Raw genomic sequence first — 72,089 nt, 5'->3', positions numbered from 1 at the left:
GAGAAAGTCAGTTTGAAGCTACCAAGAAAGCTGTAATAAGTCTGGAATAAAGGTATACTGCAGTCACTACATAATGAAATGAATGAGACAGCCACAACCAAACAATAATGTGTGAAATAAAATGCAGAACATGGACTGTGTCCGTCCCACAAATCGGATATGTTGTTGTACCCTTGCATTATGGAAATAGTATGGTTGTATGAAATGCTGAACATCCACAGTTGTCTTGACCCATATAAATCAAATGTAGCAAGATGCTGTACCTGAACACAGCCAGATATGAACATATATGAATAAAAATGGAATGTATATTAATGTAGCAGTAACATCCCCATCACCAACATTCCTAACATTACATACAGGAAACTGTACTAATACATGTAGGGGATATATATCTGCATCTACTAGGAATGTACAGTATATGTATAGGTAGTTTTAGTTGTTAATGTAATATTTCTTCACCTAACCCTATTGTCACAAATGATGTCATTCCACACCAAACCGGGTATGTGTATTCACAATTAATTCCCATGGACATTTGTCCTGCTGGTTCATACATATCTGCATGTACATTGATGCATGTGCCCTGTTCACATATCCGAACCTGATGGCCTGTTGCCACCAATCAACCCTGCATACTGTTGGAATGTGCACTGTTGTTCTAAATATGCATGTGTTATGCTTGCTGCTCAATGTTCGGAATTCATGGGTGTTTGGTCAATGGGAATACTGATGCATGCTGTTACAACTAATTTTGAATGGTGTTGTTTGTTACTAACTCAAAATGCCATAAAATACTGCTAAACATAGGACAACAGGGAAGGCGGGTTCCAGCGGACCCACCTCTCCCACCTCAGCTGGCGAGTGCACCTGGCACCAGTGCCCAGGCCAGGACCTCCTCCTCCGGTGGCCCTGTGCCACCTTTGGGTGGAAGAGCTGCAGGGGATGGGGCTTGTCCCCCCTCTGCAAGCATGGCCGGAGGAGAGCCTCCATTCACTCGCCATAGGGTCCGGTCTGTGGTGCGTAGCGAGATCAGGCAGTCTGTGACTGATCCCCTATGCCAGCTTGAGGTGAGGGTGGTGCAACTCACAGGTGTGCCTGCCCGTTCTATCCAGCCCCCAGTACTGCCCCAGCCTAGGCTGTGAAGACGCAGTGGTAACTGTTTATGAGTGGGGATTTCAGTTCCACTGTTGCCATCTGTGGGCTCATCGGCTCGCAATATCCAAACATCCATCCCTGTCATTTGTGTTTACCCCCCCCACATGTGTCATACTCTGCCCCTGTATGTGTCTTGTTTGTCTTGTCTGTTAACCTCCCCAACCTACCTCCCCGAATATACCTACTTCCTGTACCTCACATTCCACTCTCGCCTGAAAAAAAATAAAAAAAGGGCACTCTGTTCCCACAAAAAAATTACGCCCCATACATAGCTGCCCAATTTGCACACATGTCCACTGGGCATGTAAACTGATTATTCTAATTGGCAGTACAACAGATTTTGTTGTTCTCACCCCTCTCTCAGGAGTGGAAGGTTTCAAATTTCACACCAAATTTCATGCATATGCACAGCTGTTGCTGATAAAGAAATGGGCAGCTATGGGCCTTCCCTACATCCTTCCTGCACATCCCGAGCTTGTTTTCCTACTGTCCTACCCTCTTTGTGCCCCCTTTTTCACCACTTTCCTATCTCCCCATTTTCTTTTCTTTAAAAGAAATTAGCGCAGGTGTTAGCGGGAGTAAGCACTTTTAAGCAGTTGTAAGCGCGTGTGCACTTGTGTGTGCTTAGCTAAGCAAGGGTGCACTTAGCTAGGCGAGTGTGCGCATGTGTAAGCATCGCGCAAACCAGCACAAACCCACTTACAACTGCTTAAAAGTGCCTTCGTCACTCTGTATGACAAGGCCTGTAGTCTGCTCATCAGCAAAATAAAATTCCCCTGTCAGTCTTGAACCCAGGACCTTGGAAACAGTAGTCTGCATGAATTACCACTGAGCCATGACAGATATACAAAAACTTGGTGCTGAAAGAAATATATCATGAAATAGAAGGACTGAATGCAAAGGGAATATAGGAAGGCCATTACACAAAGCTTGTTCCCTGTATGTTTACTGGCAATTCCTGTAGAATTGCATTACATTAGTGTGATAAGAGAAACAGCCATGCTAGGAGGTAATAATGTTAGAGTAGCACCTTACAAAACCCCACACAGTATCAGAGCATGATAAACACCACCATATTTGAATAGGTATGAGGCCAGACTTCCCAACTGTGTCTGATTTACAGGGATGTCCCTGATTTGCAAAAAATTTTACCTGTGCCCCACTGACTCCCTGTGAAATGTACTAATAGTAGGTAGAAAGGTGGGGAATCCCACGTAATGGTGACTGTCAATAAGTTAAAGTAGACACTACTTGCATGTCAGAAATGGTGTAGTAATACATATGCTCAAAATACCCCACAGTCACAACTGCAGAATATCTGAAATATATCACGGGTGTATCCCACTGATATGTACCTTTCCCTGAGGCTGCTCAAATATATACCTGAGAGTATCTGAGGCCTGCAAGTGTCAGAAACACACAGGCATATTAGCCTGTCTGCTGTTACATACTCTGCGAACAGCTATATAATTATTTCCACAAGCATGCCCTCATGTAGGAGTACAACACAGAAATATCAAAGGATGTAGCCATCTAACAAACTAATGACAGTATAGCAGTTTACAAGCACTGCATGTGCCTGATATTCATAATTGTTAGTACAAAATACAAGGCCCTAGTACTGCTCAGCAGCAAAATAAAATACCCTTGTAAGTGTCAAGCCCCAGACCTTGAGCTCACCAGACTGCATGCAGTGCCCCAAGCCACAGCAAACATATAAGAACTTACTGCTGAAAGAAATATATCATGCATTACAAGGAGTGAATGTAATGGAAAATAGGAAAGCCATAGCAACACATTCAAGTAAAGACAAATATCAGGAATTCAAGGAGTGACTGTAAAGAGAAAATAGTGAAGCCATAGCAACACATTGCAAGAACTACTGTTGTATACCAGTTAATCCACAAATCCCACAGGAAAGTACATACTCCCATGTAAACAGAGTTAGCATTAGCAGGTGTGAGTTAACATACACACTGAGAAGAGTGAACTGGAAAAAGCAACAGTCAGGTTTCAGTGCAACATGCATTTCAGTGGCTACAACACAGCCTTAGATATGACAGACATACCAACTTTCTGACTGACACAACAGTGTGCACAGCAAACCAGTATGGTCCCCACCTTGCAAAACTGAAAGTCCTACGCCTACCTAACCTAACATTTTATAGCAGTGTCCTGAAATCACAGTGAGAACTGCAATTACCACACAGCAGGCTGCATGCAATTAGTAAATGCTGGCCACCAATTGGTGCAGAGGCCATCACATGCACATGTGCAGATACCTACAAAAGCAGCCTGTACTGCCAGTCCACACATGCAATAATATCATTGCAGCAACTGGAGGGAGAGAGAGAGAGAGAGAGAGAGAGATAGAGACAGAGACAGCGACAGAGACAGAGACCCCAAAAAAAAAAAACACAAGCCATCCAGGCAGGCAGCCAGCCATCCAAGCAGCCAGCCAGCCACCCAGGCAGCCATACATCCATCCAGGCAGCCAGCAATCCAGCCAGCCAGCCAGCCAGCCAGCCATCCAGGCAGCCAGCCATCCAGCCAGCCAGCCATCCAGGCAGCCAGCCAGCCTTCCAGGCAGCCAGCCATCCAGGCAGCCAGCCAGCCAGCCAGCCAGCCAGCCAGCCAGTAAGCTAGCAAGCCAGCAATCCAAAAAAAAAATCTGTCAGAGACAAAGGTAATGTAAACTACATAATCTAATAATCTACATACTGTGAACCCTCCATATGTGTTAGCAGTCTGTATCTATATGTATATGAAGATGTGCATAGGACAAGGGACATACTGCAACTGTTAGTGAAGGCTGGACATACATATGTAGTAGAAGGTTGCTATGTTTACATATCAATGTAGGTTGTAGTGTGTGGCATTGAAAACAGCATGCAGTGCAGGTATATGTCATGTGGTGGTGAACTTCTGTGGGACTGAGCCAGTGAGGCCAGCTACAGCTATATGGTTTGAGGACAGCATAATGCATTATGCACAACAGTGTGCAATATCATTACAGAATGGTATGTCTCACAACCATTGCAGAAGTGATATTCCCACCATGAAAGGTGGGCAGTCCATGTACCTACATGTGCATGTATATGTACAGCAATGGATGTTAAGAAGTGTGTGTGTGTGTGTGTGTGTGTGTGTGTGTGTGTATATATATATATATATATATATATATATATATATATATATATATATATATATACATATATATATATATATATATATATATATATATATATATATATATATATATATATATATATATATATATATATATATATATATATATATATATATATATATATATATATATATATATATATATATATATATATATATATATATATATATATATATATATATATATATATATATATATATATATATATATATATATATATATATATATACATATAAATATATATATATATATATATATATATATATATATATATATATATATATATATATATGCAACAACAAGCAGCACTGAGACCCACGACCAGGGCAGATTTGTTCCACTACCACTTCTCAACACAAAAGTTTGTTTACTTGTTGCAACACCTGCAGGTGCTTGCTTTCGATTGTACTCCACATACAAAAAAGCTCAGCAAGACACTTGGTTGAGCAGCCAAAATATTTCAAATGTATAGTCTTCCCAAGCACAGCGTATATAATCAGCTCTACTTGAATATCAGCAAGTGTAGTTCACCTTTTACCATAGACGAGAACTGCATTCATTAAAACCATCAAGTATTTATTCACATCGAACAAAAACTTAAAAATAAAACAAAAATAAAAAATAAAAAACAAGACAAAGGATAAGCGCTTTCGGGTCTCCTCAATAACCCTTCATCAGATCCATGTGTACTGTGCAGTTAGTGCCTGTTTAAAAATTGCTCTCTACCAATAGAGTGCTAGATAATGGGTGATGTCATCACACACATCTTCTCAAACCACGCCTGGCGCTTGGCGCGGGTTTCATAAAATGTAGTGTTCAGTCCGGTCTTCTATGAGCTTGTAGTTTTCCAATCCAATACATTTCTTCTTGCTCCAGTCTGTTGTTGTTATCACCTCCTTTCGAGGTTAGAACAATTCTAAGCACTCTGAACTTGAAATTATGTCCTTCATTGTCCCTCATGTTTGGCCAGAGGATTCTTATAATCTTTGAGTCTGATATCACTTGTATGTTTGGATAGTCTCTCCTTAAATTGTCTTACTGTCTTTCCAACATAGAAATGGTCACATAATGAACATGTGGCCAAATATACTATGTTTTTAGTGTTGCAATCAGCATAGAAACTGCAGGTGTATTTCTTTTTGGTAATGGGATGCTCAAAACTGTTTTCTGTACATATATACCTGCACATAGTACACTTTCTACATGGAAATGTCCCTCTTCTATCAGAGTTGACACGTGGTACTAAGTAGTCTTCTTTGCATAACCTATTTTTCAGATTACTTGCATTCCTGTAACCAAACTTAGGTATCTCTCCAACCACTTCTTTGCATTCTTCACTTGACAATAGTATCTTCCAGTTCCTTCTAATAATATTACATATCCCCTCAGTATCTGTTGTATGTGTGAGAATCATTTTGACTTCTCTTTGCTCATTCCTATTGTTCCTTGAAGGTGCACTATCTTGTTTACCTTTCAGGTATGGCTTACCTCGTTTCTCTTTCAACAGCACATTGTGTCTCATTCTCACTATCTCTTCCTCTCTGTATCCTCTCGCCTCCAAGTGTCCAGACATATCATTCCATAACTCTGTCAAGGGTTACATCATTCGAATGTATCCTAGATGTTCCTGAGGAATTGACCTCTCATAACATTTCTATATGTATATTTTGGATGCATGCTATTCCTTGGTAGTATATTGTTCTTCCAACATTCTTTTTAAATAAGCTGGTTTCTATGTTTCCTTCTTCATCTTGCAGTATTCTTACATCCAAAAAGTCCATTTGACTTTCATTACTCAAGATAGTGAACTCCAGAAAGTTGGTGCTGTTCTCTAAATATCTATGGAAATTGTTGAGCTCCATGACATCACCTTCCCATAAAATATAAATATCATCCACAAATCTCTGGTATATCTTTAGGCATTTATTCCAAGGGTTATTTTGATAAATGACTCTATCTTCCATTAGCCAACACTATGTTGGCATAGCTGTTGGCGCATGGTGTACCCATTGCCACACCACATAGTTGTATGTAGAGTTTACTGTTGAAAATGAAGACATTGTTCTCAAGTATCAACTTCATTAGCTCACATAAAACTGTGATTTTATTTTCTTCATAATCTCCTTTATTCAACATAAAGTCTCTTAATGCGGCTATGCCATATTCATTGGGAATGCTTGTAAATAAACTCTTGATATCCATACAGACCATTAAGTGTTTCTTCTTATCTTTTTTGTTCTTCATATATACACTTAATTTCTCAATAAATGCTTCGGTATCTTTCAGAACCGCTGGTGCTTTTACTAATTCTTTCTTGATATGGTTCTCCACATATATGGAGGCTGGCTCAGTAATCCATCCTGCCCCTGCCACAATAGGTCTCAATGGTGGTCTCTGTGGATTTTTATGTATTTTGGGAAGGCATTTGAATGCGGGTCAATGGAAACTCCACCTGCAGATAATTACATAGCTCAACTGATATTTGACCTCTTTCTTTCATTTCTTCTATGTGCAGCCTCATCTTCATTTTGATCTTCTCTAAGTCACAGTGGTTTATTTCTTTATATGAGGAAACATCCTGTAATAGAATTGTTACTTCCTCTATATATTTATCACTGTCCATTAAGACCACACCTCCCCCTTTGTCAGCAGGTCTAATTGTTAGACTCTTATTTTCCTCTAATTCTTTTAGAGCCTGTCTCTCTTCCTTTGTAATATTGAAGGACCTTTTTCTATTGTTCTGTATATATTCCAGGATATCTTTTTCACATACATTCAGGAAAGTATCCATAACTGCACTATTCTGTGGTACAAAACAACTTGGTTTCCTGAATAGATCTAACTCAATTCCTTTATTATTCTTATACATGTTTCTTAGCATAACATCTCGTCCAAACATCTTCAGGCTCAATATTACTTCATTCTCTTCCATGCCTCTTGTAGGTATAAATTTGAGGCCCTTGTTAAGAATACTCTTATGTGCATTATTTAACTGAAGGGATGACAAATTAAAAACCAAACTGTCATTAATTTCTTCATTTATTTCTCTTCCACATACGACCTTCTCCTTTTTCTCCCCCTGCTTAGTGATCTCATTTCCTTTCTGCTTCTCACCTCTCTTATTCTTAGGGGAAAAACTGGAAAACCCACATCTTTTACCACAGCTTTTGATATAGCACCTGGTCCATTGTTTCTGCCCTCTCTCTTTTCATTATCAATCATTATGCCTGGTGTCTGATTGATCATGGGTATGATTTCTTGATGGAATGTATCTTTCGGCTCTTCAGCCCTTTCATCATTCTCTCTTCGTCTATTGTAATTCATTATTCTGTCTTTATTTATCTCCTTATGACCCAGTGCATCATTTCTTGGATTATTCTGTGGCATTTTATCCCTATGTTCTTGCTGAAATACATTGTTCCTTGAAACCTGATGTTCTCCATTATACTCTCTTGACCACATAAACACATCGCCTCTCGTAAAATCAGCATAGTCTCTTCTTAGTTTCTTAATTTTTATCTGCTCCAATTTGTTGTCATACAAGGATATTTTATAGTATGCCTCATCTAACTTGGATTGACAGACATCATTGCTGAAATTTTGTTCAAGATATGCTTGCATACTTTCAACTTTTTTAACAAGCTCACTCTCTCTAGGTTTAAAGTGTTCTATAATTAGTTTCATATAACTTCGGCTGTGCTCTATGTTAAGACTCTGCCATTTCTTTAGCAATTCCGGTTGTGAATTGCCTTGCGAAGGCATTAACAAAATTCTCAGACCTCTCGGTACAATGTTAAAATGTAAGCATGCTTCTAAATGCTGTCGTTGCCATTGCAATCTTTTAAGTTCATATATACTATCTTCCATCTCTTTCATTTCTTTATAGAACTTTTTCATGTCTATAACATTCGTTCTTTCATTATCAAACATTTCAGTTTGTACCACTTCATCTAAGAAGTCTAATTTAAGTAATGGATTATCACTGTTGTTAAATAAAATTCTATTAACCTTACTGTATGTTCTGCCAGGTCTTCCATCTATTGGAGTGGCTGGTGTACGATTCAGTATATTACTGTCCACACCAAACTCTTCAGTTTGCCTCTCCGTTCTCCCTTCCGCCATGTCTCCCGTTGTTCTTCTCAAAGAAATAAATCCAAACACGACAAAACAAGAACCAAACAGGAGTGTACTGCTGAAAAAACAGAGTATAAATGCAACAACAAGCAGCACTGAGACCACGGCCAGGGCAGATTTGTTCCACTACCACTTCTCAACACAAAAGTTTGTTTGTTTGTTGCAACACCTACAGGTGCAATTTCGATTACTCCACATACAAAAAGCTCAGCAAGACACTTGGTTGAGCAGCCAAAATATTTCAAATGTATCTTCCCAAGCACAGTATATAATCAGCTCTACTTGAATATCAGCAAGTGTAGTTCACCTTCGTTACCATAGACGACAACTGCATTCATTAAAACCATCAAGTATTTATTCACATCGAACAAAAACTTAAAAATAAAACAAAAATAAAAAATAAAAAACAAGACAAAGGATAAGCGCTTTCGGGTCTCCTCAATAACCCTTCATCAGATCCATGTGTACTGTGCAGTTAGTGCCTGTTTAAAAATTGCTCTCTACCAATAGAGTGCTAGATAATGGTGATGTCACATCACACACATCTTCTCAAACCACGCCTCTTGAGCGCAGGTTTTATGTGACCATTTTTATGTTGGAAAGACAGTAAGACAATTTAAGGAGAGACTATCCAAACATATAAGTGATATCAGACTCAAAGATTATAAGAATCCTCTGGCCAAACATGTGAGGGACAATGAAGGACATAATTTCAAGTTCAGAGTGCTTAGAATTGTTCTAACCTCGGAAAGGGGAGGTGACAACAACAACAGACTGGAGCAGGAAGTAATGTATTGGATTGGAAAACTACAAGCTCATAGAAGACCGGGACTGAACACTACATTTCCCATGAAACCTGCGCTCAAGAGGCGTGGTTTGAGAAGATGTGTGTGATGTGACATCACCCATTATCTAGCACTCTATTGGTAGAGAGCAATTTTTAAACAGGCACTAACTGCACAGTACACATGGATCTGATGAAGGGTTATTGAGGAGACGCGAAAGCGCTTATCCTTTGTCCTGTTTTTTATTTTTTATTTTTGTTTTATTTTTAAGTTTTTGTTCGATGTGAATAAATACTTGATGGTTTTAATGAATGCAGTTGTCGTCTATGGTAAGGTGAACTACACTTGCTGATATTCAAGTAGAGCTGATTATATACGCTGTGCTTGGGAAGACTATACATTTGAAATATTTTGGCTGCTCAACCAAGTGTCTTGCTGAGCTTTTTTGTATGTGGAGTACAATCGAAAGCAAGCACCTGCAGGTGTTGCAACAAGTAAACAAACTTTTGTGTTGAGAAGTGGTAGTGGAACAAATCTGCCCTGGCCGTGGTCTCAGTGCTGCTTGTTGTTGCATTTATACTCTGTTTTTTTAGCAGTACACTCCTGTTTGGCTCTTGTTTTGTCGTGTTTGGATTTATTTCTTTGAGAAGAACAACGGGAGACATGGCGGAAGGGAGAACGGAGAGGCAAACTGAAGAGTTTGGTGTGGACAGTAATATACTGAATCGTACACCAGCCACTCCAATAGATGGAAGACCTGGCAGAACATACAGTAAGGTTAATAGAATTTTATTTAACAACAGTGATAATCCATTACTTAAATTAGACTTCTTAGATGAAGTGGTACAAACTGAAATGTTTGATAATGAAAGAACAGATGTTATAGACATGAAAAGTTCTATAAAGAAATGAAAGAGATGGAAGATAGTATATATGAACTTAAAAGATTGCAATGTAGCGACAGCATTTAGAAGCATGCTTACATTTTAACATTGTACGAGGTCTGAGAATTTTGTTAATGCCTCTGGCAATTCACAACCGGTTGCTAAAGAAATGGCAGAGTCTTAACATAGAGCACAGTCGAAGTTATATGAAACTAATTATAGAACACTTTAAACCTAGAGAGAGTGAGCTTGTTAAAAAAGTTGAAAGTATGCAAGCATATCTTGAACAAAATTTCAGCAATGATGTCTGTCAATCCAAGTTAGATGAGGCATACTATAAAATATCCTTGTATGACAACAAATTGGAGCAGATAAAAATTAAGAAACTAAGAAGAGACTATGCTGATTTTACGAGGCTGATGTGTTTATGTGGTCAAGAGAGTATAATGGAGAACATCAGGTTTCAAGGAACAATGTATTTCAGCAAGAACATAGGGATAAAATGCCACAGAATAATCCAGAAATGATGCACTGGGTCATAAGGAGATAAATAAAGACAGAATAATGAATTACAATGAGCGAAGAGAGAATGATGAAAGGGCTGAAGAGCCGAAGATACATTCCATCAGAAATCATACCCATGATCAATCAGACACCAGGCATAATGATTGATAATGAAAGAGAGAGGGCAGAAACAACGGACCAGGTGCTATATCAAAAGCTGTGGTAAAAGATGTGGGTTTTCCAGTTTTTCCCCTAAGAATAAGAGGTGAGAAGCAGAAAGGAAATGAGATCACTAAGCAGGGGAGAAAAGGAGAAGGTCGTATGTGGAAGAGAAATAAATGAAGAAATTAATGACAGTTTGGTTTTTAATTTGTCATCCCTTCAGTTAAATAATGCACATAAGAGTATTCTTAACAAGGGCCTCAAATTTATACCTACAAGAGGCATGGAAGAGAATGAAGTAATATTGAGCCTGAAGATGTTTGGACGAGATGTTATGCTAAGAAACATGTATAAGAATAATAAAGGAATTGAGTTAGATCTATTCAGGAAACCAAGTTGTTTTGTACCACAGAATAGTGCAGTTATGGATACTTTCCTGAATGTATGTGAAAAAGATATCCTGGAATATATACAGAACAATAGAAAAAGGTCCTTCAATATTACAAAGGAAGAGAGACAGGCTCTAAAAGAATTAGAGGAAAATAAGAGTCTAACAATTAGACCTGCTGACAAAGGGGGAGGTGTGGTCTTAATGGACAGTGATAAATATATAGAAGTAACAATTCTATTACAGGATGTTTCCTCATATAAAAATAAACCACTGTGACTTAGAGAAGATCAAAATGAAGATGAGGCTGCACATAGAAGAAATGAAAGAAAGAGGTCAAATATCAGTTGAGCTATGTAATTATCTGCAGGTGGAGTTTCCATTGACTCCGGCATTCAAATGCCTTCCCAAAATACATAAAAATCCACAGAGACCACCATTGAGACCTATTGTGGCAGGGGCAGGATGGATTACTGAGCCAGCCTCCATATATGTGGAGAACCATATCAAGAAAGAATTAGTAAAAGCACCAGCGGTTCTGAAAGATACCGAAGCATTTATTGAGAAATTAAGTGTATATATGAAGAACAAAAAAGATAAGAAGAAACACTTAATGGTCTGTATGGATATCAAGAGTTTATTTACAAGCATTCCCAATGAATATGGCATAGCCGCATTAAGAGACTTTATGTTGAATAAAGGAGATTATGAAAATAAAATCAGTTATATGTGAGCTAAGGAAGTTGATACTTGAGAACAATGTCTTCATTTTCAACAGTAAACTCTACATACAACTATGTGGTGTGGCAATGGTACACCATGTAACAGCTATGCCAACATAGTGTTGGCGCAATGGGAAGATAGAGTCATTTATCAAAATAACCCTTGGAATAAATGCCTAAAGATATACCAGAGATTTGTGGATGATATTTATATTTTATGGGAAGGTGATGTCATGGAGCTCAACAATTTCCATAGATATTTAGAGAACAGCACCAACTTTCTGGAGTTCACTATCTTGAGTAATGAAAGTCAAATGGACTTTTTGGATGTAAGAATACTGCAAGATGAAGAAGGAAACATAGAAACCAGCTTATTTAAAAAAGAATGTTGGAAGAACAATATACTACCAAGGAATAGCATGCATCCAAAATATACATATAGAAATGTTATGAGAGGTCAATTCCTTAGAACATCTAGGATACATTCGAATGATGTAACCCTTGACAGAGTTATGAATGATATGTCTGGACACTTGGAGGCGAGAGGATACAGAGAGGAAGAGATAGTGAGAATGAGACACAATGTGCTGTTGGAAAGAGAAACGAGAGGTAAGCCATACCTGAAAGGTAAACAAGATAGTGCACCTTCAAGGAACAATAGGAATGAGCAAAGAGAAGTCAAAATGATTCTCACACATACAACAGATACTGAGGGGATATGTAATATTATTAGAAGGAACTGGAAGATACTATTGTCAAGTGAAGAATGCAAAGAAGTGGTTGGAGAGATACCTAAGTTTGGTTACAGGAATGCAAGTAATCTGAAAAATAGGTTATGCAAAGAAGACTACTTAGTACCACGTGTCAACTCTGATAGAAGAGGGACATTTCCATGTAGAAAGTGTACTATGTGCAGGTATATATGTACAGAAAACAGTTTTGAGCATCCCATTACCAAAAAGAAATACACCTGCAGTTTCTATGCTGATTGCAACACTAAAAACATAGTATATTTGGCCACATGTTCATTATGTGACCATTTCTATGTTGGAAAGACAGTAAGACAATTTAAGGAGAGACTATCCAAACATATAAGTGATATCAGACTCAAAGATTATAAGAATCCTCTGGCCAAACATGTGAGGGACAATGAAGGACATAATTTCAAGTTCAGAGTGCTTAGAATTGTTCTAACCTCGGAAAGGGGAGGTGATAACAACAACAGACTGGAGCAAGAAGAAATGTATTGGATTGGAAAACTACAAGCTCATAGAAGACCGGGACTGAACACTACATTTCCCATGAAACCTGCGCTCAAGAGGCGTGGTTTGAGAAGATGTGTGTGATGTGACATCACCCATTATCTAGCACTCTATTGGTAGAGAGCAATTTTTAAACAGGCACTAACTGCACAGTACACATGGATCTGATGAAGGGTTATTGAGGAGACGCGAAAGCGCTTATCCTTTGTCCTGTTTTTTATTTTTTATTTTTGTTTTATTTTTAAGTTTTTGTTCGATGTGAATAAATACTTGATGGTTTTAATGAATGCAGTTGTCGTCTATGGTAACGAAGGTGAACTACACTTGCTGATATTCAAGTAGAGCTGATTATATACGCTGTGCTTGGGAAGACTATACATTTGAAATATTTTGGCTGCTCAACCAAGTGTCTTGCTGAGCTTTTTTGTATGTGGAGTACAATCGAAAGCAAGCACCTGCAGGTGTTGCAACAAGTAAACAAACTTTTGTGTTGAGAAGTGGTAGTGGAACAAATCTGCCCTGGCCGTGGTCTCAGTGCTGCTTGTTGTTGCATTTATACTCTATTTTTTTAGCAGTACACTCCTGTTTGGCTCTTGTTTTGTCATGTTTGAATATATATATATATATATGTCTATATATCTACATATCTATACATATATATATATATATATATATATATATATATATATATATATATATACATATACATAGACAAAGAGGTCTGTATAAATACATAGAGATATATGGATAGATAGATAGAGAATATGTATATACATATAGATGTAATAGACAAATGCATATATAGATATAAATTTAGATACATACATGTATACAGATAGATATGAATGTCTATAGATATGTATGTATGTATATATATATATATATATATATATATATATATATATATGGTTATATATAACGGTGTATATAGATATATATATATACATATATATAGATATGTATATATATATATATATATATATATATATATATATATATATATGTATATATTGATATATATGTATATTTATATGTATATATATAAATATATATATATAGAGAGAGAGAGAGTGAGAGAGGGGTACATGGGGGCAGATGTACTGCAACAGGTGCCTGGTGACCAAGGCAGGGACAGAACACCAGTGTTGATACTGCAGTACCATACCCCATTCCACAACATGTTACCCACTAACTACCACATAGGTGGTTGCCTGCCTACCACTGGAGGTGTCAGAAGGGAACATGGGACACAGGTGTACAATAGCCTCCCCTTTGATATCCACTGTGGCACACTAGTCTTGTAATCCCTATACATGGTACGTGTCATCACAAAAGGTGTGTCAGCTAGGGAAATGTAAGTCAGTGTACCCCTGTACACCTCACAATGTCCTATGCAGTATGTACCTCCCATGAGAACTACAGCAAGTGGAAAGGCCACAGACATACCTAACAAAGACTGATAATGGCCACAAACACATTCCCTATGCAGACTGACTCACAAAACCACAGCTAGAGTGCCTTGCATACTGCCTACACAGAGGTAACCAGTGCTGGACATACAGAGTTATGTCACACCCATACCAGTTGGCCAACCACCATGGAAACACCTCACAATCCGTCCAGCCTACATGACCTAGGGCCCTAATCCCTGTCACCGCACTAAACAGCACATGCTGGAGGTAAAGGTTTCTGTACACAAATATGCCATACCCTGGACTAAACCACCCAGCATTAACAAACAAGGCTCCTCATTAGTAGATGTCATACATACGCCTGATGAATGCCATGGAGATAGGTAATATGCCCTGTGAGTCACCTGTGTGTAACCATTTTACAGGAGCAAGTAAAATCACAGTACATGTGTACCAAAGGGCAGGGTAGCATATGGCTATGCTGCCCTAGGCCCAGGGCCAATAGCATAGTACCTACCTATGACACAATGCACACACACATGTACACAGTGCAATACCAGCTATGTGAATTAATGAGTGTGACACTGACTGTGTGCAAGGTCTGTAAAGGTGTGATAGCTTAGCGTGAATTTGTGTCTGTCATGGTAGTTGGTGTCCTTGGTGTGAGGCCAGAGAGAGATGTGTCAGTTATTGGGATGCAAACATAGTAGATTGGCATATGTTGTGCCGTAGTTCCCTGTGTACGACTGCGGTGTCCCATCATAGGCAGAAGCAATACATGTATGCTTAGTAAGTGGTACTGCTGTTGAATCCAGCTCACATATGAACTGTTGTACTACCTGATGTTGTAGGCCTAAACACTACAGTATGGTGTATGTTTACATTCTGTGGTAACACTGTTTGGTGTGTTACCTGTAGTCTGTACAGATTACATACCTCATGCATAGGTATCTGTAAGTAGGGGCACACAGTACTATAAGGTACACAGTTAATGCTCATCTGTGTCATCATACATTTGTGTGTTGTATGTGTAATGTGTCTGTAATGATGCCTGTACCATGGCCACTATCACATGTGTGTTACAGGGTATGTGTGTGTACCTGGCAGCATGTATACTCTGTGACAGCAGTATGCTGGCTTTAGTAACAACTGTGCACATATGTCAGGTAGGGGTATGGCATCAAAGACTAGGGTGGATTACCATTGAAACTGTACATGTTTATTGCATTCATTGCATGGGACGACAATAGTCTCCATCCATTAGCTTGATACATACCCCAGTGTGAGTTTGTGCATTGTATCCCAAACAGTGTGCCGAGTGCTGTTGTATACTAGATTATTGTATGGAGTGTGGCAGGCACTGTCAGACAGTTGTGGGCTGAGCACTGATATGTGGTATTGAACATGTGTATCCCGTGATAGACAGACAGATGTTATATATGGCAGTGAAGTGATACAGTTGAACATTAAGTGTGCTACATGACTTGCTCACATATTTTTCTTTTCCTTCCTTCCAGGGTGATGGTGCATCAGAGAAACCCACCTTATACAGCAGCAGAGGATCAGGAGATCCACCAGAGCCTGGTACAGAATTACTGTGTGCTGTTTTCCAGAACCAGCCAGAACCAGCATGAGAGGGCTGCACTGTGGCAAGAACTTGTCCGTCGGGTAAATGACATAGGCATGCATAACCAGACATATGAGCAGGTACGTCATCACTGCAGTGATTTAATTAGACATGTCTGGCAGTGTGCGTCTGATATCCACAGACAACAGCTTGCCACAGGTGGTGGGGTACCTATACACCCCCCCTCGCCAGTGTGGAGGAGCACCTCCTAAGTGTTGTGGCTCCCAGCCAACAACAAGAACATCCACAAACATGTGTCATCATGGAGGCCGGAGCCACCCAGCATGTTGTAATGGAGTGTGCAGGTAACATGCCATATCTGTAGTTCACTGTTCTCTGTACTGGTAGTCTATGCATGTGTGAGATGTGTACTGTTTGTGTAGCTGTTAACCTGCCCATTCTTCTGCAAGACTGATATTCAGAGCATAATCTGTACACCTGTGAAAGCCACCTGTTGTACTACTGTACTTTATCATACTCACAGCATCAAAGGCACAGTTGTGGCCACTGGCAATCACTCTCATATGTTTGCAGGTCCCTCTGGAGTGACAGCAAGGCAGCCAATCCATGCTGGTGAGTGTGTAATAACAATAGTATTGCTAATGACATGTGCATGTCATATGGAGGTGTAGTGTGTGCACATGTAACACACCTACACATAATGCATGCTGTGCATGTTTGCTGTGAGACTATGCATATCCCATTATTCTCAGTAGCTGCCTCACTCACATGCAATACACAGAGCATGACACACACATGTGTGGCAACACAGTACTGGACATTGTATAGGCATACCTGATACACATGTACACAACACACACATGTTTGGCATACACACTACACCTTAGCCTGCTACACATGTCCAATTATGACATCTGCTGTATGGCCATCTTTCACCATCCCACTTATCTACGCAGCGCACATAATATACCTGAGGGGTAGTGGCCTATCATGTCTTTGTGCAACAGTCAGGAACAAATAACACAGTCATGTTAGGCAATGCTCACTATTGGCCACCTTACACACCTATGTAACAAGTGGCTGTGTAATTTTGGATGTAGTCATGTTACTGCACTTCAGGTACAGCATGCTAGCTGCCTGTCTGGCACACATTATTATTGTGGACTGACCACAAGAAGCATGTTGATCATGGCTCATGTTACTACACCACATCCAGTTCCACTGACCACAAAAGTACACATGTACACATAGCTGTTATTGCGTAGCACTGTCATCTGTTGTGTGTGTGTGTGTGTGTGTGTGTGTGTGTGTGTGTGTGTGTGTGTGTGTGTGTGTGTGTGTGTGTGTGCAAATCTATGCACCCACAGCTTGTAACACTTGCACAACATTGTTATGTCCTTGTACACATTAAGTGTCCCAGGGTGGAGACAATCACTGAACAACTACACACAAGCATCAAGTACACATATACTGTTATTAACAAGGGCTGTCTACACTTGCACTGCATGTTCCTGTGCAACACATAATCTACATGCTGACACATGTGAACTATGTTTTTCCTTGATGAAATGGTCACACACCCTAAAACAGTATTGTCTATGTGTTGGATTGAAGGTGTGTCTGTGTTTGTATCTGCTGTACTGAGGAGTGTGCCTGTGTGCTTGTGTGCCTGTGTGCATGTGTGCTTGTGTGCATGTGTGCATGTGCGCATGTGCGCATGTGCACCTGTGTGCTAATATCGTGTACACATATGTAAACTGTGTTTCCTATCTTCCTCTCACAGGTTCTGATGTTGCTCTGGTGGAGTGCAGCAGGGAACCTGAAGCCACTGCTGGGGATAGTGCTAATGATGACACATGTGTAATGGCACAGGGAGGTGTGACAGGGTCTGTCGTTGGTCATCCAATTGACACTACACAGCAGTCAACCCCATCAATGCGCACAGTCATCCTGCCGATACATCCATTGTCACCAATGTCCTTAGCTGAAGGACAGCATACAGTGGGCATTGACCAGGGTAGTGTGGTATCATTGGCACATGCATCCCCTCACAGCAGCCATGGCCACATTTCTGACATGGTACAACACAGGCAGATGTCCAGGGGTTCTCGTGGGAGCATCCGTGGTCGTACTTCCCCTGTCAGACGTGCCCACAGAGGTCTATCAACCGCAGCTATGTTCCGGGCTGTAATGCAGGCACAGGCACGTATGGAACGGTAAACCAGACAGGGTCTGAGGGAGCTTAGAGCACATCGCACCACTGTGAATGATACTATGTGTGACGTTGCGTCTGCCATCCGTAACATCAGCAAGGTCATTGATAGATGTTGGGGGGACACATTAGATCTGTTCCACAACTGCATGTCCAGGAGCCAGGACACTGCAGGACTGTTGAGGCATCTACGTGGATGTATGCCAGCAACATTATCAGCTGGCAGTCATCGCGGACGACAACAAACCCGCAGCTGCTCCCATAGTGCCAGTACCAGCCCCAGCACTGCTGGGTCTGTGCTGTCATTACACCATCCTAGAAGACCATGTGCACGTGGCTATGGAGAGCCCCAGCAGGGACATGTGTCCATTCCACAACCCACTGCTTCTGATGACAGTACCCAGTCTGGCTTAGTACCTGATACTGTCCGTAGCACCCCTGCTCGGCACAGACACCGTGTCCGTGGCCAGAGACAGTGATCTGTATGACCTGGCAGGTGCAGTCTGTGGCTGTCCACAAACACCCGTATATGGCAGCCACATGGTGGAACTGTGTGCATGCATACACACACACATAATGCTAACAACTAGGGCTAACACATACACACACACACACACACACACACACACATCACAGCAACATTGCCCCATCTTGTACGGTTGTCCCTCACTAACACACACACATAAATGTTGATTGGATGTGTCAATGGTAGACTCTGGCAAACCAAGTACACACCCTGTGCATATGATGAAATGGTGCCACCTCCTGACATCTGTAACATTGATGCTGGAACAGGATAGTATGGTACTGATGCATAGGGCGACTACATAGCACTGTAGTAATATTATCATGTTGTTAACAGTACAGTGTAATGATATTGTTGTGGGTATATTGGAGCATGCATGATGCATTCACTATGTTTGTCATTGCAGTTTTGTATACACGAGTGTTAATTCCCAAAGTCTACTGTCTGCACATGTGCCACATGGCTGTTGTGTGTACCTGTGCCTGCATGTGTTGGGGTGTGGACAGTACATGTGTGATGTTTGCATCACCAATTTGCAGGTGTACATTTGTGAACATGGTCAGCATGGAACATGACATGGTTTGACAGTATGCTGTGGGTGATACGGTTTTCACATGTCAATGGTCTGCATTCTGGTAGTATACACAGCTTACATAGCCTGACATTCACTGGTCATTACAGGGTGTCTCCTCAACTGATACACAGACATATGAACCTGGTGTCAGTGATATCCCTGCAGTACTACACTATACCAGTAGCCATTGTTACTGAGCCCCACACATCCCTGGGAACAATACCCTTTGGCATATAGCAGTCTCACGTACATGCCAACACACTACAGATATGTCCATCAATGACTGCAAAGACATACAGTGGCCTACAATGCATTCTACACATGACACACCTAACCACCACAAGGGTATCATACGGACAGATACCTGTTGTCCAAGCCATGCTATATTGCTGTAACGCAACTGTGGCATTGTCATCGGCATGTAGTTAACATAGTATTCCAACAGTGCCATGTAGGTGGTAGCACCCATCATGTAGAACGGGTAATGGTGTGTACATGTGGACAGGTGTTATCTTGTCTATCCTGTGATATACACATTTCCAAAGGTATTCTGCAGTCCCTCGGTGTATCACCTAAGCAAGAAGGTGTCTGTATGCATATTGTCAACAGTTGCCATACACCTACACTGGATGGCCATCACTCACAGACTTTGCTGTGTTTTAACATGTCTGACACATACTCCAGACATGAACCGTCACCCACATTAATCTATCAAAGCTTTCATGGGTGTGTGTCACATAGTTGGCCTAGGACACAGACCACTGCAGTAACCTGCATTGTCACCAACATACATGTATGGCTAAGGTCTGGTAAGCTGCGGCACATGGCGGCAAAGGTAACTGTATTCATATGGAGCAGGCTTCACACATAGGAACTATTAAAGGTCACCGGTCCATATCTGTATGTGGCAAACACATACCTGATGTGTGCATGGCAATTACTGTAAGAATAATATGTCATACAATAATAATAGCAAAACACACAACACATTCTCAAACTGCGTGACAAATACACACATGGCATTTATAGGATTCAAACCCCTACCTAACTAGGTTACGGCACTTGAAAGAGACGCATTAGCGCAGTGTGCTATTTGCATTACTGAATGATTTCTCTTCTCCTGCTATATTTATAGGGTGCTGACATCATCACTGTTTCCAAAGAAGAATTACATCTTTTACTGTGTTATCCCAGTCTTCAAAAAGGCCATTCTTTTCACAGAGAATTGCATACATACACACAACCCTGTCTCCTGCTTGCATACATACACAAAACCCTGCCCCCCCATAGCTTTGCAGATCAAGCTAGTCAGGCTTCTGGGGCGATTGTTTGCAGTATCCGTTGAGGCACCACCTTTGTGGAGAGGGTCCACTGTTGCTGTACACTGCTCTTTGGGTACATATCCTGTGTTAAGGCTGAGATTGAACAGTGGTTTTAGTGTGTGTTCATTTCTTCTTGGGGTTCATGTTGGACACAGCCCAGGACACCGTCTGGTCCCATTGATGCTGTGTGTTTTGCTTTGGAGAGGCTGGCTGTTAACTGAGCATCTGCGATGTCAGGGGGCCAGCACTCTGCTGGGATAGATATTTGCCATTTTGGTGGAGGGGGGGGGGAGTTTGCACTGAACCTGTCAGCTTGGGTGTTGGCAATGTCTGTGGGTTTGGTGTATTGTTTGTCATTTTGGACTAATTCTGAGCATATCTGGGGATTCCCATACAGGTTCCTACAATAAGTAAATAATGCCTTGTGATTATCCTTGGTGTCCTGTACAATTTTTATCTCACAGATGGCCTTAGACAATTTTAGGTGTGGACGTTGTTTTTCAGTAATACTGGTCACAGATGCCTTCCCTTTTTGTTATTTGGATCTATCATATAGTAGCTTCCTCCTTGTATTATATGGTTTGTTTATGGCTGGGGTCCACCAAACAGGATTCTTGCCTTTGGAGTATTGGGCCTTGGTTTTATTTGGGATTGCATGATCCATGCATTCCTGAAGGTGTTCATGGAATGCATTTATAAAGGGTTATGAGGTCTGGCCTGTATTTTCCACAGACACAGGGGCTGTGTAGGATTCCACCTCATTTTTGAGGAGTGTGACATATGCTTTAGTGAAACTTTTTCACTGTGCTTTTCTGGCCATGGGCTGGGGTGAGGATGTGAATATCCAGTGTGATTACTGTCTGGTGTGATCTTACCAGTGAGGGGTACACTTTTGGTCTTGGGCATAGAGTCCCCATGTTGGTGATGATCAGGTCCAGTATGTTTTCCCCTCTTGTGGGAGGGGTAGCAAGTTGTTCCATACCATTTTGGTTTATAAATTACGGTATCCTTTAGGCTACGGTGTTGGAGCTAGGGAAATGCTCCCAGTGTATGTTTGGGTAGTTGAAGACACACAATATAATGGTGTTTGGGGAGACCTTCATATTTTTATGTGTTCTGCAGTTGGCCAAGTGTGGTTCCTGGGTTTAGGAGGGTGGTCTGTAGCAGGCTATGATCTGGAAGGCGGTTTTACCCACTGTTAGTTACACATGGGTAGTCTTTGATGCTTCATGCTGTGCCACCATCCTGGGGGGTGTGGGTATGTTTAACAAATATTTGATACCCACCCTCCTTTTGTAGTTTGTTCCATGTTTTACAGCTGTAAAGCATGGTATGAGGTGTACCTGTGAATGCTTGGGTGCTCTTGGGATCCTTGAACCAGGTTTCTGTTACTGCACAGATATCAACATTCTCCATGCTGAGGAGAGTTTGGAGTGCATGCATCTTGCTGTTTAGACTTCTGGCATTGAGTAGCATTACTTATACCCTCTTATCTCTTGTAATACCTATGGAGGTGGGTTTGTCTTTTGAGCCTTACCTAAAAAAGACACAATGGGGGTGACAAGTGCCTTTGGCAATATCCAATAGGCCACAGGTGATAGGTGAAATCCAGCCCTAGCAAAGCATCATGTCTTGTCGAGCATGTCATCCCAGGCTGACAGGCATTGAATCCCCTTTCACTGACACCAATACTTAAGCCAATTGTTGTAATTGATCATCTTGTCTTCATATTGTGGCCTCATGTTTGGTGAGGGCAGGATGCTACTGAAGGTCATCAAGTTTGCATATACAACATGGTGGTAAATGCTGTTTAGCACTACCTTACATTGCTTAACACATGGCAATCATGCCTCAGGTGGTGCTGCAGGGCTGCCTAAGTCGGATGCACATACTGCACTCCCTATACATGTTTGTAAACAGGTAGTGTCAAGTTAGGCATCCCTTTTACTATATGTGGGAGTAAGAGAGAGGTATCATTTCCAGGGTTCCTACTGAGCCAGTGTATGTGCTATGCGTTGCCTCTTTGCCAAGGCCAAGGCATACTGGGCACGCCTTCTTCTGCCTACTGGGGCAGGCTCAGGTTGTTCCTCCTCTGAGTCACGCTCTGCCTGTGATGGCCTTGGCAATGGTGGGGGGCTGTTTGTCCCGGCCCTATGCTGGTCCTGCTGCTGCTGTTTTCGCAGGATCATATTATGTAGCATAGCACATACCATGACAATTTGGGTACATGTAGTTGGTGAGTATTGCAAGGCTCCACCAGATGTGTCCAGGCACCGGAACCATGACTTGAGCAACCCAAACACACGCTTGATTACATTTTGTGTTTGTGTGTGTGCCTCATTATGGCGTTCTTGTTCAGATGTGTGTACATTTCTGATGGGTGTCATCAGCCACGGCTCCAGTGCATAGCCAGCATCCCCCACTAAGTGACCATGTGGGATGTCCCCATTGGCAAATGTCTGGTACAGCTGCGTCAGATGCCAGATATAGAATTATGGTAGCTTCCAGGGCAGCCAGCACACACATTCATTATTATGCCCTGGGCATCACACATGATCTGGCAGTTGACGGAGGGGAAGTCCTTGAAGTTAAAGTAGGTCCTACCCCGCTCACCAGCTGGTGCTTTGATGCATATATGCGTGCAGTCTATTGCACCCACTACCTCAGGGTATTCTGCTATTTGCTAGAGGAGACCTATATTGCTGGCCAATACCTCACGGGAATTGGGGAAATATACATGATAACTGACATGTGCTGACATGGCATCCAGGAACTGGTGCAGTACCCTGGATGCTGATTCCTGTGATATCCCCATCATATCACCAGTTGGTCTCTGAAAGGTACCTGTTGCTAGTATTCTTAGGCCAACACATACCTTGGTTTCCACTGGGATGGGTTCCCCTCTGTCGGTTCTGTGTGTGAGGCGTGGCCTGCACAGCTCAACAATTTGCTGCAGGAGGTCTCTGTCCACTCTATAGTGCTCCACTATCTCCAGCTCATGTAACCCTTGGTAGGTGACCCTGGGCCTGTACACTCTTCTCCGTCTCCTCACTGTGGGTTGTCCGGCAGCATTTCCATTGTCACCACCCTCAGCATGTTGCATATGTCGCCTTATAACAGCAATGGCAGCCCCTAGCATTTTTGTCTGAGTGAAGATTTTTCAGTTTTCACTTCTAGTAGCTTACTCCAGTGTTGCAGTGTCTCTTGAGGGAAACAAACTGCACTGTTGTTTGCAGAGTTTTAAGTGCTGGGCTGGGCTAGTTTTCTGCTTGTGTAATTGCCTGATTCTGGTTGTTTTCACCTGCTAGCTCTACTTGTATTACCCGGTAGCTTCCTGCTATTTGTTGTGCTTCCTTTTTCCTTTCTGTTTCCTCAGGGGGGGTGATGCGCATACAAGTGCAAACACTCTCACAGCAGCTCACACGTGCGCACACATGCTTAGACGGATTGAAACTTGCTTACTCTGGTTAAAATGCGCGCACACCAGCGCAAACAGGCTTACAGATCTTTAAACAGTCTTATACATGCTTACTCTGGCTTAAACGCGCGCACTCACGCTTCCACGCGCTCACTCTGTCTTACTTGAGTGTACAGGCGCACACATGCGCGCATACCCGCTCAGCAAGAAACTTTGGTGTTATCCACAGTATACACCTTCCATTTCTTGGCTTTCCCTGGCCTACCTGTTGACACACCTCTTTCCATGATGTCTAACTGACACCTAACACATGCCACTGTCCTCCAATGAGCTTCACTCCTTTCATACATACCCCCCTGGTAATGTCACCAATCTCCTACTCTGTTCCTCCCCATATCCTACTCCTACACTCCACTGACAGTGCTCATTTGCTATGTAAAAGTGCGATTCACTATCCTAACACTCATTTACATAGGATTGCCTACTAATGCTTGGTTACATGTCTTAGACTGGGCTTCTCCCCTTAGCAACCCCTACTCGGTGGCCATGTTGCCTTCAGCCTGTTATTCCCTTATACTGTAATTTGGCAATTGTCATAAATTCCCTGTTTGTGGCTCTTATTGCCTTATTTTATGATTTTTTTAGCGCACCCCATTTGTGCGACGCTGCGCTATGCTTAAACATGGGAAATCGGCGGAAAAAAATTGTGTTTATTTTAATTTTGCATCAAGGAAACTTTCCAATGGCCATATATTTGGCCATTGGCATGCTTCCTCAACCATATGCAACCTTTATTTGGCGCTGACAACGCTCCATTGTGCTATTTGCAGAACGGTACTCAGATGTCAACTGAGTACATTTCTGCAGCTAACACGTCTCCTACTCGGACAGGTTCCTGCTTCGTGGATCGCAAATTTACCTCATTTGCATGCCTTTCAGCTGCAAGTGAGGTAATTTGCATATCACAGCCCTCTCCGTGTAGGAGACGTGTTAGGAGCTCTCCTACACGCCCCTACAGGCTGTTCGTGGATCGCTCGTCGGACATGATGGCTGCATGGAGTCTTACTCTACTCATAGACTCCATGAAAGCCATCGTGAATCCGGCCCTATTTCTTTAACTTTCCTCACAAACTTTATAAGGGTGCACAGAGGTTCTATAAGCTTGTACAGGAGCAGTGTACTGTCTAAAAGTAATAAGTTAGAGACATTGCTGTATGTTTGGTTATCATTTGTGAGAGGGTAAAGAATATGTTCTATTTATTTTTGCAGGATTGTCAAAGTCTGACAGGCAGAAACATAGAAGGTGGCTGTCTTTTATGGGTAAAGGGGAGGAGGCATGGTCTATATATATATAAATATATAATATATATATAAAATATATATATATACATATGTATGATACATATATATATATATATATATATATATATATATATATATATATATATATTATACACATATATATATGTATATATATATATATATATATATATATATATATATATATATATTCATACGTACATATATATAAATAAATAACCGCAACAATGTGAAATATATGACTGTGGCTGTCTGTCCCTTATTTTTTATCTGAATTTGACATCAGATAGGGATACACAGAAAGTATACTTTTTAAGGTATGGTAGGGAGGCAGGTACTATTTCCAGATATGATTTATGTGTTATCACAAGCATTTGTCTTCTCTTTTCATTTTGCATTGCTATTTGGTCAACTTTTGAGCATTAAGTCTTGGATATAATTCATTTTTCCCTTGAAAGAAAACATAAGGCTGAATTTCTTTCCTTACACATGATTTTTGTCCAGACCATCACTGGATCAAAAGGTTGGAAAAAGCTCTAAAATGCAGCTTAAAGCATATATAACCCCTTGATTTCTGGGTGAATAATGACCCCTAAACCTCCAACTTACTTTAGTTATTACAGTGTAGTCTTGGTTAGTTAAGGTGTGTTGAAAGGATTCAGGGAAAAAAACAAAGTTGGAGAGCAATACTGAATTTCCTCCCTTAATATTTTTTTTTGTTCAGGCAATCAGTGGATAAAAAAGTTGATCATTGCATCTGAGTGACGCCTCCAAGCGCATTTGCAGTTAACTCCTACTCACACCTCTAGGTGTCAAATATTGCTTATTCATATTTGCATAAATAATTCTAAAACCATGCTATGTACATGGTTTTAAAATATTTCATCTTAAAGCTTACACAATAGCAATCTCAACTGCATTAATATTTGACTTCTGTCTAGTGCAGGTAAATATATATTAACTGTTGTTTTTATGATATTAATTTATATAGATATAATTTTCACATTTTTCTAAATATCTCAACAATCAAGTAAGACAGACAGAGCTCCTTAGCCTCATTTGAAAGTTCTCAGTTAGATGAATAAAATGCTGCTGACAGTATATGTGTCTAACTTGAGTGGTTGTTGAGATATTGTAAGTTGTTTATAAAATATTACAAATGTAATAGTTACTGTGCTTACTGTGACTTATAAAACCCAGTTTAAGACCTAGAATCTAAAGAATGCTACCACTATAAAAACAGTTTATGCTGAGGAGTTTGTCATTTATAGTTCTTTCATAATCCCAACAGTTCCAGAGATATAAACATTTGTTTGAAATGTAAGGACATAATTTGATTCTGTCAAAAGGATTAGGCTCCACCCATTGGAAGTTACAGTGCAAACTTCCTGAGCTTCATTGGAGTGAATGAGTTAAAAAACTGTAAAATATACTTCAGAGCATCTAGAACTCCCATGCTTTCTGGGGACCTCCAAACCCTGCTTTAGTGCAGTTATGTCCACCATAGTTATCACATTGTAGTCTTAGTCAGTTTGTTTGTGTTGGAAGGATTCAGGAAAAACAAAGTCAAAGAGCAATACTGAATTTCTTCCGTGATCATAACTTTTGTTCAGGTCATCACTAGATGAAAAAGTTGTTTAAAAAAACTATAAAATGCACTCAGAGCATCTAAACCCCCATAGCTTAAAGCAGTTGTTGTCTCCACAGTTATCAGAGTACAGTCTTGCCTACATAAAATGTGTTGAGTGAATAAATAACTACAGGAAAAAAACTGAAGGCAAACTGTGAAATAAGGGAAGAAAAAAAGTAATCTGGATGGTGTGGGTAGGCCAGGATTGGGGGGAGGCACTGTGTTATGTGTCTGGGGGCAGTAGACTGCAGGCTGGGCACCATGGAGCCCTTTTGACTAGGGCACCAGTTGACCAAAGGCCGGCCCAACATAAATGACAGTAGAGTGGTAGAACTTACAAAATTAGTACAGAAATTTTACATAATCAGCAACAATGAGACTAACTTTTTTTTAACAAACAGAAACAGGTAAGTTTTATTTAACATGACATGCATATTTCCAAAGTGAGCTGCAAGGCTGGAGAAGAGCAGAGGATTTGCTTTGTATTATTATCCATTGCCAACATCTGCATTTATCAGAGTTGTGTACATGTTTAGACAGATCCTTTTTGTACTCCACTAGGGATTCAATACACCTTATCTGTAAAGGGAGTTTGTTCCATAGTGCAGGGCTTAATCCTGAGAAAGCACGTTCACTCATAGTTACTTTAAAAGGAAGTGTAGTAAGGATGATGAAATCTTCTTGACATTTTTGAAGTGAGTAAGCTTGTTCCCATAATGGGGAATAATCTTCTTAAATGAGGATAGTATCCCTATTTTAGTACTTTGAATACTGGAGTGCCAGTTAGGTAGGTCGATCTTTCTGAAACTAGTAGCCACCTAAGTTTATGCAATAATAAGCGGTGGTGAATGTGTGAGCTTGCAAGCAGTGCAAATCAGCATATCTTATTTAACCAGCTTAGCTCCTCACAATTAGTCACCACACATATCCTCTTATATTCTCCAAACAAATGCTCAGCACAACAGAACTCTCTACAGTGCTGTCATCCAACTAGAGATCTCCACTAGAACAACAAACACCTACTATCAGCTGGTATGTCATACAACATTTCTGGAGACTCTCTATATTCCCACTGGGTCTCAAAGCTCTGAAGTTCAATTTCCACTTACTTAAAGCAAATAGAATATCTAAATAAGTCCAAAATCCTATTTAAAGAACACCTATAACAAACCTGGCACTGCCCTTCTTGCTCTCCTGGTTAGTTTCCTCCATAGATCATTTTTGCTAGTAACTTCAACTCCCACATTGCATTTGTCCACTTTAGCATATCTGCTTCCATCTATATATTTTACTAACCACACTGATATCTTTCACCCTTTCACTTGTCTTATGCACTGACTAATTATACCACTGTCTGTATACCTGCTCCACTAACTCTCTTCCTGTACATATATATAGCATTATCTCTAACTACTGCCACTTCCCATCTGATCCGGCTATCTAACACAGTACTCTACCAACATTTTTCTTCTTGCAACTCCCTACTAGCCTCAATGTATTTAGTGCATAAACTTTTCTCATTGTATTTAATTTTAATTGTTGTTATTATTGCACTAAACATATGCAAAACTATCTGCTATTTATTTGTGAATTATGGATATCCAAAATGGCTGCTGCCTTATATGCTTCATGTAATTTCATCATTGTGCTTTTTTTCTTTCTGGGTCTCTGCAGAAAATGGGGTTTTGCCCAGTTAGACTTTCCCAGTTAACAAAGAGAAACAAATAAATAATGCAATGACAGCATTCCCTCTATACCACAGCTTAGCCCTTATCACTTCTTCTATCACTGGAGACTCTCTATATTCTCACTCTCTATGTTAGTGTGGGGGAATACCTGTATTTGTCAGAAACACCATCACCTTACGTCAGATTACCCATGACCCTTACTTGGAACTCCTGGAGAGCCAAGTCATATTTAACAAATTCAACTAATACTTCATTGCTGGATACAGATCCTTGTAAATGTCCCCCAGATATCATGGAAATTACCTTAATATAATTACAGGATTAAATATCAAACAAAATACCTCCTTTCTAAGGGACTTCAATTACCTAAGCATTGATTGACAAACTTACACCTCTAAAAATGGATCTGCTCAGCATTTCTTTGTTAATACCAATGTACTACAGCAGTTTGTAAATCTACTTACAAGAGGTTCTAAGATCTCTGACCTGGTCATCACCATAGCCTCTGTCTGCACCCCACCCTGGATCTCCTCATCCCTGGTTAAATCTGACCACAAATCAGTCATCTACTCTGTCATGCCTTGTGGTATTACACCACCATCAAATCAGAACAATCTTTAGGGACTTCTCCAGGGCAAACCTACTTCAGCATACAGAAGACCTACATAAAATTCCCAACAATCCTCAACAACCCTGACCCAGTTGAGAGCGCTGCTGTAGTCACCTTCAACTTTTACCAGCATCTGAACAGCTGCATAGAAAAGTCTATAGCCATCCACTCTAAATATAGTGGTAAACTCATGAATAAACCTCCCTGGTGAAACTCTTGTTTTAATAAAGTGTGTAACAAAAGAAGAAAAACAATGAAAATTTCTAAGAAATCCACACCCTGCATCAAGACCACAATGAAACATGTCAATAAGGAACTTAAGAGCACTATTAGAAAATGTAAAGCAGAGTACAAATTTGAGGTTGCTACAGATAGCAAAGGAAACTACAAATCTTTCTTCAGTTATGGCAGAAAGTTAAGGAATAATTTCCAACACTGTACTGAGCTTATCCATAATAATATCAAATATTCTAATCCCAAAGGTGTTGCCAATATATGAGCAAACAAATTTAATGCTAACTTTACCTCACTTACCTACATTGTTGCCACCACTCTCCCTGAGATTTTAGTTCACCTGAAATCACCTTGTAACAAGCTTTAGAATTCCTATCAAATGCTAAAAATAATACTTCTATTGGACCAGTTAACACATCGGGTTTTATTCTCATCAGTACCAAATATGCACTATCTGAGCCTCTACTTAAACTGTGCAGCTTCTGCCTATCCACAGAGTTTGTGCCTCGCATGTGGGGAAGGGTCACTGCGATAGGTAATTATAGACCTCATCAGCATTATATGTGAAGCAATGGAATATGTCATAGAAGAACTCATTTATGCAGGCGTAGGCAAATTAACTCCTCTGGAAGCCATTTAGTTTGTTTCTCTGAAAGGCAGATCCTTTTTCATTAACCTAATAAACTTATTGAAAAGGCTACAGATGCTGTAGACAGTATTCAGTATGTACATGTTGCTTATCTTAACTTAGCCAAGGCTTTTGACACTATCTCACATACTGATAGTATTTAAAAATTAGACAAACAATGTAAACACTACATTACCTATTGAATTAGCCATTGGTTATCAAAAAGATATGGACAGATTCAGGCCAATAAAACCAATAACAGACATAAAAAGAAAAAAAATTGTGGGCATTCAGAACTGCCATATAGCTGAAATGCCTGATGTCCTTAAGGGGTTATTTGCATATATCTCATGTGCCTCTAACACAAGAGGTTTAAGGAATAACACAGTGCAAACTCCATCTTGGCTAGATTTTTCTTGTAGTCTTTACTGATTGGTTTGTCTATGTGACCTTTTTACTCATTGTTTTGGCATGTACAGGAGCTTCACACATACTATTATGCTAGGAGCAGCAGCAGTATTAGTTGAGCAGCTTATGTTAGTGGCTGCTTTCGTAGCCTCTGTTCACGATGTTGTGTGCTATCACCATTTACACCACAGAAGAATTGAACCGTGGCTGACATACATTACCCACATGGCCAAAACATTGTTAACCACTACCATGTGGAGTTAGACATATGAGCTCACACAGTGAAAGAATTGGAGTGCATGGACTACCTGTTTCAGTGGACACAAAGGTTTGTGTAGCAAGCATTGGCTTTGATACAAAGTCCTACCATCATCCCATAGGGGACATGTTAGGAGTTTTATAAATGTCAGACATGCCAATTCTACACCAGTTCCTTGACATGATATTGCAGCATGTGGAGGAGCATATATGGTTTCCACAGGCAGCAATGGAAAGGGCTACCACTATGCGGATACTCTACAATATAAGACATTTTTATGATATGTTGGAGTCAGTTGATTGCCCCCCACATTGCCATCAATGTTCTGCCTACTTCACATGGCATCTGAATTATCAACCAGAAGGGCTTCCACATCATCAAATGCAAGATGGTGTGCAATGATAGGGTATTATATACAATGTGTCTAAGTACCATCCATGATTCCTGTAGCCGGCACACATATGACCTCTACCAGTGTTCTGTGAGGGTGACTTCTCAAAAAGTCATCTTGTTGGTACGTACACACATTGTGAACAACATGGGACAGGATCAGTTGTTCAAACTGATGTAGACAGCAGGCCACTCATAATGGTGTCCACTGTTATGTATTGTTATAGGAGAAGCAGAATATACCTTGGAACAATGGCTGATGACTCCATCTGAACCCCCCTCAGACATGTATGAGATGCTAAACAACAATTCACATTCTCAGACACAGAATATTATCAAACACATGCTCAGACTACTGAAGGCAGACATCCACTGCTTAGGTACAGTACATCTGGTGGTGAACTACAATGAGACCCAGAGGCCTGCACTCAAATATTGGTGGTATGTGCCATGTCACATGATACAGTAGTTTGAAAGTAACTACATCACAGTACTGTCTCAGAGATCTGTTGCAGCAGTGGAGAAGGAGCCATGTGCGAGGTTGTCAGAAGAAACAGCTGCATCAGTACCTCATGCAAGGCAGAGGCAGGCACATTATGTTGTAGCACTGGTGAAAAGATGTCATCTGCTCCACAAATATGAGCCCCGATAAAGATAACACAGAGTAAAACTGATATCATGCATTAACATGCCCAGGCGAAGCATTAAAATACAGTGATGTGCCATGTTTTGCATCAGGCATTACCTGCCTCACACAGGCCAGAGGGGATGGGTAGATACAATCATCATCATTTTACAGGTGTGTTGCTGAGTGGCAAGGGTAGCAGTGCTAACATAAGTGTGACGGTTATGGGCAGAGGATGTGGTAGCCTCGAATGCTGGTAGGAGGTTGGCAGTAGTCAGAGATTACATCTCTCCAGTATTGAGATAAAGCTTCCAAGTTGTGAGCAATACTCATGTGTATTGTGTGACCCTGCAGTATCAAGACTGGAGGCATCCTATCATATGGATGGTGTAACACTTCAGGAATGTGTACTGGAACCTTGCTGTGACCTCCTATATGGAGGGCCAATAGATGGCTGATGTCTATAACTCCATAAATGTCCACATCTGAGAAATACAGTCACTAGGCTAAGAGGAGATAGGGATGGCATGGAATTACAGGACCCAGAGGACTGGTAAAGTGGGGTGCTCCACAGTGGCACTAGAAGACCACCAACCATGAGACAGGAGTGGCCAGGCCTAGGGTTGGAGATAGCTATGGCCAGATATGACAAGGATGCAGACCTTGAAACAGTATATTTAATCTGCATATGTCTAGTTTGTGACCACATACTGTGCATCCAGCCCCTTCCACAGTCATGGTGTGCATTTGCCAATATCCTCACAGATGTATCAGGCCTGCCTCTGCATAGGGTAGTGATGATCACCCTATGGAAGGTGACCTGGATGGTTTGATGGTGGCGTCTGCAGCTACCACTGAAAATGGAGATGAGGGTCTTCCTCTGAGAGTGACTTAGAGTGGGGACTGAGATGCAGTGGGTAGTCATGACTGAGGTGGATCTGCAGCTGAACATCTGCATTGGGACTCTAAATCATCTTTTTTTGTGAGGCTGATAGTTTCACATTGTCAGCTTACTAGCCATACCTCTCAACCTCCAAGAAATATGGACAAAGCCTAAAATAATTGGGGGACAAAGGCCCAAAATTGGGACAGATTTTAAATATTGCGCATATAAAATTAGAAAGTTGCTAGAAGACCAGGATTTGTGTTAGCATGCATTTTCTGATGGATAGAAAGTCTGAAGCTCAAATGTATGTCATTATTAGGAACAAACCAAAAATATGAGACAAAAATCTGGATATTCTGTGAAAATCTGGACAGTTAAGAGGTATGGCCACATCCTTCAGACTACTGGAAGTGGGGCTTACCTATAATGCCAGCCATAGAACTGACTGAAATATGGTGGTGAGTCTTCTCTGGGCAAGACAGGCAGGCCCTCCACACCCTAGACAATCCCTAATCATAGTTTCTCCTTATTTGTGCTTCACTGCCCATACCGTCCCAACAGAAGGATGGCTAGTTCATTGTCCTGGGGTGGTACTATGAACCAGTGCCCCCACCCCCTCTGCTTTTCAAGACAAGAACAAAATAAACAAAAAAGCACTATACAGTAATAAGATAATAAGCACTGGGCTTATTACAACCCTCCCCACTCTTCCATTGAGGAGCAAAAAAAAAAAAAAACAAAAGAAAAAACAGATGTTTCTTTTACTGATGGTACACCAACTAGGTAGCTAGATGCACAACATACACCCTTCACTCCTGTCCCACCCATTCAGTTTCTATTTCTGTGCCATGCTCCTAAGCCTCCCTCAACATCATTTCTTTTAAACTGAAGCAAATTGTTACTGCAGTTTATACCTTGTCTGCACAGAGTGCTACAGTGCTTATGCATTAGATAAAACAAATTCTGCTTTTTAAACTGTAGCAAACAGTTGCTACAGTTTATACCCTGCCTGGATGGAGCGCTGCAGAGCTCAGGTCTTAGTTAAAACAAAAAAGATTACTTTTTACTTTAAACTGCAGCAAACTGCTTGTTACAATGTAGCAAGCAGTTGCTACAGTTTAGGCCACACACAGAGTGGTACAGTGCTTGGGTTTGACCATAAATTCAATACTGGCTTTTAAAAGCCAGTACTGCATTAGTGAAAGATCAAGATCAGCTAGTAGCACCCCCTCAAACACTTTGCGCCTGGGGCAGTTGCCCCCTCTTGCCCTGTTCTAGCTAGGCTACTGCCTTCTCATCACCACTTCTCCACTATCTGTCTTTTTCTCTTCACTGTTGCCCTACTTTTGTGTCTATTCTTCCCCTGTCTGTCTCTGTGTATTACATTTCTCTGTCATTGCTACTTTCTCTATGCCTTCCTTTCTCCCTGCACACACTCCTAGTTACCTTCCCCCCACCTTCTTCTTTAAAATGGAGAGCAGGCACTTGTCCTTCAAAAAAAAAAAAAAGTGCTCTACCACCCATCTTCTCTTCATGTTACACTTCTGTAATTTTATACCCTTGCTCTTGCCGAACATATAATTTGTGATTTCTTATCCCTCCATTTTGTTTTCAATAATTTGATGAACTGCATTGACAGTTTGCCTTTCTCATCCTCCGTGGCCTGCTCACAGTGTCCATTCTACAGCTGTGAGGTGCTGTGCTGCTTTGTCTATAGTTTCAGACATATCACCTAACCACATTGTGCCTGTCACATCATTCACATGATCACACATTGCGAGGGTACATCAGTAGAGCAATGACTGCTATTAATGCAGCTAAGTTGCATTATTATTATTATTATTATTATTATTATTATTGTTATTATTATTATCATGATTATTATCATTAAAAAGATCTCCCTGCCCTTCCAGCATGTTCTTCCAAAATGGAGTCACAGAAAGTCACAAACTATATGGGTGAAGATAAGATGATTATGGAAAATGTATGTGTTGAGATGGGGATGTCTTGTATTCTTGCATTTTGAAGTCAAGCAGGTGCATATCCTTATCAACAAATTTGTGTTGGTATGACCGGTGATGGTGCTGCGGTAACATTGTCGCTTCACAGTAAGACGTTGTCCTGTTTGATTCTCAGCTAGAGCGTCTTCTGTGTGGAGACATGCGTAAATGCGTACCTTCATTGAAGGTTGTGCCTCAGGGCTGGCAACTCAGCACGTAAAAAATCTACTGCCAATCATTAGCGGAACGGAGTTCCACTGTGGCAACCCCTAACCGGGAAAAGCTGAAAGACAGTATGTATAGGTGGAGGACAACTATAATATGTGAGGAATGGGTTGAATGAATGGAGGAAGGAACAGAAGAATATGTGTGTTGGTTAGATCAAGAGGGAGGCTGAGGACAGAAAAGAATTTAAAAAGACTAGCAACTGTGCTGGCTAGTCATTAACATGTAGATGATGAAATATGGAGCCCAGAAAGTGGACAGCAATGTCAGATATATGCTAAAAGTCTGAAAATGTACTCTGCAGAATTATGACATCCAAATGAGTATGGAGTTTAAAAACTCATCTGGGTGTTTTGAAGAAGTTTGTGCTTACTGTATAGAAGGGGTCACAATGATGCAAAACATAAATCACATATTAAAACTACAATGAAAAACTTGGCAATAATTCCATGAGCAAATGCATACAAAGTTCAGTATGGATCTGGTCTTGACATTTTTCCAACCAGAAAGATTATATAAAAAAAGTGTTGTTTCTGATTGTAAGGAATTTAAATAATGAGCAGGATTCAGACACCTATATTGCAATATACAAGCCTGTTTTAAGCAAGTTTGCTTAGTGCAGTACAAGTTTTCAGTTTTGACACTGATGTAATACCACTCTGGTAGGACAGCACCAGTATGTAGTCCTGTGCTGGACTCAGTGGCAAAGGCTGTATGCAATATGGCAGTTAGGGGCATAGCTAATGCTCAGTAGCCACGTGTGCTACCCCAGGACTCTTCATTAGGATCACACTAATGCAGGAGTGATTCATGAGATAGCTGTACTTACTTTGTGGGGACTAAAGGGAAAATACCCACAGCATAAAAAAATGGCATACACATATTTATTTCATTGGCAGGAGTGGAGCTAGTATAACTATCACAGGTAAGTAGTGAAATGCAATCTGTGTGTCTGTTTGTGTGTTTATGCATGTGCATGTCTCAATGTGTATGTGTGTGTGTGTGTGTGTGTGAGACACAGAAAGTGAGAGAGAGAGAGAGAGAGAGAGAGAGAGAAAACAAGAACACACCTATCTCAAAACTGAACAAAAAGTGTTCCCATAGTGGTTTGTAATGCAAAGGGCAATGGGAACAATTTAACTTTCTGGCTTTAAAGAACTGTACTATGTTGGAATTCAACAAGCGATTCTGGACTGATTTGTTGTGAGGGATAGAAGATGCAGAACTGATTAAATCATGGATGGTTGGTAGATATGTAAAACACACATTTGTATAACAGGACAACTGCATTAAGCAGGGCATATTATTTGAGGAATAGATCCTTTGTGAGATGTTCAAGAATAAAATGTGTAAAACCAGTAAACCATGAAAAGACAACAGACAGCGTACTAATAAACTGATAAAAAACAAAAGAAAACGCTGCACGGGTTGAATTCACCAGATTTATTGCACTTACTATAAAAAAACAGTGCACATGTTGCTGTTTGTGGGCATGTGAAGAAAAGGTGTCAGAATTGTAAATTATATAAGGTATGTTATTGCAAGTGAGCAGACTGGGCATCCTAAAAAAAATAAAACTGTCTCATATTGGAATGAGTAATGAGCATATAAGGATATGGGGGAAATTATTTTGATCAAGTTCCTCTTCGGTCAATGTCTATTTAGTCAACAAAATCGCACAGTTCTCAGGGGAGAGAAATTTACCTCTTCCCCAAGACTTACGCTATTTGGGAGTTAGTATATCTCATTACAGCCGAGTGCTCCTCCAGGCGTCTTCTGCAGTTAACCCCTACTGCTCCTCTAAGCGTCAAATATGGATTGTTCATATTTGCATTAATAATTCCAAAACCATGTTACTTACAAGGTACCAGGATATTTTGTCTTGAACCATATGTGATGGCAAACACAACTCTATTGATATTTGACCTCTTTCAATGAGAGTTTTCTGGAACTGTAAGGTGATAACTTAGTTTTTAAAGGCTTAAGCCACGCCCACTAGGGGTTAAAGGTGCACACTCAAAAGAGCTGCTCCGGAGTGAATGATAATTAGAAGGGGGTGTCATGGTATAGGGGGCTTGCCTCCTTACAAAAATGATGTTTTAATATTTTTTAAAAATGTAGTTTTGCATGCATTGATATTTCTTGACCGCATGAGTACTAAAGTGTGTTAGCATTTGTAAAGTTAACATTTTTGGTCGATTTTATGAACGTCAACCTTTGGTCATTTGTTGTTTATCAGAAGACCCTACATATATTTATGAATCCCTGACAGAAGATTCCATGTTAGCAACAGCAAATGTTGAAACACCGAACCCACATAATTGAAAAACTCAAACGCACTGCCAGAATCTGAAAATCAAGGCCCCTGCACCTTCATACCCCCTGCTAATTATATATACAAACACTGAGATTGCAGTACAGTGGGGAAATGGGCAAAACCACAATCCCCACTGTACTGTAATCCCACACAGTGACAGCTTATAACATCGGAGTTTTCAGGTATGTAGTGATGTGGTTTCAGTGTTTCAACATTCGCTGCTATGAGCATTTGATTTTCTGTCAGGGAACCATCTATATCTATATACAAACACACACAAACATATATATTATATACAGATACACACACACACACACACACACACACACACACACACACAAACATATATATTGGTTTTGTCAATTGCATTGCTGTTGACAGCATGCATTGATGTCATTGACTTTCAAGTGCTGCTACAGCTGATATATATGCAGTTGCCGATCGCAGTTTAACAATGATTTCACTTTTTAACATCTTTATTAAATTATCACTTAGGACAAAGGCACACATGCAATAATAGGAAAGATAAAAACATAGTAACAGTTTTTCATGCATTATACATTACATTATATGTTTTTTTTCTTTATAACAGCTGTCATTCAATCCAACATCACATAAGTCACTGATTTCATGCCTTCCCTTAACCATCACTTCTCCTGAACATAATTATGCATGTATTGTTCCCACAAATTCCATTCTTTTCTGTGTATTTGCTCATTCCGTTTTTATAGAGCCCACTTTCAGTTCTTTATCTCTTTGACAATATTCAGTACTTCAGTTACAGTTGGTTTATATTTTGATTTCCATTTTCTAGTAATTGCTTTTTGGCAACTAATAGCATCATATTTAATAAGGCCTTATTATGTCTAGACAGTTCAAACCCTATTCCCCAGCTCGAAAGAGCCATTTCCTTAATTACATTCACTGCTCAAATATTTCAGACAGAGTACTTTATAGGTAATTTTTAAAACCTGTCAACTCATTACATTCCCAAAAACATGTTCCTAGTTACCATTCTCTTTCCAATCATACCTCCAATATTTTACTATCTACCCGAGGAAAAATTTTTGTGAAGTCTGTTTGAGATATAAAAATACCTATGCAAATGTCTCCAAATAAAATCCTAAACCTTGTGGACTTTGTTGCATACTTGAGAGCCATACATATGCCCTCCCATTGTTCCTTTGTAAATTACTTTTCCAGTCTGTCTTCTAAAACTTTTCTTCTGATTGATTCTAATAGTTATCACATAGTATTTTATATAACCAACTAATTATCCCTTTTCTAAGAGCAGCTTATGTTCTAGACCCGAATAAAAACTCTACCAGAGCAGTTTGTTTTTTTCACTTAGGACTCCCCTGCCTATACACTGATATAATTTCCTGGTATGGTATTCAGTAATTAAACCTGCAAGCCAAACTTTTGCTTAGCCTCAACCCACTCCATTACTTTTCCCTCTCTAATTTTTTGTCCCTTGGTTACTTTGCCAGTTACCTCTAGCTGCAGTCATGCCTATTGGCAAAATCTAATTTCTCCATTCATGTGTCGACTTAATTTCTAGAATACTTTCTGCAACTTTATGAATATAATGTGCTATATGGTTGTTACTGTCATGAAAGGAGATACTACCAGCAAAGCTGTCTGGAATTTTGTAAATAATTATATGTCATTTGTGAATATCAACATGATTCATATAAGATGCTTGTGTTACAACTGTGTTAGAACTGTATGTCATGTATATTAAACTTGTTTGTACAGACGTGTTTTGAAAAAGGTTTTTTTGAAAAGGGCTTGAAATGTATCCACAGTGTGCTCTAATGGAATAGAACAAAAATGAACATGTACTATTGTAACTGTTTAAATGTATATATTTTAACAGTGGAAACTGACATACATGAGGTTAACTTCACTCCAGAAAAACTTCAGAAAAATAGCTGAAATTAAATTACTTTACGGCTATGCAGTAAAAGATGATATCTTTCAGTTTCAATGCAGCAAAGAGACACAATGTCTGTATTAGGGAACTTTCTGTATTATCTTGGAGGTGTTTTATTGTTTTATGATTTCCAACATCTACCAAAGATCGGAGCTCTGTGTATTCTCACAGGTAGATGCTAAATACTGCCAGATTCCAGCAGTGAGGGTTTCACCTGGGATAGAGTCAGATGACAAGAAAATATGTCATTCTTCAAGCTATCCCAGCAGTAATATTTGAGATACTAATTTAAGAAGTCTCTGAGAGAGAGAGAGAGAGAGAGAGAGCATTCTGTATTTTGTCTTGGACCTAACAACATCAGCTAGAACATCCATTCACCACATCTGCCTTGCTCTGTAAGTAAGTTAACTAGGGAAAGTATAATTCTCTTATATACAATCAGGAATATAGCAAAGCTTGGTTTGGATATTTTCCTTTATTTATTTGAGACTGTCCTGCAATGTTGTTTTAAATATTTCCTATGATTTTGAACTCTGAAGTCACTGTAAATATATATTTAGTATTGTCTTATTCTTTTACTAATTATTAAATATATTTATACCTTTCATTGTGGCTGATCTGTGTAGAGATATTTAAGGTCTGAGAGTACTTGTGTATTTATTTGGTGACACTGTGTAGACCACTCCTAATAGCCTTGCTCTTGGTCAAACTACCCATTGTATTAATAGTAACATTACACAATAAGATTGGACACCCTTTGTTAAGGGCCTTAAAGTAGCTGATAAAGAGCTAGCTGGTGACAGTGATAACTGCCTTATTGTCAGGGCAAAAGGGGGGCATAGCTAGTAAACTTGTGCCAGCCTTTCCCATGTGTGTATGTCTGTGTGTGTGTGTGTGTGTGTGTGTGTGTGTGTGTGTGTGTGTGTGTGTGTGTGTGTGTGTGTGTGTGTGTGTGTGTGTGTGTGTATGTATATATATATATATATATATATATAAATCAAACCTCAAAGAGTGTGTGTGTGTGTGTGTGTGTGTGTGTGTGTGTGTGTGTGTGTGTGTGTGTGTGTGTGTGTGTGTGTGTGTGTGTGTGTGTGTGTTTGTGTGTGTGTGTCAGCTACTTGAGTAGGGACACAAAGCACTGCTTAGACAGAGAGGGTGCTGGAGGTCTTGGCTTAGCCACTCAGCTGAGATCTCAACTCTTTAGTTGTGCCAGTGGAGAGTCTTACTGGGGACCTGTAGAAAGAGGGAGATACCAGCCCCTGGACTGACTGTGGTCTCTGTGTGATCTTAAGGGAAATTGAACTTGATGCAGAGAGCTGCATCTGGAAATACTGTGTGTGTACTTGTCAGTCGTGAGGACTGAGGTTCCTTGATTACTGGTCCAGTGGTGGATCATCACAGTTACATTCTTCTTAAAGATCTGCATCCAACATCCTACTCTGTCCTTATTTCTTGAAATCCTCTCACTTCATCATTATCCCTTTCCACTTTGAGTTATAACCTTCTGCTTGTGTTTTGTATATGAGCCTTAACAGTGCAGCTCTAAAATATCCATTTAAATCACATAATCCTAAACCACATAGCTCTGTGGGAGGAGCAATGATTTCACTTAATTTTGGTCATAATTGTTCAATGATAGAGTCAGCATACATAAGTAAGGGGGGTGGAAGAACTGTCTCACATTAGGGAGTAAGAGATGAGTGATCATTTGTGAGTTTGCTTGTATTTGCATGTTAGGTATCCATTATGTGAAGTATTTATCAGGCAGAGTGAATGCAGTAATCAGTTGTTTTATCATATTGCCTTAAAGTTGCAATGAGCTATTTTTCTGCTTTGGTTTAGCTATGTGGCAAAGTCTGGAAGCTTATGCAGGAGAAAGCAGTATGAGCTGTTCTAATACATATAGAGTTGAAATTCAAAAGATAGAATCACATTTGGTGGAAAGGTTTTGTGGTTGTAAAAAAAAAGAGAGAGAATGCACAAATGAGTGAATGTTTATTTGAGTGAATCATATGTGGTTGAATTTAGTTTTATATAGTGTAGGTAAGAAGGAGTTGCAGGAAAATTAATGAGCTGGATTCATGATGGCTTGCACGGAGTCTAACAGTAGAGTAAGACTCCATGCAGCCATCATGTCCGACAAGCGATCCAGGAACAGCCTGTAGGGGCGTGTAAGAGAGCTCCTAAAACGGCTCTTACACGGACAGGGCCAGAATATGCAAATCACCTCAATTGCAGGTGAAAGGTATGCAAATGAGGTAGATTTGTGATTCAGGAAACCCGAGTAAGAGCAGTGTTATTTGCAGAACTGTACTCAGTTGACAACTGAGTACCATTCTGCAAATAGAAAAACGGAGCCATGACAGCTCCAAATAAAGGTTGCATCCAGTGCAGGAAGCATGCCAATGGCCAAATATACAGCCATTGGAAATGTTCCCTGATGCAAAATTAAAATAAAAATATTTTTTTCACCGATTTCCAATGTTTAAGTGTAGAGCAGCGCCACGCAAACAGGCTGCACTCTAAAACCCAGAATACTAAAAATTAAAACCCACAAATGTGGATTTTATTGAAATTGTTAATGTACAATACAAGGGAATGGCAGGCTGAAGACAACATCGCCACCGAGTAGAGGTTGCTAAGGGGGGAAGCTCAGTCTAAGACATGTAACCAAGCATTAGTAGGCAATCCTATGTAAATGAGTGTTAGGATAGTGAATCGCTAGTTTACATAGCAAATGAGCACAGTCAGTGGAGTGTAGGAGTAAGATATGGGGAGTAACAGAGTAGAAGATAGGTGACATCATGAGGGGGGTATGTATGAAAGAAGTGAAGCTCATTGGAGCAGAGTGGCATGTGTCCGCTGTCATTTAGACATCATGGAAAGAGGTGTGTCAACAGGTAGGCTAGGGAAAGCCAAGAAATGGAAGGTGTATGCCGTGGATAACACCAAAGTTTCTTGCTGAGTGTGCATGCGTGCGTGTGCACCCCTGTAAACCCGAGTAAGACAAAGTGCGCGCGTTTAAGCTGGAGTAAGCATGTATAAGGCTGTTTAAAGAGTTGTAAGCACGTTTGCGCTGGTGTGCGTGCGTTTTAACCTGAATAAGCAAGTTTTAGTCCATGTAAGCATGTGTGCGCGCGTGTGAGCTGCTGTTCACGTGTTTGCGCTTATGTGCACGGCGCTCCCCCCTGAGGGAACAGAAAGGAAAAAGAAAGCACAACAAATAGTAGGAAGCTACCAGGGAGTACTAGCAGAGATAGCAGGTGAAAACAATCAGAATCAAGCAATTACACAGGCAGTACACTAGCCCAGCCCAGCCTAGCACTTAAAACTCTGCCAACAACAGTCCATTATGTTTCTCACAACAGACACTGCAGTAAGCTAATAGAAGTGAAAACTGAAAAAGCTTTACTGAGAGAAATAAATGTTAGGGGCTACCATTGCTGTTATAAGGTGACATATGCAACATGCTGAGGGTGGTGACAATGGGAATGCTGCTGGACAACCCACAGTGAGGAGACGGAGAAGAGTATACAGGCCCAGGGTAACCTACCAGGGGCTACATGAGTTGGAGATAGTGGAGCGCTATAGAGTGGACAGAGACCTCCTGTAGCAAATTGTTGAGCTGTGCAGGCCCCGCCTCACACACAGAACCAACAGAGAGGAACCCATCCTAGTGGAAACCAAGGTATGTGTTGGCCTAAGAATATTAGCAACAGGTACCTTCCAGAGACCAACTGGTGATATGATGGGGATATCACAGGCATCAGCATCCAGGGTACTACACCAGTTCCTGGATGCCATGTCAGCACATGTCAGTGATCAGTATATTTCCCCAATTCTCTTGAGGTATTGGCCAGCAATATGCGTCTCTTCCAGCAAATAGAAGAATACCCTGAGGTAGTGGGTGCAATAGATTGCACGCACATACATATCAAAACACCAGTCGGCGAGTGAGGTAGGGTTTACTTCAACCGAAAGGGCTTCCCCCTCCATCAACTGCCAGGTCGTGTGTGATGCCCAGGGCATAATACTGAATGTGTGTGCAGGCTGCCCTGGAAGCTACCATGATTCCCATATCTGGCATCTGACGCAGCTGTACCAGACATTTGCCAATGGGGACATCCCACATGGTCACCTAGTGGGGGATGCTGGCTATGCAATGGAGCCGTGGCTGATGACACCCATCAGAAATGCACAGACACCTGAACAGGAACGCCATAATGAGGCACATGTACAAGCACGTAATGTAATAGAGCGTGTGTTTGGGCTGCTCAAGTCATGATTCCAGTGCCTGGACACATCTGGTGGAGCCTTGCAGTACTCACCAACTCCATGTACCTAAATTGTCATGGTATGTGCTATGCTACATAACATGATCCTGCAAAAACAGCTGCAGCAGGACCAGCATAGGTCTGGGCCAAACAGCCCCCCACCATTGCCATGGCCATCACAGGCAGAGCGTGACACAGAGGAGGAACAACCTGAGCCTGCCCCAGTAGGCAGAAGGAGGCATGCCCAGTATGCTCTAGCCTTTGCAAAGAGGCAACGCATAGCACATACACTGGCTCAGTAGGAACTCTGGAAATGATACCTCTCTCCGACTTGCACATAAAGTAAAAAGGATGACTAAGTTGACACTATCTGCTTCCAAACATGTGCAAGGAATGTAGTATGTGCATCCGACATAGGCAGCCCTGCAGCACCACCTAAGGCATGAATGCCATGTGTTAAGCAATATAAAGCAGTGCTAAACAGCAATTACCACCATGTAGTATATGCAAACAAAATCGCACACACCAACTAGCACAACTGTGGTCAATGTTCAGTAATATTGGCCAACGTCCAGCAATGATGGTGAATACTGAGCGATGTCGAACAAGCCTGGTCTAAGTAGGGCATAGATGAACAAAAGCCGACATGCTCATATTTGCTTAACAGGCCCTTAAGCAGTCTGGTCTGCTCAGTATGAAAATATAAAGCAGTGATGGGCCTCAAACCCAGGATACTGTGCACTATAGCCAAAGTACTGAACCACTAAACCATGACAATATTGCAGTGGTCCACCTGTATGACGGAATGTTGATAAGTCTATGCAAAGTATTCCATGGAAACCCTGCAGGCACAGCATAATTCTTGCTGAGTTATGACACAAAGGTGAGTCCTGCAGTGAGAACAGAACCTGACTTCCAACACACACAGTATAAATGTTAATATTGGTCATGTTCGCACACATCAGCAAATGTAGTGAACCTCAGATAGCAACATACTGAAGAGTCACACTGGGCATGCTCACACACGAATAAATGAGACAAATGTCAGGCAACAAAACATGGGATGGCAGAACTGGGCATGCTCACACACTTAGGCCATGTCTGAGTACAGCAGTGGGCCACGCATATCTGGCAGTTGCCTAGCCAGAGTGTGTTTGGCATCCACAACCCTGTCAGATTACTACACTGTGTGTGTGAATAGTAGGTCACACAAGATAGCCCATGTACGTTTAGGCTAGTGTGCCTCTGTCTAGCAGGGACACAGAAGATATTCCAGGGGTAAATATACAATCACCCATACAGTCGTCAAGATGTCTCTGGTAGGTGGTCAGTGGGTGGCTCTGCCTATGTGAAACTGAGATTACATTCTGTAGTGAGTGGAGCCTCTGGGATAAGAATCTGTCCCTCCACAATATCCTATTAACATCTATGCTGAGGTATACGTCCCTGGAGTGTGTAGCTCCAAGGGAGTTGGATATCCTGAGGTGGAGCATGTCCAGTAATTCTGGTTTGGGTATATCTGTAAACAACAGGCACACATCATATCTGAGTAGGTGGTAAGCAACTGAGTAGAGCTGGAGTTACTGCATCTGAACTATGCAGGGCATCTGTGTGAGTCCCTAGATCTGCTTGGTGATGACCTTCCCTGACCAGTACAGTTGCTGCAGGTGTCAGGTAAGGTACACCCCAAATGTGGCATTGTAACCAAGCATGGATGTGATGAGTATAGGGGCACAATGACCTCACTCGATCTAGATGTGAAACCATATGGGATAAGGTGGCCCACATAGAAGGTGTGTCCAACCACTTTGGCAACGTGAATGTTAAAGGTGACAGTATGAACAAGTCATGTCCCCAAACCCTAACAACTCCTACCATATGTAATGGAGTACTACCTATGTGGTAATGTGTGGGCATGTTGTTACTCCCAAAGGGAATGACTATGCAACTAATGGCATTTAGCTGTAGGCCATGGCTCAGGCACCAGTCATCCATCTCTGTGAGACCCTGATTGAGTATGCATGTGGCAGCTGGAGAGTTGATCATGGCACCCAGTTTGCAGCCAAGTGAAAACATGTTCAGCAATATTCCCCCTGTGGTAGCCTGTATGTAAGACAAATATATACTGAACAAGAGAGATCCCAGGACCAAGCTGTGTGGGATGCCATGTGTAACTGGTGTATAGGCAGACATGGCACCTGCAATTCTGGCAATTCTGACCATGTGTGTGCTATCCCTGATCTAGGTATCAATCCATTGTGTGAGACGTGTCCATATTGACGCTGGTGAGCCTATGCATAATGGCCCACTGGGTTATTGTGTTGAAGGTTTTTGCAATGTTCAGGTAGGCTGCGTGGACAGCCATCCCTATGTTGATGGACCTGTTAGCCATTTAAAGAATACAAACAGGTTCAAGAGGCAAGATCTGCCCACAACAATGCTGAAATGTGTAGGACACAGTGTCTGTAGGTTCCCGATGTCTATGTGTAGGAGTCCTATGACAATATGCTCCATAGCTTTGCAGAACAGGCTACGTAGGCTTATAGGGCAATATTGTCTGTGGTCCGTTGTGGCACCAACTCTGTGGAGCGGGACCACTGTCGCAGTACACCATTCCTTGGGTACATATCCTGTGGTAACTCTGATATTGAACAGTAATGTAATGTGAGGGTTGCATTTGTCATGATGCTTGTGTATGATGCAGGCTGGGACACCATCTGGTCACATTGATACTGTGATGTACGCTGTGGGGAGGGCAGCACTCACCTGTTACTGTGTGATGTCAGGGAGGTTATACTCTGTTGGGATAGATAGTTGCTCCTTAGGGGGGATGGGTGGGAGACATCTGCACTGAACCTGTTTGCCAGGATGTAGGTAATGCCAGTGGATTCAGGGTAGGTTTAGTCAGTATGCAGTAACCCACAGCATATCAGTGAGTGTCCAACCAGGTTCCTGACATAACTGAAGAAGGCCATGTGATAGTCCTACGTGTCAGTTGCAATTGTCTGGTAGAAGCGGCCCTTAGAAAAGTCCATGAGTGATTGTAGCTGTCTGCTAGTACAGATCACAGATGCCTTCCCAGTCTGGGATTGTGCTCTATCATGTAGTAGCATCCTCCTGACTTTGTACAGCTTATTAATGGCTAGGGTCTACCAGACAGGTCCCCTGCCATTGTAGTAGTGGGTCCTGTTGTTATTTGGGATAGCACAATCCATGCAGTCCACTAGGTGTCCATAGAATGTGTATGTAAAGGATGCAGCAGTGTGAGCCATATATGCCACTGTCTCAGGATCCCTGAAGGATACCACCCTGCTTTGGTGAAGTGAGATGTTGGCTCATGAGAAGTTCACCAAGATTACCCAGGATGGGTGTGTGGAGGGTATATGTATGTCCTGTGAGATGCATGTATGTTCTGACCTTACCAATGAGGGGTATATTGCTGGTGTGGAACATAGAGTCCCCATGTTGGTGATGAGCAGGTCCAATATGTATTCCCCCTTGTGGCTGTGCTGACTGGTTGTGCCAAAGCATATGAGTACACAAATTGTAGTGACTGTTGGGTGAGGTTGTTGGGGCTTGAGTAGTATCCCCAGTCAATATTTGTGTATATGAAGTCACACAATATAATGGTGTTTGTGGAGACCTTCATATTCTCCATAGTTCCCACGAAAGCCGAGTGTGGTTCCTGAGTTTGGGAGTGTGTTCTGTAGCAGGCAACAAACTGAAAGGCAGTATTGCACAATGGTAGTTGTATATGTATGGTCTGTGATGCTTTGTGCAGTGCCACTAAACCAAATGTGTGTGTATCTGTGATGTATAAGGATACTCCCCCTAGTTGTGTTATCTGTTCCAAGTCTTGTTGTCAGACAGCATGGTATGAAACATAACCTGGTAGTGCTGGTGTGCATAAGCGAGCCTGAACCAGGCGTCTGTCAGTGCACAGATATTGCTCTCCTCCATACTGAGGAGAGTCTTGAGTGGCCACAATATGAGGGTAACACAACTGTTGTTGAGCAGCATTACCCTTAGTTTCATTTAACCTGTAATGTCTATAGAGGTGGGTTTGTCTTCTGTGCCCTGCTTACAAAAGGCACTATGGTGGTAGCAAGAGCCTTAGCCAGCATACCAAAGTCCAAGGGTGACAGGTGCAAGCTGTCCATAGTGAAGCTACGTGGCATGTTGAGCATGTCACCATATGCTGACAGACACCGTATCCCCTATGAATGAAACAAATTTGTTAGCCAACTGTTAAATGTGATATGTGTGTCCATATACTGTGACATCATAATTGGTGAGTGTAAGATGCTAGACAAGGTCAGGGTCATACTGGCCTGGGCTACATGATCAGAGTGTACCTCCATGTATCATGTCATGTGGTCCAGGGAGTAACGTCTGAGGTTACACACACCAGCATGGACAATGATGATGCCAGTCTTGTACTTGCTCTGGAGTGACCTGACTGCCTGTGTTATGCGGCAGATCCTGGCACCCAACAGACAGCCCAAAGTGACTATTCCCTTGTCAGGGCTGGTGAGTGGTACGTCAGTGTGTCTGAACATAAGTGTCGCCTATTACAAGTGTATTAGGTGTGTTGTGTAGCCCAAAGGGCAGTGACTGTGTGGCACACTGACGTTGTGAAGTTTGTGATATGTGGGTATTGTAGTGGGGTACCAGGTGTGTGTGTGTCTGCTTTGGAGGTCTCTGCTGCTTAGGTAGAGTACATTTACAGCATCCGAGTATGTCAGTGTGTGCTAATGTGGTTTGAGTGCTGTTGCTAGAGGATATGTGAGACTGATATGTGGTGTGTGTGGTTACCTTCACAACCTGATAGACTGTGCCAGTCATGGGTCGAATGAGTTCAGCTCCCTGTATGTCTATATAGGTGCATCTCACACATATATCTGAGTTTGTCGGGAGGAGGAGAGGGTTGTCGGTGTACATGAGGCAGATGTGACATTATGTCAATATCACAATATCCAACAGTTGGACTGAAGAGTACACACAAAACCAACCCCTGTACATGCCGGGATATTATCATGACATACTCTGTAGCCTGATCACAAAGGATCAGTAGGGTGTTAAGCGTGTAAAAGAGTATAACAGGGATCAGTGCTCATGTTCATTAGTGTTTTGTAAGGAGAAGCTGAGAAGGAGTCCAGACTGAATCATGGCACCTCCTTCAGCTATGTCATAAATATCAATGTACACCCATATATCTCCTGAGTCAGGGCAAACTGTACCTGAGTGTCAATGCTGACATCATGACATACAGGCCCATATGTACATACCCATCCCCCACTGACAATAGTCCACATCATCATACCAGGAGATATCACATGTAGAATAGATGAGCAGCTACCCCCACTGCCAAAAGCATGGCAGCAGGTGGAATACATTGAGTCCCAATATGTGTCATGCACAAACTACAGAACAAACAGATCATGCACCTGAACAGTCAGCTGAGCTGCACCCCCTACACAGGATGTGGAACCGTTGAATGTGTCACAGCAACATATGGCACTCCCCACAAGTGTTGGTGCACAACACACCATGTGAAGTCAAGTCCAGTACGCCTATGAGGTCTGATCTGCAAGGTCATGGAGTCCATCATGGTTGCAGTCATAAACAGAGCTATTGGAAGCTGACACACACACAACCCTTCGAACTGTGGTATGTTCATGTGCGGATCATGGTTCCCAAACATGCTAGACTGTTTACAAGGCAGCCACCCAGGAAATACATCAATGAACACATCTACACATGTGTCACATAGACTTTAAATAGCTCTTTATCAACATTCCAGACACATGTAGTATCCACAAAACCAAGAAGCTGTGCATACATATGTGTTGACATATAACGGAATGTCAATGTGTCCACAGATAGATCACACAAGGTAAGGATTCTGAGGTCATGTTCAAGCTGTTGACACCTGCTGACCCACATGGACCATTCCTGGAATGGCATAAAACAAAGTGTACACACATCACCATGTCCAGTCTGATGATGTCACCATCCTATAAATACAGCAGGAGAAGGGAAACCAGCCAGTAAAGCAAATAGCGCGCCATGTTAATGCATCTCTTTCCAGTATCATAACATAATTAAGTAGGGATTTGAATCCTGCAAACTGTGTGTGTGTGTGGGGGGGGGTGTATGTGTGTAGTTTCCTTTGAGAGGTGTTTCCTTCTTGGAGACTGGGAAAACTCAGTAAAGGAGGTACATTCCTCTTTGGAAAGTCTGATGATGTCACCATCCTACAAATACAGCAGGAGAAGGGAAACCAGCCAGTAAAGCAAATAATGCACCATGTTAATGTGTTTCTCTCTAGTATCATAACATAGTTAAGTAGGGGTTTGAATCCTGCAAACAGTGAGTGTATGTATGCGTGCAATTGTCTTTGAAAGAAGTGCCCTTTTTGGAGACTGTGAAAGCACACCTAAAAGAGGTACATTCCTCTTTTGAAAGTCTGATGATGACATCATCCTACAAATGCAGCAGGAGAAGGGAAGCCAGCCAGTAATGCAAATAGCGCACTGTGTTAATGCGTGTCTCTCTGTCTAATACCATAATATAGTTAGGTAGGGGTTAGAATCCTGCCAACAGTGTGTATGTTGTGTGTATGTATGTATGTGTGCAATTGTCTTTGAAAGGAGTGCCCTTTTTGGAGACTGTGAAAACACACTAAAAGAGGTACAGTCCTCTTTGGAAAGTCTGATGATGTCACCATCCTACAAATACTGCAGGAGAAGGAAAACCAGACAGTACAGCAAATAGCTTGTTGTGTTAATGCATCATTCTCTAGTATCATAACATAGCTAGGTAGGAGTTTGAATCCTGCAAACAGTGTGTGTGTGGTGGGGGGGGGGTATGTATGTGTGTAATTGCCTTTGAAAAGAGTGTCCTTTTCAGAGACTGTGAAAGCACACTAAAAGAGGTGCATTCCTCTTTGGAAAGTCTGATGATGTCACCATCCTACAAATACTGCAGGAGAAGGGAAACCAGCCGGTAAAGCAAATAGTGCGCAGTGTTAGTGCGTTTTTCTCTAGTATCATAACATAGTTAGGTAAGGGTTTAAATCCTGCAAACAGTGTGTGCTGTGTGTATGTGTGCAATTGTCTTTAGAAGGAGTGTCCTTTCTGGAGACTGTGAAAACACACTAAAAGAGGTACATTCCACTTTTGAAAGTCTGATGATGTCACCATCCTACAAATACTGCAGGTGAAGAGAAGCCAGCCAATAAAGCAAATAGTACGCCATGTTAGTGCGTCTCTCTCTAGTATCATAACATAGTTAGGTAAGGGTTTGAATCCTGAAAACAGTGTGTGCTGTGTGTATGTGTGCAATTGTCTTTGGAAGGAGTGTCCTTTTTGGAGACTGTGAAAACACACTAAAAGAGGTACATTCCTCTTTGGAAAGTCTGATGATGTCACTATCCTACAAATGCTGCAGGAGAAGGGAAACCAGCCAATAAAGCAAATAATGCGCAGTGTTAATGCATCAGTCTCTAGTATCAAAGCATAGGTAGATAGGGGTTTGAATCCTGTAAACAGTGAGTGTATATGTGCAATCATCTTTGAAAGGAGTGTCCTTTTTGGAGACTGTGAAAACACACTAAAAGGGGTACATAACACTTTCAAAAGTCTGATGATGCCACCATCCTACAAATACTGCAGGTGAAGGAAAACCAGCTAATAAAGCAAATAGTGCACCATGTTAGTGCGTCTCTCCAGTGTCATAACATAGTTAGGTAAGGGTTTCCATCCTGCAAACAGTGTGTGCATGCGTGCAATTGTCTTTGGAAGGAGTGTCCTTTTTGGAGACTATGAAAACACACTAAAAGAGGTACATTCCTCTTTGGAAAGTCTGATGATGTCACCATCCTACAAATACTGCAGGAGAAAGGAAGCCAGCCAGTAAAGCAAATAGTGCGCTGTGCTAATGCGTCACTCTCAAGTATCATACTCTAGTTAGGTAGAGGTTTGAATCCTGCAAACAGTGTGTGTGTGTGTGTGTGTGTGTGTGTGTGTGTGTGTGTGTGTGTGTGTGTGTGTGCAATAGTCTTTGCAAGGAGTGCCCTTTTTGGAGACTGTGAAAACACACTAAAAGAGGTACATACCTCTTTGGAAAGTCTGATGATGTCACCATCCTACAAATACAGCAGGAGAAGGGAAAGCAGCCAGTACAGCAAATAGCACGCCGTGTTAATGTGTCTCTCCCTAGTATCATAACATAGTTAGGCAGGAGTTTGAATCTTGTAAATGCTGACTGTGTGTGTGTGTGTCACTGTTGGTCAACACGGTGTGGGTTTTGCTTTTACTATGGTATGACATAGTATGATGACAACAGTAAGTGCATTGTAGACATCGAGTATCTGCGTGGCAAATATATATGTGTATATGTCCCCTCAATCAGTACATACGTGTGAAGCCTGCATACTACATGAATACATTTGTTTCCATTGACAGGTTGTGCCGCTGCTACTCAGTTCGTAGGTCACATATGTATGTATGTGACATTGTCATGTTCTGTGGCCAAGGTTATCTGTGACACACACACCTGACAGTTACTTAAGAGTAGTGTGAGCGAGGGTGTATGCCTGGGGTATATGTCAGACATGGTCATACACAACAAAGTCTGCCAAGAATGGACAGTCTTTATAGGTGTACGACTGCCTTGTGGATATGCATTCAGGCCTCTAATGTCTGTGATACACCTTGGGACTCCACAATACCTATGGATATGTGGATACCAAGGAATACATGACATAACATGGGTCTGTATGTACACAATGGTACCTGACATACATGTTGAGGGCTACCACCGGTGTGGTACTGACGGGATAGTATGTTTAGTACATGAGGATGACTATGCCATAGTTGGCTCACTGCTATACAGCATGTATCACACAACAGGTATCTGTCTGTATGATAATCTTGTGTAGGATATGCGTCCCATCCAGGGAATGCATTGTAGGCCATTCCATGCATTCCCAGATTTGGATGGACACATCCCTAGTGTGTCTGCATGTACCTAAGGGGGCTGTATGACACACAGGTGTGATCACAGTAATGGGTGGCGGTCATCATCACTGGTTAATGTTATAGTGTAGCACCGGAATGATCCAATTGATACTGGGTTCCCTACTACTGTGTGTCATTTGTCAGGACATCATCCAATGATTACTTATAGTCATGCTGTTGAGGTTGTGTATACTACCAGACTGCAAATCATTGATATTAACGGTATCACCCGCAGCATAGTGTCAACCCATGTCATACACACGTCTACCCATATTAGTACATAACTGTAGTATAATGCATACTGGCCATTACAAGATGCAATGGGGTGTTCATAATGTGTATGACAGGGTATGCCACACGTCCCATGTGTCCACTATGCACGTACATCCAGACAGTGCGCACCCACCATGTTCACAGATGTACATTTGCTAATCTGTACTGCACACATCACACACTTACTGTCCACTCGCTAACACATGCTGGCAACACATCCCACATCAGCCAAGTGGCACATGGGTGGATAATACATACTCAGACCTAACAGTGGTGTAAACAATGTTACAATGACAATCTGAGCTTTGAAGCATAATGTCTGCACAGATATACCTACAAGGATGTAGTTACACTTCCTTGTTGATAACTTGCTATTATTGCTACACTGCTATAGTGTCACCCTGTGCATCAGCACCATGTTAGCCTGTCCCTCCATCGATAATGCAAATGACAGGAGGCGGCACAGGTATCATCATATGCACAGGGCATTTTGTTGTTTGCCAGAGCCTGACATTGACCCATCCAATCAGCAAGTCTCTGTGTGTGTGTGTGTGTGTGTGTGTGTGTGTGTGTGTGTGTGTGTGTGTGTGTGTGTGAGGGACAACAGTACACATGGGCCAATGTTGATGTAATGTGTGTGTGTATGTGTGAGCCCTAGTTGTTTGCTTAATGTGTGTGTGTCTGCATGCACACAGCTCTACCATGTGGCTGCCATATATGGTGGTTTGTGGGACAGCCACAGACTGTACCTGCTTGGTTGTACAGATCACTGTTGCTGGCCAAGGATACAGTACCTGTGCCTGGCAGGGGGTGTTATGGATGGTATTGGGTCCCAACCCTGACTGGGTACTGTAATCAGAGGCAGAGGTATGATGACTGGACCCATGTCCCTGCTGGGACTGGCCAGAGCCACGTGCACGTGGTCTACTGGGACGGGCAATGGACAGGCTGGGGCTGGTACTGCCACTATGGGAGTGGCTGTGAGCTGTGGGCCATCCGCTGCCAGCTGTTGCTGTTGCTGGCATGCGTCCACGTTGATGTCGCAACCATCCCGCACGGTCCTGGCTCGAGGAAGACATGTTGTGGAGGGCATCTATTGTCTCCCCCAATGTCTATCAATGACCTCGGAGTATGTCCGGATGCACCGGCAAGATCACGGATGCTGTCATTGATAGCAGTGTTATTTGCCCTCTGCGCCCTAAGTCCCTGCCTGGTGTACCGTTCCATATGTGCCTGAGCCTGCATTACAGCCTGGAACATAGTGGTCATTGTAAGACCTGTGAGGGCATGCCTGCCAGGGGCAATACATCCAGTGGTGCTCCCCCGAGAACCCCTGGACCTCCGCCTATGTGGAACCATTCCGGGTCTACGGCTATGGCTGCTGTGAGGGGATGCACGTGCCATGGGTACCACACTCTCCTGGTCAATGCCAACTGTATGCTGTCCCTCCCCTATGGCCATTGGTGGTGAAGGATGTAATGGCAATATGAGTGTGCGCATAGATGGGGTTGAACGCTGTGTACTGTCGATTGGTGGACCAATGACAGACCCTGTCAAATCTCCCTGTGCCAAAATACATGTGTCATCATCACCACCACTATCTGTGGGAGTGGCTTCAGGTCGCCTGCTGCTTTCGCCAAGCCCTACCTCAGCACCTGTGAGAGGAAGACAGGAAACACACATTACGGTCTGCACATGCACACATACACACAGGCACACAGGCACACAGGAACACAGGAACACATGCACACTCCTCACTACAGCAGATACACACAAAACAGAAATCCAAATCATACTCAATACTGGTTGAAGGTGGGTGACAGTATCACAAGGCAAGCAGTCATGCACACGTGTCAGCATGCAGAATAAGTGTTGATCAAGTCCATGCAGTGTGAGTGTAGACAGCCATAGTTAATGACAGTGTACATGGCTGTGTTGCATGTGTGTACATGTTCATTGATTGCCTACACCCTAGAACACAATGTGTACAAGGACACAACATTTCTGTGCAAGTATTATAAGCTCTGCAATGTCCTGTGCACCATCACACACAGGTATACATACCATGGCTGCATGTGTTATCTGTGTGTCACATGGATTTCCATGTCTGATTGCAGTGTCTGTGTCTGTAGCAGATAATTGTGTACACAGGTGTAGCACATGTATGCTATGTACACACACTGGATGAGTGGTGCATGTATACGTGATGGGATACCAATCCTGGACATGGCCATTGTAACAGTATGGGGTGTAGTACCATTAGCCATCATCATCATGCATCATGTGGTCACTCAAGGCCACTAAAGTGTGCTAGACCACCACCTAGCATGCTGTACCCAAACCGCAGTGCCGTGGCTAAGTTCACAAATTACACAGTCACGTTGCACAAGGGTGTGTGAGGTGTCCAATAGGGAGCATTGCCTAACATGACTGTGTTATGTGTTGAGGAGTGTTGCACAGCCCCATGCTAGGCCCCTACCCCTCAGGTATATTATGTGTGGTGTGTGGATGACATGTGGGATATTGAAGTGTGACATGGCAGCGGGTGTCCGGTTACACTATGTGTAGCATGTTGAGGTTTACTACGTATGACAAATGTGTTATGTTGTGTACATGTGTGTCAACTATGCCTATCCAATGTGCAGTACAGTGTTGCCACATTTGTGTCTGATGCTCTGTGCATTGCATGTGATTGAGGCAGCTACTGACATTACTGAGATGTTTCACATCTCACAGCAAACATGCACAGCATGCATTATGCGTAAGTGTGTTATGTGTACATGGCCTACACCTCACCTATGACATGCACAGTTTAATACCAACTTTAAAGTGTTAACACACTCACCAGCATGTAACGTCTGCCCTGCTGTCACACCAGAGGGACCTGCAAGAATATGACACAGTTTGTCAGTGGCCACAACTGTGGCATTGCTACTGTGAGTGTGCTAAACTACAGTAGAACAACAGGCATAGTTGTACAGATACTATTCAAATTATCAGTATTGCACACAATAGGCAGCACAACTGCTAAATACAGTACACATCTCACACATGCATAATCTAACAATACAGGTAACAGTAGTCTACAGCTAGGGCATGTTACCTGCACGCTCCATGTCACCATGCTGGGTGGCTCTGGCCTCCATGACGACACATGTGTGATGTTGTTGTTGCTGTAGGCCAGGAGCCACCACACTTAGCAGCAGTTCCTCCACTCTGATGAGGGGGATGTATGGCCACCCCACCACCTGTGGCAAGCTGTTGTCTGTGGATATCAGACGCACGCTGCCAGACATGTCTAATTAAATCACTGCAGTGATGGCATACCTGCTCATATTTCTGGTTATGCATGCCTATGTCATTTACCTGACGAACAAGTTCTTGCCACAGTGCAGTACGCTCCTGCTGGTGCTGGCTGGCCCTGGAAAACAGCAGGGTATAGTGCTGAACCAGGCTCTGGTGGATTTCCTGTAACTCTGCAGCTGTGTAGCAGGGATTCCTGTGATGAGCCATAAGCCTGGAAGACAAGTAAACAATATGTGTGAGCAATTCATGTGGCACACTTAACATTATACAGTACAGATATCAGTTAACTGCCATATATAGCATCTGTTCGTCTGTCAAAGGATACACACATTCAATACAACATATCAGTGCTCAGTCCACAACTGGCTGACAGTGCCTGCCACACTCCAGCTGACACACCAGTATACATCAGTACTCGGCTCACTGTTTGGGATCCAATGCACAGCCTTGCCAGGGGGGTACATATCAAGCTAAAGCATGCAGAAATATGTCATCCATTGCAATGAATGTGAAGTACAGTTACAGTATAACTAGTAACCCACCCTAGTTGTTGATTGCATACCCCTACCTAACATATGTGCACAGTTGTTAATATAGCTGGCATACTGCTGTAACAGAGTATACATGTTGCTAGGAACACACGCAAACCCTGCATCACACATGTGATTGAGGACATGATACAGGCATCATTACACACACATCAGACATTCATACAACACACAAATGTATGCTGACACAGATGAGCATTTGCTATGTACCTTACAGTACTGTGTGCCCCTACTTACAGATACCTATGCCTGAGGAATGTAATCTGTGCAGACTACAGGAAACACACAAGACAGTGTTACCAGGGAATGTGAACATACACCATACTGTGCTGTTTAGGCCTACAGCTTCAGGTAGTACAACAGTTCAAATGTCGGCTGGATTCACCAGCAGTACCACTTACTGAGCATACATGTATTGCTTCAGCCTATGATGGGACACCACAGTCATACACAAGGAACTACGTCACAACATATACCATCCTACAATGTCTGTATCTCAATGACTGACACATCTTTCTCTGGCCTCACACTTAGGACACAAACGACCATGACAGAAACAACCTCACACTTAGCTATCACACCGTCACAGACCTTGCACACATTCACTGTCACACTCATTCCACCTCACATAGCAGGTATTACACTGTGTACATGTCAGTGTGCATTGTGTCATAAGTAGGTAATATGCTATTGTCCCTGGGGCCTACAGCAGCCTAGCCATATGCTACCCTGGCCTTTGACACACATGTAATTAGATTTCACTTCCTCCTGTCAACCGGATACACAGAGGTGATTCCCAGGGCGTGTTACCTATCCCCCAGACAATCATCAGGGGTATGTCTGACATCTGCTACTGAGGAGCCTTGTTTGTTCATGCTGGGTGGTTTACTCCAGAGTATGGCATATTTGCCAATAGGAGCCTATCCCTCCAGCATGTGCTGTTTAGTGAGGTTGCGGGGGTTAGGGACCTAGGCCATGTAGCCCGGTGGGATTGTGAGGTGTTGACATTGTAGTTGTCTGACTGCTATGGGTGTGGCATACCTCTGTATGTTTGGCAGAGGTAACCTCTGGGTGGCCGGTATGCAACGCACTGTAGCTGTGGTTATGTGAGTCAGTCTGCATAGGGTATGTGTTTCAGGGCAGTATTACGCTTTGTGAGGTATGTCTGTGGCCTTTCCACTTGCTGAAGTTGTCATGTGAGGTACATACCACATGGGGCATTGTGATGAGTACAGATATATGACCTATATTTCCATACATGACACATATATGTATGATGATATATACCGTAGACAGATTACAAGACTAGTGTGGCACTGTGAATATCAAAGGGGAGGCTACTGTCCACCTGTGTCCCATGTTCCCTTCTGACACCTTCAGTGTTAGTCAGGCAACCACCTATATATATATATATATATATATATATATATATATATATATATATATATATATATATATATATATATATATATATATATATATATATATATATATATATATATATATATATATATATATATATATATATATATATATATATATATATATATATATATATATATATATATATATATATATATATATATATATATATATATATATATATATATATATATATATATATATATATATATATATATATATATATATCTATATATCTATATATATATATATATATATATATATATATATATATATATATATATATATATATATATATATATATATATATATATATATATATATATATATATATATATATATATATATATATATGTATATATATATATATATATATATATATATATATATATATATATATATATATATATATATATATATATATATATATATATATATATATATATATATATATATATATATATATATATATATATATATATATATATATATATATATATATATATATATATATATATATATATATATATATATATATATATATATATATACTATATATATATATATATATGTATATATATATATATATATATATATATATATATATATATATATATATATATATATATATATATATATATATATATATATATATATATATATATATACATATATATATATACACACACATACTTGTAAACAGCCACTGCTGTACATATACATGCACATATATGCACATATACTGCCCACCTTTCATGGTGGGAATATCAATTATGGAACAGTTGTGAGACATACAATTATGTAATAATATTGCACAGTGTTGTGCAGAATGCATTTCGCTGTCCTCAGGCTGTATAGCAGTAGCAGACCTCACTGGCTGTAACTCAGTCCCACAGCATTCAACCACCACGTGACATATACCTGCACTGCTTGCTGTTTTCAATGCCACACACTACAACCTACATAGATATGTGCACATAGCAACCTTCAAATACATATATATGTCCAGCCTTCACTAAAAGTTGCAGTATGTCCCTTGCCCTATGCACATATGCATATACATATAGATACGGACTGCTACCACATAAGGAATGTTCACAGAATGTAGAGTACCCTTCAGACACATCATTTGGATGCCAGCAAATACATCTGTGTTACATACCTTACCTTTGTATTTCTCACCTCAGTCTGTTATACCTGTTGTTTTTTTTTTTTTATTTGTTTAGGTTGGTGTCTTTCACTGCCTCTGTTTGTTTTTGTTTTTTTTTTGTTTTGGTTGGTTGGTGTCTCCACCTGCCTCTGTTTGTTGTTTTCCTTTCGTTTTGGTTGGTGTCCCCAACCGCCTCTGTTTTTTTTTTTTTTTTTTTTTTTTGGGTTGGTCTCTCCAACTGCCTCTGTTTGTTGTTATTTATTGGGTTGGTCTCCAAATGCCTCTGTTTGTTTGTCTGTCTGTCTGTCTGTCTGTCTCTCTCGCTTGCTCTCTCTCCGGTTGCTGCAATGATATTATTGCATGTGTGGACAACAAGTACAGGCTGCTTTTGTAGGTATCTGCACTTGTGCATGTGATGGCCTCTGCACCAATTGGTGCACACCATTTAGTAATTGCATGCAGCCTGCTGTGTGGTAATTGCAGTTCTCACTGTGATTTCAGGACACTGCTATAAAATGATAGGTTAGGTAGGCATAGGCCTTTCAGTTTTGCAAGGTGGGGACCATGCTTGTTTGCTGTGGACACTGTTGTGTCAGTCAGAAGGTTGGTATATGTCTCATATCTGAAGCTGGGTTGTAGCCAGTGAAATGCATGTTGTACTGAAACCTGACTGTTGCTTCTTCCAGTACACTCTTCTCAGTGTGTAAGTTTACTCACACCTCCTAATGCTAACACTGGATACATGGGAGTATGTACTTTCTTTTGGAATTAGGGAATTAACTGGCATACAACAGTAGTTATTGCAATGTATTCCTATGGCTTTCCTATTTTCCCTTTACATTCACTCCTTGTAATGCATGTCATATTTCTTTATTGCAATGTAGTCCTATGGCTTTCCTATTTTCCCTTTACATGCACTCCTTGTAATGCATGTTATATTTCTTTCAGCACCAAGTTGTTATATATTTGCTGTGGCTTAGTGGTACATCATGCAGACTGGAGTGTCCAAGGTGTGGGGTTTGAGACTGACAAGGGTATTTTATTTTTCTGCTGAGCAATACAAGGGCCTTGTCATACAGAGTGACAAAGGCACTTTTAAGCAGTTGTAAGCAAGTTGGCGCGGGTTTGCGTGATGCTTAGCAATGCTAAGCGACGCTTAGCTTAGCTTATTGTATTTTAGCAATACTAAGCTAAGCTTAGCTTAGCTTATTTTATGTTAGCAATAGTAAGCTAAGCTTGGCGTAGCTTATCATATCTTAGCAATGCTAAGCCGGGTGCACACATGCGCAAACTGGTGCAAACCCGCTGACTACTGTTTACAAGTGCCCACTCCCGCTAACCCCCGCGCTCATGTCTTTGACAGAAAAGTAAATGGGGAGATAGGAATGTGGTGATAAAGGGTGCTCAAAGAGGGGAAGACAGTAGGGAAACTAGCTTGGGATGTACACAATGGGAGTGGAGAAGGTCCATAGCTGCCCATTTCTTTACCAGCAACAGCTGTACATATGCAATACATTAGGTGGGATATTTGAAACCTTCCACCCCAGAGAGAGTGGTGAGGACATCTAAGTATGTGTACTACCAATTATGACTATCAGGCACATGCACTGTTTGTGAACTGCTATACTGTCATTAGTACGTTACTCACATCTGAACAGTTTGTGGTTTGTGTTGGCATTAGCACAGTCTGCTCAGGATGACTGGACATATTTCTGTACTGTGTATGCCTACCTACACCCTTGGTTGTGCCTGACTACACGGGTATATAGTACCTTTGGGTAGGGGTGCAGAACTGCAGTGTGCATTATTTATTATCGTGTGATGTTTATCTTACTGAACATGCAGAGTTGCTGTGTACCTGTAAGTCTATGAAGGCTTGTAGTCTGTCTGAGTAGCTCCCACCTGTGGACATATCCAGATGGTAGACAGAGGTCAGCCTAGGATTCTTTAACTGTGCACCACAGCAGTCTTTTCAGCACCTGAACAATGACATTGTCACAGGTGGTTGCTAGCAGGACATGGCTACATCCTTTGCTATTTCTGTGTTGTACTTCTACATAAGGGCATTTTTAAGCAGTTGTAAGCAGGTTTGCGTGGGTTTGCGCAACACTTAGCAATGCTTAGCTAAGCGTACACAAGCTCACACTCGCGCACCCCTGCTAACTACTGCTTAAAAGTGCTTACTCCCACTAACCCCTGTGCTAATTTCTTTTAAAGAAAAGAAAATGGGAAGATAGGAAAGTGGTGAAAAAGGGGGCACAGAGAGGGACAGACAGTAGGAAAACAAGCTCGGGATGTGCAGGAAGGGTGTAGGGAAGGCCCATAGCTGCCCATTTCTTTAACAGCAACAGCTGTGGATATGTTTAAAATTTGGAGTGAGTTTTGAGACCTTCCATCCCTGAGAGAGGGGTGAGGACAACATAGTTTGTTGCACTGCCAATTAGAATTATCGGTGTACATGTCCTACGGACATGTGAGCAAATGGGAAGCTATGCATGGGGCATAATTTTTTTTCGGGTACAGATTGCCCTTTTTTTTTTCAGGTGAGAGTGGTAAGTGAAGTAGGGGAAGTAGGTATATTTGGGGAGGTAGGTTGGGGAGGTAAACAAACAAGACAAACAAGACGCATACAGGGGAGGAATTTGACACATGGGGTGGTTGAACACAAATGACGGGGAAGGTTGTTTGGAAATCGCAAGCCCATGAGCCCACAGATGGTAACAGTGGAACTGAGATCCCCACCCATGGGCAGTCACCACTGCACCTTCACAGCCCCGGGGGTGGCTGTGCTGGGGGCTGAGTAGGATGGGCAGGCTCACCCATGAGACACCCCACTCTCGCCTCAAGCTGGCGTAGGGGATCAGCGACTGAACGCTGGATCTCCCTACGCACCACAACCCGAACCCTTCAAAGGGTGACGGGTGGCCCTTCTCTGCCCATGCTTGCATGGTGGTGACGAGCCCCATCCCCTGCAGCACTTCCACCCGAAGGTGGCACAGGACCAATGGAGGAGGGGAGTCTGGGCTGGGCACCAGAGCCACTGGTGCCAGGTGCACTCGCCAACTGAGGAGGGACAGGTGGGTCCGCTGGGACCGGCCTTCCCATACATTCTGTGATTAGTTGTGTTTCATTACAACATAAACAACAGCATTTCAGATTAGTTGTAACAGCATGCAGTAATATTCCCATTAACCCAACACACCACAGTTCCAACAGCTGAACAGCAAGCATAACACATTCATATATTGAACAACAGTGGTTATTCCAATCACATGCAGGGATGATTGGTAGCAACAGGCCACCATGAACGTGGTGTTTGAACAGAGCACATGCATCAACATGAGTGCAAATATTTATAGAACAATTGGATATATATCCCAACAAATATTTAAGATTACACATACCCACTGAGGTGTGGAATTGCATGGTTTATGCACAAACAGTAGGGTGTAGAAAAAACCTCCGTTAACATCTTATAAACACTTTTACTCTACACTACATTCCTAGTGACTGCAGGTGTATATTCCCTACTTGTATTATTACACTTGCCACCATGCATTAGGTTGTGTAGTGGGTTTGGCTAGTTCAATCTATACTTGACCTATATCTCACATACTAACTGTCCAGGATGCAGATGTTACTGCTACATATTTCATGGTTGCATTTATATTTTTTTATCTACATATCTGGATGTTTTCACATGACATTTTCACTTCTAGTTGTACAGAACCCTGCATTTATTGTAGCACACTTACATTTCTGGGGAACATATTAGCATGCTACTAATGTGCAAGATTTACATATGCATGCCAGCCAGTAACTGACTGCTGAGGACTGTATATTTACTTCACAGCTACTAGCACTTCCATCACCCACTTTAGATGGGACACTTTCTAACACATTACTATTTGTATAATGCAAGGGTACAACAACATTTCATACTAAGTGAAATAGACACACTCTGGGTTTTAGACCTTTATTAATGACATTACACACTTTTCCGCAGGCTCACTCCTTTATTTGTTTTAATGGTATATACGGCAGACATGTTCATGACATATTATACCTTTATTAATAGGTTGGCACACTCTTTTTTCAGGCTCACTCACATATTCTTTTATATGACAGTGCCTGCAGAGATATTATTCCAGACATTTTTTACCTTTCTTAATGGGTTACTACACTCTTTTTCTGACTCTCTAACGTTTTTATCTGACAGTACATGCAGAGGACGTATTCAGTCCATTTTATGGCTGTATTATTGGACTACAACACTTTCTTTCATGCTCTCTCCCATATTTTACATAACAATACATGCAGAATAATCACTAACCTGCCTGGCAGCGCAGCCTTAGCTGCTTATCAGCATAGGCTTGCTGATTCGTAACACGGTCACCTGCAGCTGTAAAGTAAATGAAGGGATATAGAGACATTCCTATCCATTATACATACTCTATTTTAAATTCTTACATACTGCATTCCATGGCTACATACTCAGTACTGGGGCATCCCACATCCCATGGGCCTCCTGTATCCACTGGTTCAGGCGGTCCTCCTTTCATCTCTTCAGGTCTGCATGGTGGTGACGGACCTGCTCACCAGTCCAAGGAACGCCTGTGGCACTGGTGAGGTCACAAGCTAACCGGTTCCAAGCCTCTGCCTTGTACTCCATCCCTTGGAACTGGCCCTGCAGGAGTCTTGCCTCGTGACAGTGGACTAGGAGCCAAACCATGTATTTGGACTCCTCAATGCCCCATCTCTGCACTCGGAAGCGCGCTCCCTCTCCAACACCAGACATTCTGACCACAGATGTGAGCTACAATCAGTTATGGCATGTATTCCCGCCTGTGGGGCTTAAATATGCTGCATTTCCTGCACTTTTTTGTGATTGGCTATTTTGTAAAATTCTAGGCTGACTGCAGACCTGCTTAGTAATGGTTAAACTACCATTTCTAAGTTTATGTATGTTAATAGTGGCTGCTTCCTCTCTGTTGTCATGGCTTAGTGGTTCTGTACTTTGATTATGATGCAAAGGGCCCTGGGTTCAAACGTTGTCATTCTTTTATTTTAATACTGTCTAGACAGGCTAGGGGGTGTGGCTGTGTTTAAGCAACTTAGCTCTACGTTGCTCCCCTGTGCCCTACGGTGCCCTGGTTGGTGCGGCGCGCACGTCCTCGCAAACACATTGCGCTGGGTAAAGCGCTTTTAAACGTTGGGCATCTCTATTGCACTGGGTAAAGCACTATCACACTATGGGCAACTCTGTTTAGCTGGGTGAAGCGCTATTAAACTATGGGCAACTCTGTTTAGCTGGATAAAGCGCTATTAAACTATGGGCACCTCTGTTAAGATGGGTAAAGCATTATTACACTATGGGCACCTGTGTTTAGCTGTGTAAAACGTTGCTTAATGGCAGGCTATTATATATCTGGGTCTTTTCAAAATATATATTTTGTTCGCTGATACATTGGCCATGTCACTGCTTTTAATAAAATTTTAATCATATTTGTCTGGTATTATTTCAAATACTGATTTAAAACATAAATAAGAAGGGGGGTGGTGGGACTTGAACTGCGAGTGCCTTCTCTTTGTGCATACGCTCTACCATTACACTATTGCTATTTGGATTAATATGCATAAGTAGTTCTTATATGCTCTTCAATGTCACAATTGCTAACTGTGGTTAAGCAATGGGCACACCCGCGCAAACAAGCGCAAATATGGGCAGCTAAATCGTGGATTTAAAAAAAAATAATAATATTTTATGTTCTATAACTCTGATGGGGGTTTACAGTGTCAGGGAGTGTGGTGTTGAGTGCAAGTACATTCGAGCGGGCTCGCTCTTGTCTGTTGACATTATGCTTTTTAAAACCTTGCAGGGGCGTGGACTTTTAGACTGCTTGGCAGTCGGACACGCCCCCTGCTAGCCTATTCAGTCGTGTAAGAGTTACGGATGAGTCAGTGTGCCCTCATGAATATTCATGGAATGCTAACGACATCCCGTTCAACTGCAGCCTCCGAGTAAGACATATTAAGTCTTACATGGAGGTTTTGTGAATCCGGCCTAATGTCTGAGTATAAACATGGTAGTTGTGAAGATGTGCAAGACTGTGTTGTAGCAGTTGTGAATATGTAATGGTTAGGGTTAGAGAAGGGGGTAGAGTCAATGTTGTGCATGTTTTGTGCTATCTGTATTCTGTGTCTTTTTCTCTTTTGCAGTGGTACTGTTAGGGAAAGGGTTTTTAGTAACATAATGTGTAGGGTTAGAGACAAGTATAGGGTTAGAGTTATGGTTAGGGTTATCGTGCATGATTAAGGTGGGCAGAGAGGCTAGTATACTGTCTAATGTCTTTTTGAATCATTTTGAAGGTCCTGAAAAAACAACTGTTAATGGAAATGTTTTGTTTGAAGTTACTAGCAACTACCCCCTTCTTTTGTCATTAAGTTCAGATGAATTGTTAAGGATGGTTAAAGATAGTTTAGACACAGGTCCGGATGGAATTAATGGAATTTTTTGTCAAGTATTATTAAAGTAATTTCCCTTGCCTTAGTTTTCTTTTTGAAAGAACACTTAAAACAAGTTATATGCCTGTAATTTGGAAATTGGCACATATCGTTTCACTGCCTAAGGGTGGTGAACAACATTTTATGCTTGAAAATTTCAGACCGTTTTGTCTCTCTAGTATTGTGGCAAATATAAACAGGTAATTTCTAAATATATTATTAGTATACTGAATGGTAGGCTTCATTCTCCCTCAACCTTCCTGCTTTATGAAAACTTTTTTATCATAACATACTTCTTACTTCTTGTCTTCTGTATATACTATTATATAGGCTTAAATTTTTTGTACTTGTCCTTACTAATGTTTGTATGTGGGAGCTTTTCTCCCCGGGCCTCTAGTGAAAATGGACATATATCCAGTCAGACTAGCCTGGTCAACAAATGTAAAATAAAAATAAAAAAAAATAATAATTCTACACAGCATTGTGGTACTAATTTACCTTTTATGTGCATTTATGGAAAATATTGGATGAAAGAGCAGCTGCTGATATTATATATCTGGATAAGTCAAAAACCTTTGATACTATGCCATACTGTAGGCAATTTCTTTATTAAAAGAATGTAAAGTAAAGGAGTATATTATTAGATGCATTACTAACTCTCTGACCGGGAGAAGAGATAGAGTAAAGTCTGGTTATATCTTATCTGATGAGAGGGAGATAACAACAGGTGTGCTTCAGGGCGCAGTTCTGGGTCCAGTTTTATTTGGCATTTTTATGGCCAGTTTTCCAAGTGATAAATTCTGGATGAGTGAATATGCAGCTTTAACACATGAAACCTTAATTTCAGGGCAACCAATCAGTTTTCTTTTCAGTCATATCTGGATACCTTGTTTAATTGGGTCACAATGAATGATATGACATTTAATGTTAATAAAACATAAATTATGCATTTTGGGGTTGGGAATCCCAATTATCCCTATACTGTTGATAATGTTAGTATTCATGGAGTTCGTGTTTCTACAGATTTGGGTATAAAAAAATCGATAACTGTGTAAGTTTTGGTCCCCATTTGCTGGATATTGTTAGAAGATAGTACTATGAAATTAATAACATTTTTGTAGAGGTATTGTTACTAGAGAAAAGATGGTCTTACTTCCAGTTTATAATACTATAATCAAATCTATTATACAATATTGTGGGTCTGTTTGTGGTATTATAGGGCTCATCTAGATAGACTGGAAAAAATACAAATATACTTTATTAGGACGATACATGAAATAATGGGTATGTGTTATCATAGTAGGCTTAAAGCATTATCCTTGTTGACAATTAATTATAGGTTAGTCAGGGGTGATTTAATTATTATTTATAAATGTGATAAACATTGTGGGAATACTATGGTCATTCACAGAAAATATATCTATCGAATACCAGGAATAATAATTACTTTAACTGTGTAATAGATAAAACTACTGTTTGGAATAATTATTTTCGTAAAAGACTTTCTGTGGTGGAGTAATAATCCATTTTGAATTAGGAAATCAGACTCTGTCAACTCTTTTAAGTTTAATTTGGATCAATAGTTAAGTTTGATGGCATTTAAGCCAGTTATTTATGGTGGCAAGCTCTTTGAAGGCCATTCTAGGCACTGATATTGACTTTTTGAACATTTGAAGTAGCTTTTTACAACTAGCTAGCCCCACCATTGTATAAAAATTGAAGATTTTTACAACATTTACATGGCTTTCTTGCATTTTAGTTTCCTCCCACATTCCAAAGACATGTGTCTGGAGCTTTTCTCCTCAGGCCACCTCTGAAAATGGGCTCTATCCCAGTCAGACTATCATGGTAAACAAATGTTAAATAAATAAAATAAAAATCTGTTTCAGCATCTCCTGCTGCACTAGTTGGGTGACATACATCCAAATCCTGGCCTCTCATATACTTTAATTCTACTCTCCTTTCAAGTACAAGTACATGTCACCTTCTTAACTGCTGTACAGGTACTCCCTGGTCTAACATTGCCAAGCTAAAATTATAGACAGCACTGCCTGAAGTATACGCAACAAAGGAGATTGATATAAGTACCTTTGTTCGATTACATGACCCTGACAAAATCTGTGTTGCATAAACTTCACATAAATCTCATATTAGGAACACTAAAAATCTTCCTCATAAATTATATTATATGTAGGCAATGCAGGAAATACAATTTAGTACAGTATTTCTTGGCAAATCACCACTTAAACTGCTCCCTACTAGGTAATCAGTGCTCCTATTACAAAGAAAGATTGTTATTACAGTAAATGTTTCTGGTAGACCCAACTGGTACCTACAATTTCTCTTAAGCAATTAGAACAATCCAGAAATATGCCTAAATTAATTAGCAAGCATACCTCAAACAATGAGAATACTCCTACTTAGCTTCTAACTCTAATCACAATAAGCAACCATATATAAGAACTAATTGTACCAGTTTAAAATGACTGGAAAATACTATATTTGAAGTTCTAAAGTTAGGCAGCAAAAGCAACATCTTAACAGTCGGAGGGCTTCAGCACATCAACACAGACCTGCTTGCCCCCAACACCACACCAAAAAAGGTTATCAATTTTCCTGTTGAAAAATCATCTTCCTCCACTGATTACTTCTCCCACTACTTACTGCTTGACTTGCTAATATCTAACATAATACTAATAAGTGTTTAGTCTCAACAATGTAGCAATGTATGCACATACATACATAATATCTAGCAATTTAGATAAACTAGGCTAAGGATAATACAAGTATTCCTCATATTATGAGCATCACAATTACAATACTGACAAATAACAATTTTAGTCTTACATTTTCATTATGCTAATTTTCATATTTCAGTCATTATAATGCAAATTAAATTTACAACTAAAGATTAAATGTTTTACCATATAAACTACTGATTTTATAATTTCTTGATTAAATAAAAATTCCTATATACATTATTATCTCAATTACTTTGTACTGTAAAACATATGAATCATCTATGGTTTTTGTGATTATCTGTTTCATGTTGTGACGCCCCTGCACTGGCCCAGTAATCAAGGAGCCTCAGTCCTCACCACTAACACCAGTGAGGGACTTGCACATTGGGAGGATGACAAGTACACACACAGTAAAGTACAATTTCCCTTAAGAGCACACAGAGATGACAGTCAGTCTGGGGCTGCTTTCTCCCTCTCTCTGCAGATCCCCAATAAGACTCCCCACTGGCACAACTGTAAGGTTGAGATCTCAGCTGAGCAGTCAACCCAAAACCTCCAGCACCCTCTCTGGCCAACCAGTGCTTTGTGTCCCTGGCCAAGAAGCTGACACACACACACACACACACACACACACACACACACACACACACACACACACACACACACACACACACACTCTGAGATCTGATTTATATACAAATACACAGACACTTCTGGGAAAGGCTGCCACAGGTTCACTAGTTGTGCCTCCTTCTACCCAGACTAAAAGGTAGTTAGCACTGCCACCAACTAGCTCTTATCAGCTACTATAAGGCCCTTCCCAAAGGGTGACCAATTCTACTGTGTAATGTTATTGTTATCCAAATGGTAAGTGTGACCAAACTAAAGCTATTCAAGAGTGGCCTGTACAGTGTCCCCAAATACATATGCAAGTACTCTAAGAGCTTAAATATCTCTAAACAAACCAGCCACAATTAAAAGTTTTAAATATATTTAATAATAAATAATAAAAGCAAAAGACAATACTCAATAATTCAATACAGTGACAACAGAGTTCAGAATCACAGGAAATATTTTAAAACAACATAGCAGGACAGTCTCACATAAATACAGAAAACATATAGACTAATCTTACTATATTCCTATACTTCTCTAAGATACTGTAATCTAGTACTTACTATTAGCAAGGCAAATACAAGTGTTGAATGGATGTTTCTAGGTCCAGAGACAAATACAAAATGCACAGACTTTCTCTGAGATAGTTCTTAAATTAATAATACACATTACTGCTGGATTAGCTAGATGACACTACTATTTGACACCTGCCTCTAGTTCCCAGGCTAAACAGATACCAACAGAATTTAACAGGTCTCTGTGAAAAATACTTATCATTCAGAAGTTGCCTAAAACTGGAAGTCATAAAATAAAACTGTTAAACACTTTTACATTTGGAACCTGTAACTATTTCTGTTTCCAGACAATAGAAAGAATTTCTAGCTGCAGACATTCTGTCTGTTAGCTGTATTACTAACGTTATAGCATATTGTAAAACTCTTTACTTTCCAGATTATTTTCTTAGAGTTTTGCAAGTTAACTATGTATGTCCCAATTAAGACCATGAAAACATACATTTGCATAAGCATATAGTCCATATACATTTCTGCTCTTCCCCAGCAGGGTACACTGTGGTTGCATTCTTGAAACTCAGCACATAACATACAGTTTAACACACATAACATTCAGTTCTCTTACATTAGTAAGACAAGCCTATTAATCATATTACTATTTACAAATGACATAGGATTATTTACAAAATTCTAGCTAGCTGGGCTGGCAGTGTCAGATTTCTATATAAATCATATTAATATTTTCAAGTGACATATAATTATTTACAAAATTCCAGCTAGCTGGACTGGCAGCATCTTGGTTTGTCACACATGTATATCCTGCCGCAAAGTTGCATTGGTTTCTTATATGCCATACTACAATGTGTTGTACTCTAAGTATTATAATTGCCTAATTGTTTGCTATGATGTTGCCTTACAGTATGAGTGATAGCTGAAAATAGTCCCTGGACTAGTCAACGTACTCAGTTAATCTACAATTACTCCAAGACAGAACCCAGGAAGCCTTCATTACTACAGAAAAATGGCTAAATTCCTCCCAACGCATACTAAACCCATCTAAGACCCAACTCATGATTTTCCATCCATCCAAAATTTTCACTCCTACCTCGCCATTCTGAATAACATCCTTCAACAATACCCTTATCACACCAGTAACTCAAGCCAAGCTACTAGGTGTAACTATTGACCAAAGCCTAAAATTCAACAAACATATAGCACTAACAATTGCCAAAGTTCATAAAAAACTAGGTTCACTCTACCTCTGCAAGAGCTTCCTCACAGGAATGCTGAATCACTATCTCTCATATCCATCTACTCTCCACCTTACTATATGTTTCCCCAGTTCTAACTAACCTAAACAAATCTGACCTTCTGAAACTATCTACCTGCTACAATAAAATCCCCAAATTTGCAAGTAATGCTAAGTTTCTTTCTCATCATTGCCTCTCCCTAAGACAACAAGGATAGTTAGAACTCCCTAACCTACTAAAATGCAATCAACTTCTCCTAACCCATCAACTGCTATACCAACCAAATAAAATACATGCCCTCTCTGGTCTGCTCACCTTCCATAATACTGCATGTCAACTAAGATCTTCCGATACCACCCTACTGACTGTTACCAATTGCTTACGTAGCTCAGGTCAATCTCTTTATTCCTATGCAGTTGCTAAGGCCTGGAACTCTCTACCCCCTGAGATTAGATATCTAAATCGTAAGCATACTTTCAAATCCCTACTAAAAGATCTCATGTTCAAAACTTGGACATGTTCCTGTACAGAACCAGACTAATTTCACCTGTTCCTGATTTTCAACATCCCTAGATCGCAGGTGTACTGAGTAGCTGCACTTACTGCATAGTACTGTGAACCAGCTGTTTAGGCCACCTTTATAGTTATGATTTCTAGTTTATGACCGTTTGTCTATGGAAACTTCTTTTTGAATTTATGTTGAAGCATTTCTATATTTTTTGTATAATATCTTGTTTAATTGTTTCTCAATATTCTAACCACTGTATGCTGCATCAGTTGTAAAACTGACTTTTACTCATTTTATATATTCAAAATAGCTATGTTTATATTTTTTATTATTTTTACTATTTTTATAATGTTTTACTACATATCTGGAGCTTTTCTCCCTGGGCCTCCCTGAAAAGGGTCACCTTGTGTCCAATTGGACTAACCCTGTAAACAAATAGAAAATAAAAAATAAACAAATAAATATCACCAGCTTTCAACACACAATCACTGACCATTTGGCAGTCCAAGCCAATGTCTCCACCAAGCCTCAAAAGCCAAACTAATATTGTCTCAGAATCTAAGGAG

Source organism: Protopterus annectens, chromosome 9.part0 (assembly GCF_019279795.1).
Source record: "Protopterus annectens isolate FY-2018-M chromosome 9.part0, PAN1.0, whole genome shotgun sequence".
NCBI classification, from domain to species: domain Eukaryota; kingdom Metazoa; phylum Chordata; order Ceratodontiformes; family Protopteridae; genus Protopterus; species Protopterus annectens.
This window is presented reverse-complemented; position numbering follows the sequence as displayed.